The sequence below is a fragment of the Pinus tabuliformis genome, chromosome 5_1, assembly GCF_031772625.1.
Source record: "Pinus tabuliformis cultivar Carrire ecotype Pingquan chromosome 5_1, CPIR1, whole genome shotgun sequence".
In the NCBI taxonomy this organism is placed as follows: domain Eukaryota; kingdom Viridiplantae; phylum Streptophyta; class Pinopsida; order Pinales; family Pinaceae; genus Pinus; species Pinus tabuliformis.
In genome coordinates, this window is record NC_142305.1 from 430,404,847 (window position 1) to 430,476,935 (window position 72,089).

Genomic DNA, 72,089 nt, shown 5'->3' on the forward strand with positions numbered 1-72,089 from the left:
TCAAATACGTAGGTTTTACCCTGATTCCACTTGGGTACAGGAATAAGGACTAGGACTATCTTATCCTTAAAATTGAAAAGAAACTTACGCAGTGGTCTCATAAGTGGATCTCTTTGGGCGACCGACATATTCTCATCAAATCTGTCCTCAATGGTATACTTATCTACTAGATGCACATATATAAATTTCGGAAGGGTGTTATTTGCAAGATTAACTCTATTATGGCTAGGTTCCCATGGGCAGGCCCAAATTCTACTTGCAAATTCCACTTGGCTAGCTTGGATATGCTTACCTCTCCTCTCAATCAAGGTAGCTGGAATCTTAAAGACACAACCTCTTTTAACATGGAACTGCTATTGATATTTTTTTGGAGAGTTGTGAGATGCTTGGGTCTCTGAGAGTGTGTCATATCCACAAAATGCCTCCAAAACATGGACTTCATCAGCTGGCTCCGATTTGGTGCATTGGATCCTCCTAAAATTTCTTATTCTTGGCGTAGTTTTCTCTTGAATACACAATGGTACTTTGGAGACCTATGATGGGACATTGGCTGGGGCTCTATCCCCGAGATCAGACTAAATTTACTTGTTGGTATGAGGTCCACACCTCTTATCCCTTGCTCTCATTACTTCTTTGCATAATAAAGGTTTTCATGTGCTCAAAGATATTGCAGATGCTTCTCTTTCCTATCTTTTTTACTAGAAATATGCAGTTGTGATTGGGTGTCTTGATCCTTTGATCCTTGAATGGAACACTTACATTATTAATCTGAAACTATTCGAGATTGTTCTCTCACTTGTAGAAGACTGTCTTGTTGGTTTGATGGATCTCAGTTGGACAAATTTATTGTCGAAGAGGCATATCGGCTTGTTTCTTTTCTTCCTAGATCGAATATGCTCCACTCTTGGTTGGCTCAATCTTGGAAATGGAACTTCCCTCTAAAATTGAAATGTTTTTCATCGATGGTGGTTCACAATTAAATTTTGACTTGGGAGAACCTTTGTAAGAGGAGCTTCTTGGGTCTAGGACAATGTTGCCTTTACAATTCTCATGGTGAGGATGTAAACCATCTTTTCATCCAAAGTCCTTTCACAACATCGGTTTGGACCAGGGTCATCCTTTTGATTGATGCTCCTTCTACCTGGGGTCATTCTGATATTCTCTCATGTCTCGGTCACTGGACTGTTGATAAAAAACACATCCAGACTCTGGCTTTCTTCATCATTTGGGGCATTTCGCAGACTCAAAATGCTCTTATTTTTGAACATGTGTTGCCTGTCATTTGGTAGACCAACTACAAAATCATATCATTTCATCAAGATTTCTCTGCCTCTTTATCTTCCATCCCCAAGTCTCCTCCTCCTCCTTGCAACATTTGGGAGTATTTTCTTGTTGGATGTTTTGATGGGGCTTCCTCTTTTGGCCTTTGTGGATGTGGCATGTCCATCCACATAGATGTTTCTTGATCTTAACATTTACATTAATATGGTGGATCTGGATCTAATACTTGTGTTGATCTCCTTGCCCTCTGGGGTGTCTTTTAATATGTTATCTGGATCGGGTTGTGGATAGTAAAAAATATTGGAGACTCTAAAGCAGTCACTGAATGGGAAAATGAGCAGGGCTCATTGAACTCTCCATCCCTCACTAACTGGAAACTCACAACTAAATCCTTGATTAAAGAGTTTAGTTCCATTTCCATTTCCCACATCTACCGATGAAAAAATGGTGAAGTAGATTGTCTGTCTAAGGATGGATGCACTTTGGACCCGGATTAGATCTTCTTCCAATTTTTTGAAAATAACAGTTTGTAGGGGACGTGCCATCTTGAGATATAATCAGTTTTCTTGGGATGGGCCTTTCTTGAGATTTAGATCAGTCTCTATAGTTTTTTTTTGCGCCTTCTGCCCAATATGGGACCTTTTCCCCTTATGTCTCTGTACATATTCATTGTTCCTCATGGTTATTTTCAGTCCCTATCCTCTGTTTTTATCTATATCATCACATGAGGAAGGTTTATTGTAACTGCCCCTCTGTCTCGCGTAATTTTTTGGTTAGCATTTTAGTCATCCTGATTTGGATCATATGGTCACTTGGAACCACCATTTTGATGTTTGGAGAACTTTCTTCCTCCACAATGAACTATGTAATTTCTTTGCACCACTATAATAGAAAGATGTTTTTTGTTTTTTGTTTTTGTTTTGTTTTGTTTTTTTGTTTCTTTTTCTTTTTTTTTTCTTCTCGTTTGAAAAAAAAAGAGCCCTTCAATTTCCTTGGCTGTGATACCACCACTCTTATGGTGGAAGGAGAAAATTACAACTATAGCTATGATAAATCAAGATTAACCACGTAAATAACTCATACAAACTACATAATAGAGCTATGGCTTAGCACACAAATAACTCCTACAAACTACATAGTAGATATATGGCTTATTAAGTCAAATGAGTCAAATGGTATACAAACTACACAATAAAACATAGAGCTATTGTTATGGCTTATGAATTTAGATTAGTTAAATTTTTGAGAACAAAAGTATAAGCATCTCTAGGGGCATCCAAGCTTGTCAGATTATCTTTTGACTGTTATTTTGTTTGTGGGTCTTGCACTCTTATTTTTTTGAGATTTGTGCAAGGGTCTATTGACCCTCATTGTAATGATTGATTGCCGATTTGTTTGTTAGATTATATATGATGATCCCTACTGGATTATTTGGCAAGTTTGAGTGCCTTAATATTTTTTTTTTTTTTTTTTTTTTACGGTTTATGTTAATTTTTATTTTTATTTTCATGAAAACAATTAGTTTAAAAAAAAAAAATTGTATGAAAAATCTTTTAAAAAATCTTAATGTGCTAATAATAACTACACTAAATAATTTTAAATTTAACATATCTACTAAACTCTTTTTTAAACTAAGTTTTTTTACATGCAACTACATCTACATATATTTACCTCTAAATCAAGAATAATTCTTTGTATTTTCAATGTAGACAAAGAGGCTTCAAAATTATATATGAAAGACATTGTATAAATGAAATGGTTACAGAATTGGAAAGACAATTTTACATGTATCATGTCAATTCAGATTTCTCCAAATTTCCTTCATCCTCAATAAAATGATGGAATTGGAAATAAATACTTCCAACCATCATGCAACCATTCACTTCATCATGGATTAAAAACACATTTCCTGTAAATTTGTGAGTATTGATATGGCTTCATTGAATAAGTAGCTATTTCTATAGTAATAGCATGATATTATGTAATACTATTGTAATTTTAAATCTCAAAAACAACCATCATGGTCATCAACGCAATATCTTTCTCCATTTCTCTTTACCCCAAATATAACACAAACATCATCATTGATAGAGTATCTTTCTCCATTTCTCTCTATCTTATTTCCAAACATACATATACACATGCATCTTTCATATAGAGTCATGGAAGTTGAAAATTCTAAATACAATATGAAAAAGAGAGGACAAATCATGGTATTATCTAGTGCAAAATTGTGAAGCAAGTTGCAAATATGATAATATATTTTTGAACTTCATCATAGTAATGATGGAAAAATAAAAGTGAAAGTAAATTGTTTTAGTTGGCACACTATATTGATCGGAGAATATCATGGTTGAAAGATTTTGCACATGCGGTAAAGGAGCTACTTCTACTTTTTTGTGATAACAATTTAGTGATTGTATTGTTCAATAACCACGTGTTTCGCTAAAAAAGAAAACATATTGATATTGATTATCACTTTATTCTTGAGCTTGTCGATAACGGTGACATTTCCTTTCAATTATGTGATATTGTTTTTGAAGGTTAGAGCAATGTTTAAGCATTGTTATTGCTAAAAAAAAGTATTGAAAAGAAGTGCTAATGATTTAAAAAAAGTGTTAAAAATGTAATCTCATCTGTTAACCAAGTCCTAAGTAAAAGTGATTATTTAGTTATTTTTTTCTTTTAATAGTTAGATAGAAAGTTGTTAAAAATTAGTTATATTGTTTTCAGTGTTTCACAAGATCAAACAGGTATTATTAATTGTTTTTTATAGTAATGATGAGAAAAATTGGCTAACATAAGTAGATTTGGCATATTTTTCTTCGCTACAAATTGGAAAAATCAAATTTTAAATTATTGAATTTACACTTGTAAAAATTTCAGTTTATTTTTAAATTCAAAAATACAATTTAAATGATAAAACATTACAATCTTGATTTAAACCAACCTAGATTCATCTAACTCTAAATCTATCATGCGCCAAGAGGAATCAAATCCCTCTAGATGTAAACATTTCCTCAAATTATTAATCCAAAGTTATAACATCTAATAATATTAATATCATAGTATATTAATATTAATATTTGATTTAATAATAATAATAATAGATTTAATGATGTTTTTTACATGGTATGACAGCAAAATTTATAATAAAAATACATCAAATTAATATTTTCAAATATTATAATTTGACATGGAAATATTTGTGTTTAAAGATTTTAATATATTCATAGGATATGGTTTTTCTTTAAAGATTTATTTTACAAATATTTAAAGAGATATTAAAATATTTTGGAGGATTCTTTGTGTTGAATTGTATTGTAGTTTTTTTATTTATACGGTTATTTTCATTTTTGTTTTGGGCCAACACTAATTTTTTTATTTTTTTATTATTTTATTGGAGACATGACATACTTACATCCTTCATACTGGGTTGTAGAATGCGCCTCTCAGTGCAATAAACTAAAAAAACCAAACCATTGGCACTGTTCCAACCCTAAGATGTATGCATGTCAACAAAAATCCCCTTTTCTACCTAATAACTCATTGGAGGGCCTGGACAATAATTTCCAGGATAAATCTGTTGTGATAACCCAGCTTTATGAATCTACACGCCACTAGTGCTCAACTATTTTACTTTTCCATTCAGTTCGTTAATCTTAGTTCTCGAGTGTTCCAAAGATTTTTTTTCTAAGAGTGGAGATGTCATGTCCTTCCTTTATGCGCATTCCTATCCAGTGATTTAGAAGCAGTAGTGTAATGATGTTGCTTATGTATTTTTGTGATTTAAAAGGAACAGTGTAACATTTTTCAATCGTTTTCAATAACTTTAATAGTTTTTATTCAGAATGTAATTAAATTTGGTAAAAATTAGAAATTTAATAAGTCATGTTGTTACTCTGAGTGTATGTCCTAAAAGGTTAACGGCCCAAGACCCAGAGGTATTTGGCAGAAGTGAAATCCTGCCCCCTTAGGGATCATCAATGGGTAATTCCAGGTGGCATGGTTTTTCTTGATTGATTGTGATGAATCAACCTACATTCATTGATAACAATGAGTCATGGTTGTCCTCATTGTTGGTTTGAACATTGAGTTATGATAGGATTTCCCACTATACAAAAAGAAAACAAAAAAAAAGGGAAAAAGGAAAAGATTAATAAAATTATAATTTTAAATTATTAATTTATACACAAAGAAAATTTATAAAGTTAAATCCATTTCTACATTGAATAATAATATATTGAAATCTTAAGTTTTGAGGGTTAGATCAATTGGTTGATTCCATGTAGTTAAAGAGTCTACATTATTGAGACGTCAGAAGTTATATTCTCTCACACTCTTGGGTTCAGGTTTTGTGCCCATTGCTGACCTAACACCTAAAGGCATGGCTCGTCTTCCTAGGGCCTAAGACCTAAAGGCATGACTCGTTTTCCTAGGACCTACAGAAATAGGTTAACAGCCTAAGACCTAGAGGCATCTAGCAAGAGTGAAATACGTTAACGAGCTAAGACCTAGAGGCATCTTGTAAGGGCAACACCTAAAGGCATGACTCGTCTTCCTAGGGCCTAACACCTAAAGGTAAGGCTCATTTTCCTAGGACCTAAGGAAATAGGTTAACATCCTAAGACCTAGAATCATCTAGCAAGAGTGAAATAGGTTAATGACCTAAGCCTTAGAGGCATCTAGTAAGGGCATCTAGCAATAGTTAAATAGGTTAATGGCCTAAGACGTAGAGGCATCTGGCAAGAGGCTCCTTATAGACCACCAATGGGCAATTATAGGTGGTGTGATTTTCTTTAAATAATAATGATGAGTCAATCTACATTTAATATTAAGTGATAGCAAAATGGCTATTAACATTGTTTGTTTAGCAATTTAATTATGATAAAATTTCCTATTACTTAAAATTTAGCCATAAATCTTATAATCCACTAAAAAATCACCTAAATTAAATCACTTGAAATTCGACTAGCTCTCCTTGTGAGCCAAAGATAGGTGCTTGTGATTAAAAAATCACCTCAAGTAAATCACTTGAAATTTGACTAGCTCTCCACGTGGGCCAGAGAGATGTGCTTGTTTTCTTCCACATTCCATGTGTCCTTGTGACAGTGACCCAGGAAATATTTATTGGGCGTACGAAATAAATTTATAGCAGTGTCTTGGCAGCCAGAGTACCATGGAATGCACGTTCTTGACACTTTTCAAAATTTTGAATGTTGTTATTGTTTTTAAAGATAATTTTGTTCCATTTCTTTTTTAATTAAAATATTTTTAAAATATTTTTTTAATTTTTATTTTAAGGTTGATAAATATATTTATTTTAAATTAATATTTTCTAGAATTTTAATTTAATAATTAATAGATTAATAGATGGATGGTAGAGATTTAATTGGTTAAAAATATTCACAAAATATTTATAATTATGATTTTTTGTTTTTCAATTTAATTAAAGAAAATGTTATTATAATACATTTTTTTAATTAAATTGAAAAACAATAAGATAAATTTCATTTTTATATCTTGATTCCTAGTAGAAATATTTTGTGAATTGTGATATTGTTAAATCATTGTATTTGCGCATGGTATGGTATTGTAACAAATTCTATTTACAAATTAAGAACCTCTATATTAAATGAAGGTGAATCTCCATGGTTAAAACTCATATATATATATATATATATATATATATATATATATATATATATATATATATATATATAAATTTTATTTATAATATTTTTCCACAAAAAACAGTGATTTCTATTAATGAAAATAAAAATTACATTTTGTAGACACACTTAGTGTGTATGCAAATAGGATTAGAAAAGAAAAAAAAATGAGTTGAAAGAAATAAGGAGGTCCACAGTATGGCAAGGAGCCTCAGAAAAAATCAATAAAAGACAATAAGGCGCGTGAAGAAATAAAGGGCTCACTAAATGTATATATTTTCTCTTTTTCCTTTTCACCTATGCACTTTTTTCCAGCCATATGGATTTGGATAATCTAGAAGCAATGCCAGTTCATGCCCCACATGTGGGACATATTTGTCAGAATCTGAGCTATTTATGACATGAGCTTATTTTGAGCCCCTAGATCCATCTAATATCAATGAGTCCACATGATCCTTTTCTTCATGTTTTACAATGTCAGAGACAAACTAAACCTTAATTCCACCTTGTACATCTTCCTACTGGTCATTGTCCTTCATTTCTTCTTGATCCAATTTGCATTCATTATTTTCCTCTTTGTCATCCCCAGAAATATATTGTTTTGTGAATTGCCATCCTCTTTTTTTATTAGGTTGTTTCTTCTTATTCTTAGGATTTTTTCTTGCTTGGGGGCAAGCATGCTGCAATTGACTTGTCTGGAAACATATGCGACACCTAAATGTTGTATTTTCATAGTCAATGACTTGAGGAATAATGATAAATTTTGATGTTTCAGATTTATATGGTATGGAAGTCCTTTGCTGAGATCAAACTGCACACATATCTTGACATATGTGAAAATATCATTTTTAGTTCTTTCCGAAACCAATTTTTTAAATTTTCCCAACGTGTTGCCAATATATCTAGGATTTTATGGTGCCAGAATTGAAGGGGGAGATTTGGAAGCCTCACCCAAACTGGAATTGTAGAGACCATCATCGTGTTGGCATCAAACTTATGGAACTAAGGCATAATGAATAGCCTGGCTCTACCCCAAAACCATAGCCCTACATGTAGAGCATAGTGTAAATCCTTTTTTGTTTCAAATTGTATTATGAAAAAACCTTTTAAGCACAAGAAAATTTCAATGTCTGGAGTCCAGTTGGAGACAATCCATTGTAGAAGTGCTTTTGGTTTGGGCCAAAAATCGTTAAATTTGTAGATGACTACTTTGGATTATAGAAAAAAGAAAAGAGAATTTACCTCAGGGAGGTTTACTTCCATAGATGGGGCTTTTTCCATTTGTTCAACTATGTATGGGCCCATAATGTTTTGAGTATGATCTATTGTAGTTGTAACCTTCCTTTGGGCTATTGCATCCTTGTAGGAGACATGATATTTATTCGCTAATTTTGTAACAGGAGCTCCCCCAGGAAGTCTTGGATTCAGTATGATGGAAGAATTTTTGGAAATATTATAGTCTTGTAGTTGGTAATAATCTAATATGACCTTTCATTCAAATTTGAAGACTTTGAAAACAATAAGGAATGCCATATAAGATTTTAATAGTCTATTTTATAGAGGATACACATAATAGTTTTAACCCTTATAAGCTTTGATCTCCCACAAATACTTTTAATAAAAATCTAGAACGTGGGATTCATTTTATGCTTTGTCTATGGAGGACCATTAATAAAAAACTGGAATGGGGGTTTCATGTTATTCTCTATCAATGAAGATACATTCTCGAATTAGAATTTGATCCGAATTTAAACAGGAATGCAACAAATTACAGATACAACCATAAATACAAAGATGCAACATAATAACACTTCATTTTATTAATATCAAATACTAAAATATGGTTACAAACAGAATGGAAATAAGACTAGCTTGGGCGATGGTAGCTTATCTCTGAGAAGAAATGTGGCGAATAAATGCCTCTGAACTATGTTACAATGATGCTTCAAGGCCTATTTATTATTGAGAAACAATGGAAAACCATAAACATCCAGAAACTTAGCCCTAGGAGATGAAATGCCAAAACTGTGGGCCCCGTTTGAGTAAATTGGTACAACAATTCCCCACGGTCGTAACTTTGGCATATGATCTCCATTTGGCTATCATAATACCTCATTTTGAAGATCTCGAAGAGTAAGATGATAACAAATTGGCGATCTTGCTCAAGATTTTTACAGTCTCTTATTTTTCCCTAAAACCATCGTTTAGGGCCTCAAAACGGCTCCAGAAGTTCAAGACCTGAAAAACTGCCAAAAATAGTAAACTATGCTATGATTAAGGAAACTAAAAAACTAAAAGAACCAGTGTCGGGGGTCCAAGTGGAGTAGGAGGGTGGTCACCAATATCCACCTAGATCAGTCCTCCCCCTTTAGGAAGCAATGGTCCCCATTGCGTTGAGTGCCTCCATGAGATGGGGAAACTTCTGCTGAACTTGGTCCCTAGTGAGCCACTTGCCTTGGTGCAGGAGTTAGCCAGATTTGACAACCTGATATAGTTGGATCTTTTGCTAGTGAGTGTTCTTGACCTGTGTATCTATAATTCAATTAGTTGTGTCTTGTTCCATGCAATCTGGGTTTAACTTTGTTGGTTTGAGTTGTTCTGCAATGTCTGATGTGTCCAGCAATGGTGGGACGTATGGTAGCAGGCCATCCACATTGAACACTGGGTGTAGGCCAAGGAATGGGGGACTGATTGATCTGAAAATAGGGCACTAAAGGCTTCTTGTTAGCTTACAAGAACCTCTCCCACTTCCAAAGCTTAAATATTTCCAAGACCTTATGATTAACCAATTGCGAAATTAAAAAGTGCTTGAAAATAGGTGTATGCTTGTGTTTGTTTTTAACTGATCATGTGCCTTAAATTCATTTGCTTAAACTGATAAACAATACATATAACAATAAATAAAGCAGCAAGTAAGCAAACACATAGACAACAATATAATTAGGAGTTCACCCAAAACTCTTGGGCTACGTCTCCGTGAGATCTAGGAGCGGATTCCAGGTGTCCATCTTTCGTATGTTCAGGGGACCACTGATAAGATTGCAAGGATTCTTAAAAAACATAATGTCCCCGCGACCTTTAGGCCCCTTAACACCATTCGTAAGTCCCTCAGATCAGTGAAGGATCCTATAGACCCTAAGGATATGAAAGGGGTATATATTATCCCTTGTTCCTGTGGGACCCCCTATATTGGTGAGACTGGTCACTCCATTAATCAAAGGATTAATGAGCATGTAGCTGACCTTAAACAGAGGAGAACCAAGTCTTCTGCTTTAGTTGAACATGCGGAAAAAACCAAGCATCATGTGTGTATTGAGGAGGCTAGTGTGATTGCTAGAGATTCACAATTCCATCATCGGAAATTTAAGGAAGCCCTTGAGATTGAAAAAAGGCTTAGCAATCTCAATAGAGAGGATGGCTAGAAGATTAGTAGTTGCTGGGTCCCAGCACTCTCTTCCTAGTTGTTTTCTTCCCTTCCTCCCCTCCCTCATTTTTTGGCTTGTTCTTGTTATCCCGTATCCTTTGGCATGTGTTCTTCTTTTTTTTTCTTCACTTTAATCGTATGTTAATTTAACAATTAAGATAATCGATTAATTATATCATAATATTATTTTCTTTCCAACACTTGACTTAGTCTAATAATATATTTTTATTTATAACTAACTATTATCTTAATAAAATTATATATATATATATATATATATAATTTTTTATAAAATAGTAAAGACCTTTAGGTAAATTCATATAAATAATTAAATTAGTTAATACCTCTAGGTTAATTTAACAATTAGATAAACAATTAATTAAATCTGAATATTTAAAATCTTATTTTTTCTAACACTTGACTTATTCTAATATTTATATTTATATATTTTTATTAAATAGTTAATACTTTTTATAACTAACTATTAACTTAATAATCATTTAAAATTAATTTAATATTTATATATATATAGATATATATTTAAAACCCCTAAGAAAATTCATATGTCCCTTTGACTTTTAATTTAATAATAATATAACTAACTAGCTATGAAATTAACTTATTTTTATGCCCCTGGTCCGTCTAACTGTCCCCCAGTCATATTTAGCCGTTAGTCAATATAGCCGTTGCCTGGTCAAGAATTATAGCCGTTGGAGGTTCTGCTCGGACTATTTAACATGCAATGCTTGATCTGATTCTTCAACTTGTCCTGACGATGAACCACACTGGTTGGTTCGAAACGTGTCGACAAATGAAATATCATGTGATTTATGTCGAAAAATCTCTCATAAGCTCTAGTCAACTAAACTATGCTCTCTGGGATTATGGCGTAAATTCTTTTACAAGCTCCACGCTCAACTCCATTGGTTTACAACTGAACCTATGGGTTTAGAATCCCATCTTATCCCGTTGGCTGTCCTCACTCTGCAGATAGATATAGGCTTCTCTGGACTTGACTACTTCAATCAGTGCTCTGAGTGATCTTGCTCTAGCTTGCACCAACTCCCTCAAAATTATTTCACTATCTCTAGAATGTCTTCTTTTGTCTTCAGCACACTCTGGACACCAGTAACAGCTGGATCATTGGATCTCTTTATTGTTCTTGGCTCTGGCTCTTCGGCTCTAGCTCTAGCTCTGGCTCTTCGGCTCTGGCTCTGGCTCTGGCTCTTGGCTCTCTGGCTCTAGCTCTGGCTCTGGCTCTTCGGCTCTGGCTCTTTGGCTCTGGCTCTAGCTCTGGCTCTGGCTCTTGGCTCTTACGAGCTTCTGGGTTCGCTTGACCTCCAAGTGACCCTCTGCGCATTAGTCACACTGACTCTACAGACTGCCTCCTGGCATATACTGAGCTTTCCAATGGATTCCTTAGCATGCAAACATCTCTGAGCTCTCTAAGTTGCCTCTGCGCATTACTCTACCTGTGCCTCCCAGAATTCCGCTCTCTGTGTTATCTCTTGGCCTCTGAGCAAATCCCTATCAATTGTGTTCTCTGTGCTTTTAATACACAGCAGCTACAGTCGCCTTAACACATGGAAGCCTGACTGTTTCTTCAGAAGAAGCAGTTTACAATTGGAAAGGAACTGTTGGAGTGGGAAGCTTGGTTGTTTTGCCTTCCTCCTGCCATAATCCTGAAAACAACAGCATAACGGAAATACACAGGAAAACGCATCATGGAGCATTTAATCGAACTTCAAACAATATGGAATCGCCCGTATAAACCTATCGGGTCCGTCATCCTATCGCATTTGCAAGTCACATGGCGAAATGGCCAAAAACACCAAATACACAGGAATACATTGAAAATTCGAAAATCCGGACTTCAAATAATATGCAACCGCATTTATAAACCTTGTCGGGTTCGCACCCTGATCGCTAATCGCAATCGCACTGTGTCAACGACCCTTTATATGTGGTCATGATCGCCAATCGTCGATCACCGATTGCCGATATCGGCGCATCGCATATTGCAATCGCAACGGCCCTTGTATCGGGGATTCACCGATCGCCAATTGCCGATCGCTCTATTGGCGCTATCGCTATCAGCCCATCGCATCAGCATATCGCATCGGCATATCGCATCGGTCCAATGGACTGTGCCTCTACTCCTTCAATCACCCGATCGCCGATATCACACATCGCTCATCGGCATATCGCATTTGTAATGACCCAGGGTTCCGATATTGCATGAAGCCTTCCTCCGATTGCAATATGATCGGAGATCGCTAATTAAGGATCCTTAAGGACTGTTGCTCCACCCTTTAACATTGCGATGTGATTTTCTTTAGAAATCCTTCATTTCTCCTAAGTCCCATTTAATAAGAAAATGCCTCCTTTTCAAAGGACAATGGGAAATTTCTTTTTACAATAACTTCTTCATCTGAAGTCCATTTTCACCCATTCAAATTGCATTAGATTCAAAATGAAGAGATCTCTACAATGAGACTATTTCCAAGAGCATCCTTTGACTTTAATTTTTCCTCTATGAGGACACTTTAGACTTAAAAGTCTATCCAAGATCCATTTTGGATCACACCTTCCCACTAAAAGAACTTTTGGTCTCCAAAAGACTGACATACTAATCTGAATAGTAAATGAGAGTAACAACACCCTCTTCTTTCAGTCTCCATACACTTCCCTTGCATAGTGCCTCTGAACCAAAGCCTTTGACCACTCTCCTTCCTAGATGTGTTGGTCCTCTTGGGAAGAACTGTTTTCCTCCTTGACTTCATGCAGAACTCCTGCTGAGAAGGTCATAGAAGGTAGTTTGAACTTCTCTTCCTTGATCATTGATCCAAGATGGCTCAAACAAATGCGAAGTCACATCTGCTTCACAAAATTTTCATTTGTACCTATTTGACAAGTTGTCAACAACAACTGTTAACAACAACAGAAATATAGACAACAACTGGGTGGCCTAAAACTCCTGCTTCAACAAAAGAAACAGATCTAACATCTTGTGAACACCTCCATGTCTTACATCTGCATACAAATGATGGACTAGATAACAAGCCCACAAAACATGCCTTTAAAACAAATGACCCTTCAATTCAAGCATGTAGAGAAGATCTCAAGGATTCTTTTCAAAAGATGAAACACTTCATCATCATCTCCATCTTGGAGACCAAATCAACTTTTCTCAAGTCAATATTACATGCTTGTTTACATCAAAGCAATCAACCCTTCAAGTTAATTACACATACATGTTCAAATACAAGGAAATCAACAACATCCCTGTGTTCATGCACATCATGCTTATGCATGCATTTCACCTTTCAAATTTCACTTAAGCACATTGTACTTTCGAAGCCGAAATGAACATAATGTTGCAGCGATAAAGTGAGTCTCCTACTCAACTTTTCCATTCACCTTCTTGGTAAAATCCTGCACCTTGCATTCCATTAACAAAGAAATGCAAATAGAAGAAAAAAGACATGCAATCTTAATTGCATAAGAACTCTAACCATTTCTTACCAATCCATTTCAAAGGTGCTACCTTTGTCTGCACATGAACATCAACATGTGAATCATCCTGAAACACATCATCCACGGAAACTTTCTTTCCATTCCTGCCATTTTCTCTTTCCACCTTCTTCAAGTTTCGTGGAAGCATTGTTGGATTCAGAGTCCAACATTTTGCAGCAACATGTCCTTGCTTATGGCAGTAAGTGAAACACATGTGCATCTTCTTGACAGCATGATTTGCCTTGTCCAATGGACCTTTGGCTTCTTGCTTCCTTTCCTTCAAAAGTTTCCTATATGTGTCCATTCTCTTCCAACATCTAGAAACACTATGGTTACCCAAACCACAAAAGGAACATGCAACTCTTTTCCAATGCTTACATGGAAATTTATCATGCTTATCATAATCCAAAGGAATATGGTTAGAACCAGATTTATACCTTTCTCTTTCACCTTTATTGCCTTCATGAGGAGGTGAATTGAATGAATAAGTAGCTCCCCTCGAACACCATCAGCCTCTTCAATGGCTTCAGAGTTTCCACAACTCTCTGGTTCAAGCACATGCTTATGAACACCTGCATCCTACAAATGATGTTTCAATCTATTGCATTCTCCACAAATACAATCTTCAGACTCTTGAGGTAGAATACCTGAAATGAAACTCCTTCTTGGAACTGTTTCAATGGCCTTCATGGCAGCTTTGGAACTTTCTCCATAAGACTGTCCATAGCCAAGACCCAAATACTTAGGCCTTCCCTCAACTATTATTGGCTCAACAATACCCTGTGAATGTTTACCCAAGCCTTTTCCTTCATAGCCCATTTTGGACATTAACTTGGAACACATGGCTTTGGTATGTTTTTCAAAAGAACCAATATAAGCATTCTTAGAAGAATTTGAAGACAAACAGGAACTATTTACCTCTTCTTCAAGCTAATACTTGACTAAGGCTTCTTTGGAAACAAAGAGCTGTGTCTCCAACACATGCATCCTTTTTAGGTTCATATTTTCAATATGAAGTTGCCTCTCCATTTCCCGCAATTTTTCAGAAAGCAACTGCTTCTCTTCCTCCACGGAATTCAACTGTTCTCTAAGTATGCTGCTCTTCCTTCCATCCTCATACATTTTTCTCACCATATCCATCATGGTGAACAAGTCTTGCTTCATGTCTTCATAAAAGAATCTTGTGAAGAAAACAGATTTTGAGGACTCACTTGTAGAAGTTGTCATTATGCCAATGAACAAAAGAACTTCAAACAATATTAATAAAGAGCTTATTCAGCAACCTTTTCCAACAAACCTCTTGTGCTTCAAGGATTTCCTTGAGATCCTTTGGGATAAGAAGAATGCCTTCAACCCTTCTTCCTTTTTGTCTTCTCCTGGACTAAGCTATCAATAGCTTTCCCTTCACCTCTGCAAACTCAAACAATAGTTAGTCTGCAAACAAGCATACAATCAACCTCTGACTGTTTAAACACCTTTCAGACAAGCAATCTTTTCTCTGTCAATCAAGCATTCTGATCTGATACCACTTGCTTTGATACCACCTTCCTGAAGGTGGGGTTAATCAATCTCAGGCTCCGATACCACCTGATCTGAAAATGGGGCACTAAAGGATTCTTTTCAGCTTACAAGAACCTCTCCCACTTCCAAAGCTTAAATATTTCCAAGACCTTATGATTAACCAATTGCGGAATTAAAAAGTGATTGAAAATAGGTGTATGCTTGTGTTTGTTTTTAACTGATCATGTGCCTTAAATTCATTTGCTTAAACTGATAAACAATACATATAACAGTAAATAAAGCAGCAAGTAAGCAAACACATAAGACAACAATATAATTAGGAGTTCACCCAAAACTCTTGGGCTACGTCTCTGTGAACTCTAGTCAACTCAACTAGGCTCTCTGGGATTATGGCATAAATTCTTTTACAAGCTCCACGCTCAACTCCATTAGTTTACAATTGAACCTATGGGTTTAGAATGCCATCTTATCCCGCTAGCTGTCCTCACTCTGCAGACAGATCTAGGCTTCTCTAGACTTGACTCCTTCAATCAGCGCTCTGAGCGATCTTGCTCTAGCTTGCACCAACTCCCTCAGAATTCTTTCACTGTCTCTAGAATGCCTTCTTCTGTCTTCAGCACACTTTGGACACCAAAAACAACTGGATCATTGGATCTCTTTGCTATTCTTGGCTCTCGCTCTTGCTCTAGCTCTCTGGCTCTGGCTTTGGCTTTGGCTCTTCGGCTCTGGCTTTGGCTCTGGCTCTGGCTCTAGCTCTTGGCTCTCGGTCTCCAGCTCTGGCTCTGGCTCTAGCTCTAGATTTGACTCTGGCTCTTGGCTCTTACGAGCTTCTAGGTTCTCTTGACCTCCAAGCGACCCTCTGTGCATTAGTCACATCAACTCCGCAAACTGCCTCCTGGCATATACTGAGCTTTCCAATGGATTCCTCAGCATGCAAACATCTCTGGGCTCTCTAAGTTGCCTCTACGCATTACTCTGCCTACGCCTCCAGAATTCCTCTCTCTGTGTTATCTCTTGGCCTCTGAGCGAATCCCTCTCAATTGTGTTCTCTATGTTTTTCATACACAAGAGCTACAGTCACCCTAACGCATGGAAGCCTGACTGTTTCTTCAAAAGCAGTAGTTTATAATTGGAAAGGAACCGTTGGAGTGGGAAGCCTGGTCGTTTGGCCTTCCTCCTGCCATAATCTCGAAAACAACAGCATAATGGAAATACACAAGAAAACGCATCATGGAGAGTTTAATTGGGCTTCAAACAATATGGAAACACCCCTATAAACCTATCGGGTCCATCATCCTATCGCATTTGCAAGTCGCATGGCGAAATGGCCAAAAACACCAAATACACAGGAATACATTGAAAATCTGAAAATCCAAACTTCAAATAATATGCAGCCACATTTATAAACCCTGTCGGTTCCGCGCCCTAATCGCTAATCGTAATCACGCTGTGTCAACGACCCTTTATATGTGGTCGCGATCGCCGATCATCGATATCGGTGCATCGCATATCGCAATCGCAACGACCCTTGTATCGAGGATTCACTGATTGCTCTATCGGCGCTATCGCTATCAACCCATCACATCGGCGTATCACATCGGCCCAATGGACTGTGCCTCTGCTCCTCCGATCACCCATATCGCACATCGCTTATCGACATATCACATTTGTAATAGCCCGGGGTTCCGATATCACATGAAGCCTTCCTCCGATTGTGATATGATCGGAGATCGCTAATCGGGGATCCTTAAGGACTGCTGCTCCGCCCTTTAACATTGCGATGTGATTTTCTTTAGAAAGCCTTCATTTCTCCTAAGTCCCATTTAATAAGAAAATGTCTCCTTTTCAAAGGACAATGGGCAATTTCTTTTTACAATAACTTCTTCATCTGAAGTCTATTTTCACCCATTCAAATTTTGTTAGATTCAGAATGAAGAGATCTCTGCAATGAGACTATTTCCAGGAGCATCCTTTGACTTTCATTTTTCCTCTATGAGGACACTTTAGACTTAGAAGTTTATCCAAGATCCATTTTAGATCAATGATGAGCTCAAAATAATTAACTCCCACAACCTTGGTAATGGTTTAAGGACCATATCAGAGTGGTTTGAGCTTCCGATGGGCTCCGATAAGGTGTTCTTTCTGCAAATACAACTAGACTTTGTCGCCCACCTGAAATTTGTGTGGCACCCGATGTTGATCATGTCGTTGCCTGTACTTGGCATTTGACTTCTCCAGGATGTCGTGAACTTGCTAGCAGATGTGTTGGACATGTTCAATAAATCTGGTCGCTTTATCAGGCCTGAACATAGTACATGTATGGATTATGTCTGCGTAGTCGCTTGAGGCATGGCAACATCAATCAAACACAATGGTTGAAATATTAGACCCACTTGAAAGGGATTGTGACCAGTCGAGCTATGAAGAGCTCTATTATAACTGTGTTTCACATATGGAAGACTCTCATCCCAGGTTCGAGGATGCTTGGACTTGTACATGCGGAGTATGTGCACTATCATCCTATTCATGACCTCTGTCTGACCATCGATCTAGGGATGGAAGGCAATCGATTTGGTGAGCTTGGTGTCCAATAGTGTTCAAAGGCTTAACCATAATGTGCTCAGGAACCTCCTATCCCGATTTGATATAATGGTTTGTGGGATCCCAAAATGTACCCATACTCGTTCAAAGAAGAGTTTGGCAATGTCCTCTGCTATGATACTCTTCTTACAGGCCGCCAATATAGCCATCTTAGAAAATATGTCCACAACCACAAATACATAGTCATTACCATGCTTAGTAGAAGGGAGGCCATAAATATAGTCCATGGAGATGGATTCCCATAGTTGGCTGGGAGTAGGCAGAGGAGTGTATAGGGCTTGCTTCTTGATGGTTGGCTTGGCGATGGCATAGGCAGTGCAGGACCTGATATGTTTCCCGACATCCAGTCGAAGTTTGGGCTAATAAAATTACTTTCGTAGTACAACCACAGTTTTCTCCACACCAAAGTGTCTTGCGACCCGACTATGGTGCGCCTCCCAAATAATCTTGGCACGCTCGCTTGAAGGAACACAAATGTGGCTCAGGTAGCATAATAATGTGTCTTGGAGGTGGAAATCAGGAACTTTCTTGCTAGCTACTAACATTTGGTATGTTGAGGTGAACTTTGGATCATTTTTGTATAGTTGCGGCCACCCAAAGGTCTCGTGACCACAAGAGTTGAGAACAGTAGTCAGTGTTGCAACTGGGGGCCGACTAAGGAAGTCTGCAACATGATTGGCGCTACCCTTTTTGTATTTAATGTTTAAGTGGAATTGTTGTAGATATGTAGACCACTTCTTATGGAAATCCTTATGCAACTTCCCCTATGTCTATATAAATTGAAGAGGTCAGTGATCAGTGTGGATGACCATCTCCTTCCCCAGAATGTAGTGCTTCCATTGTCGGCAAGCCTACACGATGGAATACATATCTTTATCATAGGTGGGGTACTTTCAAATTGTATCAGAAAGTGTCTCACTATGATAGGCCACTGGATGCCCGTGTTGGGTGAGGACTACACCAATAACATAGTCTAAGGCATCTATCTCGATTTCAAAAGGTTGTTGTAGGTCTGGAAGTGTGAGTACTAGTGCAGAACATAATCGGTGCTTCAACTCAACGAACGCCTTCTGTTGGGACTCAGTCTAGGAAAACTTTTCTTTCGCCCCACCCTTAGTAATCTGACTCAAAGGCCAAGTGATATGGAAGAATCCCAACATGAACCTTCGATAGAAGTTTGTAAGGCCCAAAAAGCTCTGAATCTCCATTAGAGTGGTTGGGGCTAGCCAATCCTGAATAACTTGGATCTTGGTTTAGTCCACATGCACGCCACATCCATCTATGATGTAACCTACGTATTGGACCTGGCTCATGCCAAGGTGCATTTATCATAGTTTGTGTTGCCAAAGGGTTTGAAGGACCTACCAAATGTGTTTCAAGCGTTCTTCCCTACTCTTACCGAAGATGAGGATGTCGTCGAGATAAACCACCATGAATGAGTTGGTGAAGGTCTGCAAGATGTCAACCATTAGCCTCATAAAAGTAGAAGGGGCATTTGTCAACTAGAAGGGCATAACCAACCATTCAAAAAGGACTTCCTTATATTTAAAGGTGGTGTTCCATACATCTATGGGCTCTATTGGAACTTGGTGATAACCAGACTTTAGATATATCTTGTTGAAATACTTGGCCCCTTTGAGTTGGTCTAGTAGGTCATCAATCCATGGGATTGGATACCTGTCCTTGACAATGATTTTTTTTAGTGCCCAATAATCAATGCAGAGCCTCTAGGTCCCATCCTTCTTCTATACAAGTATAATCGGGCTCCCACGAGGTGAGGAACTTGGTCAGATTTGCCCTTTTTGCAGAAACTCTTGGATTTTCCGCTTGATCTCTTCATTTTCCGGGATGGAGCGATGATATATTGGCCCATTGGGTATAGGTGCTCTGGGAGTCATATCGATTGAATGCTTGACCTAGCAATGCAAGGGTACCCCTTTTTCTCTTCTCATATGCATAGGAGAAAAAGTAATCTTTTCCTGGCTGGAAAAATCATGAACACAAAAATATCCTTATAGCAGATTTAATCATTTGTCTATGGCGTCGACATCTATCTGACCATAAAATATGGGAATGTAAAAGTTAACGTGTACCTTAAAGGGTGTGGCACTTCCTGAGTATCTTCTGGAAGTAGATGTGTCACCCTTGGGTAGCCACGGAAGGATCTAAGCAAAGTTGTCCATCATCGCATTCCTCTGTCGCTTGAGGGCTTCTTCGAGCAAGATTTTGAAAGGATCTCCTGCCCCCTCATCTTTATTTTCTTTCGCCATGGGAGGTCGTCGGGATTTGCGAGGTTGTTCTTGCAAAGGTTCGACCAATTCAAGCCCTGACTCCTTATATCCCAACCTTGTTAGGGACATGCAAAGAAAACCAAAGAAAGAGCAAACCGCTCTGATACCATTGATCCAAATTTAAACAGGAATGCAACAAATTACAGATATAACCATAAATATAAATATGCAGCAAAATAACACTTCATTTCATTAATATCAAATACTGAAATATGGTTACAAACAGAATGAAAATAAGACTAGCTCAAGCTATGGTAGCTTATCTCTGAGAAGAGATGTGGTAGCTACATACCTCTGAACTATGTTACAATGAGGCTCCAAGGCCTATTTATTATTGAGAAACAATGGAAAACCCTAAACATCTAGAAACCTAACCCTAGGAGATGAAGTGCCAAAACTGTGGGCCCCATTTGGGTAAATTGGTACATCAATTTCCCGAGGTCATAACTTTGGAATACGATCTCTGTTTGGCTATCATAATACCTCGTTTCGAAGATCTCAAAGAGTAGGCCAAAAAAAATAGGTCGTCTCATGTAGGATGATTTTGATCTCTTTGTTTTCCCTAAAAACGTTGTCTAGGGCCTCAAAATGGCTCCGGAAGTTCACGACCCGAAAAATTGCCAAAAATAGTAAATTGTGCTACGATTAAGGAAACTGAAGAACTTAAAGAGATGGTGTTGGATGTCCAAATGGAATAGGAGGGTGGCCAGCAATATCTACTTGAATCAGGATTGTTATAAGAGATCTCACATCAAGAGACCACTAGAGGAAACTCAAAGAGAAACACCGCCCCCAACTCATATGAGTGCAGGACCCCACGAATGGAAAAGAACATATGAAAAGGTGTAGAGGTTGGCACAAAGTTCATATGCATTAGCTCCCCAATCCAGAAACATAGCTCCCACATAAAGGAAATGCGAACACATTGTACATGAGATCAGAAAAGGGAAAATACTAGGACTAAGTGTCAATGTCGGCATATACTCCATCCATGGGCGTCCACAGAGTACAAACACCCAAGAAAACCTAAGACATAGCACTCCCCTAAAGATATGGACCTTTGAAAAGTTTAGACTATGTACAAAATGTATCCATCTCACAGAACATGACTCCATTGAACAATTGAGAGGGGAGTATAGGAGCCCAAGTACTCAATGACGATGTTATGTGAAGGTGCAAAGAGTTTAAAAACCCTAGTTGTCATCACTTCCAATTCTAGTTATAATTAATAATGAAATAAATTAGATTAAATTTATAATTTAATTAATTTTTATGATTTTTTTAATATTAGTAATGTGAGATGTGTTATGAGGTAAATGTTTATGAGTTTGGTCTATGTAATGTCATTGTTACTCTAGGGGGTCAACTCTACAGGGTACCAGAGATAGTTCTAACTACCACAATTTCATTGATCTCAACAAAATATTGCCCAAAGGTATTCTCTTACACTACAAAGTTTGTCCACTTCATGGTTCAATGAAAAGTTGAAAACAAGTTCACTATAACCACCATAACATTAGCACAAGGGATTTCTATATAAAAGAGGAAAGTGGGAAAGATTGTAAAAGTATAAAGATATAATATTTGCTTATTTTTTGGGGTGTCTATACACTACTAGGTCGAACACTTGATTGAATTGATACCTGGTGTTCCTTTACCTAAAGGCCCTATATATAGACACTCTCTCTTGGATAATGAGGAAAAACAATTTCAAATTCATGAGCTCATCCAAAAGGGCCACATTCGATTGTGCTCCTCACCTTGTAGGAACCTAATTGTGTTAGTGTAGAAAAAGGATGGAACATGGGGACTTTATATTGATTATAGAGCCTAGAAAAAAATCAATGTTAAGAGTAGATACCCAATCCCTTGAATTGTAAATCTTCTTGATCAACTTAAGTGTTCCAAGTTATTTAGTAATATTGATTTGAAGTCAAACTACAACTAGTTTATAGTAGAGAAAATCCATGTATGGAAGACAACCTTCAAATCTAAAGAAGTCCTTTTTGAGTTCTTGGTCCTACCTGTTGTCTTGGCTAATGCTCCAACAACACTCATAAAGATGATGGATGATATCTTGTGGTTGTTCACAAACTCTTTTGTGGTTGTATATTTGGATGAAATCCTCATCTTTAGTAGAACATGAGAAAAAAAATTTCAACACATTCAACAGGTCCTGAGAACCTTACAAAAACATAAGTTGTATGCCAATTTGGAGAAATGCTCTTTTGGCATACGATACGTTTAGTTTTTGGAATACACATGGATAAACATGGGCTGCATGTAGATGCATCCAAGATCCAAGTAATTTGGAATTGGCTAGCCCCGATGACCCTAAAAAACCTCTATAACTTCTTGGGCCTTGTTAACTTCTACCAAGGGTTTGTGTTGGGGTTATTTCATATTACTTGGCTCTTAAGTCGAGTGACCAAGGGTGGAGCTAAACAAAAGTTTTCTTGGTATGAATCAAAACAGAAAATTTTTGAGGATATGAAACATTGTGTTTGCTCTATACTAGTTCTCATGCTACTAAACCTATAACAACCATTTGAGATTTATATAGATTCCTCTGACTATGAATATTGGTGCAGTCCTCACCGAGAAAGGATATTTGATGGCCTATCATAGTGAAACACTTTGATATTGTCCAAAGATACCCAACTTATGACAAGCAGGTGTACTCCATCATATAGACATGCTGATAATGGAAGAATTATATTGTAGGGAAGGAGACAATAATCCACACTATTTACAATCCTCTACAATCCATGTAGACACATGGAAAGTTGCATAATTAGTGCAATAAAAAATGGTCCACATAGCTGCAATAAATCATCTTGAACATCAAATACAAGAAGGGTAGCACCAACCATTTTCTAGACTCCCTCAATTGGCCCTTGGTTGTGGCACTAACCATAGTTCTTAATTCCTATGGGAATGAGACCTCCAGATGGCCACAATATAGAATAGTGACTCTAACTTTGCTGCTACATACCAAATGTTGATTGTAGGTAAAGAAGTTATATGCTTCCACTTCCAAGAAGCGCTCTTGTGCTACGTAGGACACCTTTGTGTTCCTTCGAGCAAGTGTGCCAAGATAATTTTGGAAGCACATTACAGTGAGGTTCCAGGGCACTTCAATCTATAGAAGACAATAGAAATATTTTAGAAGTATTTCTACTGACCAAAACCTTAATAGGATGTCCACTGGTATATCAAATCATGCACTTCTTGTGTCATTGATAAACCAACCATCAAGAAGCAAGGATTTTACACTCCTCTACTTATCCTAGATGATCCATGGGAATAAGTCTCCATGGATTACAGGTCAGATTTACCCTCCACTAGACATGGTAATTATCGTGTTTCTGTGGTTGTTGATCAATTTTCTCAGATGACCATTCTGGGATGGTGCAAGAAGAGTATCATAATTGAAGCCATTGATAAACTCTTCTTTGAGCATGTTTTGATTCATTTTGGGATACCTTAGAACATTATTTCAGACAAGGATATTAGGGTCATTAATACCTTTTTGTTCAACCTATGGTCTCTAAAGGATGACATGCTAACCAAATTGACTACCTTTAATCCCCAAACAAAAGGCCAAACATAAGTGGTCAACATGATGATTGTGTATACCTTTCACATGTACAAGTCCAAACATCCATGTACATGGGATGAAAACCTTCCATATGTTCATCATAGCTATAATAGAGCACTCTACAACTCTATTGGCTACAATCCCTTTAAAGTGTACTTGGGGTTCAAACCATTAGCCCATATAGATATAGGGATTCCAATTTCATCTTCACTAGTAGAGTCCTCCCATGCTCAGGTTAAGACAAATAGAGTGAGTAAATTTTTGCAATAGATCCAACACTTCCAACAAACAATGACATAACCAACAATGGGTTCCACATAGGGTTCAAGCTAGTGATAAGGTGTGGTTGAATTTATAGAAAGAGTTCCCCACATGCCCCATAGGAAGCCTAGACCACTATAATATGGGCCTTACACAATCACAAAGGTTGTGGGTGAAAAAATACTTTTGAATTGAGTATTCCCCCTTTCCTTGGATTGCACCCAATATTTAATGTGGAGCTACTTCAACTATATTTCCAAATGTATCTATTGGACACCTTGGAGGAATTCGAGCAATTTCCCCCCATAGAAATCAATATTTATTGCATTGAATAAGGTATAATGGATGAGATCATGGATACCAAGATGAAGAATACCTTCCAGCAGAACATACAATTGCATCAAGTCATTAAAGTAGTGTAGCTTCCTCACCAAAGAAAGTGGCTCACCATAAGCCAAATTCAAGAGAAGTTTCCCCATCTAATTAGGGAACTTGATGAAATGGAGACCACTTCTTCCTGTGGGGGAGGATTAATATAGATAGATATCAATGGTCATCCACCTCTTCCAATGACTTAATGATTCTCTATCTACTTAGCGATTTTTCTATGGTTTTTTTGGTCTTGAACTTATGGGGCTATTTTGAAACCCTAAACAATGCTTTTTGGAAATTCAGAGGGTTGAGGTTACCATGGCATGCCTTGACCCTAGCTATAAATGGTAATCCTTGGATATTTCTTTTCAATGGGATATTATGTGCCCCAAACAAACATTGTATGCAAAATTTGTGCCCATAGGAAGTTGACATACTAACTAACCATCTTGGGGCTTGCAAACTCTTTGGTGCTTCATCTTTTGGGGTTAGGCTTTTGGACATACGGGGTTCTTTCTCTATGTCAAAATACCATTCTTTTAGACTCTTGTAATACCTTTTTGCAAATTCATGCATCCATTATCTCTTTCGCTTCGGAGATAGCTACCACTATTCTAGCTAGTTTGTTGTAACAACCCTTGTGAAAATTCCATGTAATAAAAGTTAATAAAGGAAAAAATAATAAACATGGTTGATGGGACACTTATTCCATGCTGAATGTTGGGCAAGACATCCTAGTGTGGGTGTTCATTTGGTTGTTTATGGCTAAGAAAATTGGAAAAGGCAATGGCTAAGGCTTTGGAAAGGCAAAATGGCATTTTTGGCACATTTATTTATGAAATAATGGAAATTAGGAGAAAAAGGAGGTGAAAGGTCATAGATTGCATGCGAAGAGGAAATTGAAGGAGAATAATGGAAAATGAAGAAAATAGAGGCCTCATTCATAAAAAGTTTTCTAAGGATCAGTTGGTAACCTTTTTTCAGTTGAGTTTTGGAGCTCTCTCATTATTCTCTCTCTCTCTCACTTTTGGACACTTGAGTTTTCTTGGAGAAATTTTGGCGTTGGAGCAATAATGGCGAAGAATGCAAGAGGAAGCATAGATCAAGCATGGAAAGGCGGGATCAAGCAGCTACAACAGGATTCCTTACATGTATCAATTTGCATGTGTATTTTCCTTGCTAGATTTGGCATGCATGGTATTGCACGTGGTTCTTTTCTATCATGGCATGGGTTTTGCTAGGTGTAACAATGTTTTCAGCCTAGCCTTGCCATTTCTAGATAGCCATTGTGTGATGGGGTTCTCATGTTTTGGTTGAGCTAGATTTTCGTATGGATTCAAAGATGAGTGGGGTGGATCTCCAAATGATAGAGCACATGGCCTAACGGTCCTTGAACCAGACTATGGATCACAGTAAAGCCACTGACCTAGTGACCCTTGATCCAGATTATGGGCTGCCGTAAATCCATGATTGTGTTGCCTTGGTGGGCCTAGGAATCCTTGCCGGTGAATGGAAGGATATACGGTAAAGCCAAGAGGTGGTTTTCTCTTCGTTGGGCCTAGTAATATCAGGTTTGGGATATGTGGTAATGCTTGGAGAGTGGGTATTGTTTTAGGGCCTAGTGATCCGGGTTTGGGTTGTGGTAAAGCATGAGAGACCAGGAGATACAAAAAATCCTCACGGTGTATGTGGATAAATCCAGTGGCATCCATGATTGTTTTTCCTAGTGATCAGGTGGAGATCATGGTAAATCCTATTATGATGTGTTCATTGTGTTGGCCTAGTGATCCAGGATGGATTACGGTAAAGCCTAGTTTCTATTGATGAGGGTGAGGTGGTTTAGCCTCGGTATGCCCTGGTTGGTTCTTTTGGTTTGAGTCCCACATTCATGCTTGGAATATGGCATGGGGGTGAATGGATGAAGAGAGATTTGGCTCAACCATTCTATGGTCGGGTGGAACGTGGAAGTCCCATCCTGAGTTTGGTTTTTGCATCATTAATGAAAGGTTATTTCTCCTTGTATTTCTATGAGAATTTTGATGGATTATATGTGGTCTATATGGTTGTACTTTCATGAGTATTTTTGTTGTTATTATGTTGGTTATATGTGTGTTTTATGACAAAAACTATGTATGGCTCTCAGCATGTTTTTACTTGTAAATGAATGGATAATGTATATGTGGCATAATAGATGGTAATGCATCAAATGGCATGAGGGAACAATGGTTCTTAGCGATTATCAGATAAGTACAAGATCCCTATGTTTAATTCTATTACACATATTACATGTTTGTGACATGTTTGATGAAATGCTTGTCATGGTTAATAGGGATATGATTAAGGTCTTGTTTAACTTATTTATTTTTCATCATTGTTTCCCTATTATTTTACTTCTCCTAAGTTATCATTCCATTTTGGGAAATGACCTGGGCTATAGGCCTAAAAAAGTGGCTCAAATCCAGGGGTCGCAGGCATAACACTAGAAAATTGGGTCGCTGGACACTAGCAGGCAAGCCTGTGAGAGGGACTATGGGTTTCTAGATGAACTTATGTATATAGCATGAGAGTGACTAAGGCTTAAGATGTCCAAAACATCAGTGGGACCTAGGGACAAGATGTTTGAGTGGCTGACATGTCTCCTAAGGGTTCTGTTGCTGATGTGGATAGGTTGGTTGATGTGTTCTGTCAATTCCACTTCCTTAAGGTCACATAGGAGGTTGAATCCAATCATAGTAGCCTCTCATCGCATGTTTACTCGGTTGACATGGTTATTTGGGTAGATGTGGGAGGAGGGTGTTACATAGTGGTATCAGAGCATGGTTCACCCCTCGGATTGGATGGGTGGTGTGTGTTGGTCATGCATGCATGTTAGTTGCATGTGTGTCTGTTACAATTGCATTCCATGTGCTTGTTACATTTGCTTGATGTTGATCATGATGATAGTAAGGCTGTCATGAGGAATTTGATGTTGAGTTTGTGGAATGCATTGTCATGAGTATATGATTGGTTACATATTGTTATATGTCACTTACATGTTGATTAGATGTCACTTGACTACATCCTTGTATATCAGGTGCACTCTTGAATATTTTGATTACATGTATCAATCTTGTAGGTTGATTACAATAATTGATCGCTTATCCTCAACTACACGTGTTTATGCATATGTGTAGTTGATTATACATTGCTTATGCATGTTGATGGTTGCATGTGGCAATGTGTACAATGGCTTAATGGTTGTTGTCATGCATGAGGTCATAGCATGAATTTTTGATATGGCCTTGCATTGATGACTGGACCCTAGCTAGAGTGATTTTTATGTGTTGATACATCTATTTGCGTATTTATATATGTTGTTATTTTTATGTTATACATGTATCATGCTAATTTTTGATCTTGCAGACAAGGTATCCTCACCGTATGCTAAGGTACTTTGATTTATTGTGATTTGGTTTATGTGACATATTATGCATTGCAGGAAAGAGACCAAATGGATAGCAAGGTGGTATACTACATAGAATCTCCCTATGAATCAAATGGGCAGTGTGGTGTGGAGCACTTTTTTGATTTGGCAGACACATTGAGAAGCTTGAAGGAATAGATAAGGAATTGTAAGGAAGATAATGATCGGATCATACAGGCACAAGAGAAACAAGCACATGTTAATGCTATACTCCTTCAGATTTTGTCAGAATTGTAGCCACAAGGGCCACTTCGGATCAGCCATGGACATGAGGATAGAACTAATGGGCCATATGGTAGTAGGTCTCCTGGTAGACACAGGGTAGATAGATCTAATATGGTGATAGATGGCAAGTTGTTCGATACTCTAGATAGGAGAGGCAATGAGTACAAGTACTATTCTACTTCTGGTTCTGATAGACATCATGATCGTCATCGCTATCATCCTTATAGGAGGAATGATAGGGGATACTTTCTAGATGAGTTTAAGAAAGTGAAGCCACCTAATTTTTATGGAGATGTGAAGAAGTCGGAAGATGCAGATGCTTGGATACTTGGTATGAAAAAAATCTTCGAGTTGCATGATTACACAGAGAACATGAAGGTCAGCGTAGCGATCTTTATTTTGAAAGGTAAAGCAGACATTTGGTGGGAAGATATTAAGTGGGTCAGGGACATCAGGACAAATGACTTGAGTTGGCAGGAGTTCAAGAGGCTTTTCAGGAAGCAGTGCTTATCAGAAAGGTACTACAATAGTAAGGCTAAAGAGTTCTATGAGCTAAAGATGGGATCAATGAAATATGAAGAGTACATGACTAAATTTTTTGGAGCTATTGAGGTATGTACCGTATCTTACTGATGAGAAGGCTAAAGTTCAACTATTTGTCAATGGTTTTCCATTAGCATTTAGAGATCAAATTGAGTATGATGAGCCTTGGTCACTTGAGGAAGTTATTGGGAAATTGAAGCATTTCTATGAACAATCAAAGCGTAAGGATGAATCTCAGCAAGGATGGAAGGGAAAACACAAAGGTAAAGGTAAATGGTAGCCTAAGAGAATATGGCCTCAGCATGTAGATGAGAAAGAGAATGTGGCATTGCAAAAGAGATTTAATGCAGCTAGACATGGACATGAGTCATAGCAGAAACATAGAGGTGTTGGTACTGGTCGGTTGGAGTGTTGGACATGTGGAAAGGAACACATTAAGAGAGATTGTCCACATAATTAGGGTGGTAGGCCTTAGATATATAGTGTGTAGGAGGCACAAACTATTGGGGATGTTGGGTAGAGCATTCCTCGTATCTATGCAACAGTGAAAAACAGACAGGCAAAACACTAGGCATCTATCATTGAGATGGACGGTAAGATTTGTGATCAAGTTATTTATATTTTGATTGACCTTGGATATAATTATAGCTATGTTAGTCCTGAATTGGTGGATAAGTGTGGTTTGAGTAAAGAGTTTCATGCAGAGTCTTGGTTACTGTAGTTGGCTATAGGTACGAAGAAGCAAGTTCATCATTGGGTAAGAGATTGTGCATTTGATTTGAATGGTATGCCTACAACAACACATTTGAATGTATTACCATTGGGATCATACAACATGTTGTTGGGCATGGATTGGCTTTATCTTCATAGAACCAAGGTAGAATGTTATGAAAAAACCATTGAGTGTGTTGATGACAATGGGGAACCAAGAGTCTTGCAGGGTAAGAACAAAGCCACATCAATTAGGATGGTGACAACTATGCATTGCTATGGTGACAACTATGCAAGCAAAGCGTAGCTATAGGAAATGGTGTATGTTATTTGTAGTACACATATCTAGTGATAAGGGTAAGGAGGTTGAGGATACAGATGTGTTGAGCAGGTACCCAGTTTTGTAGTAGTTTCATGATGTATATCCTAAGGACATTACAAAATTTCCACCTCACAGGGAGGTAGACTTTTCTATTGAGTTAGTGCCAGGGGCAACTCCAACATCAAAAAGCACCTTACAGGATGAGCACACCTAAGTTGGTTGAGTTAAAGTTGTAGTTGAAGGAAATGTTGGAAAAGGGATACATTAGGCCAAGCGTATCACCATGGGGTGCACAGGTATTGTTGGTGAATAATAAAGACAGAACTCACAGATTATGCATTTACTACAGATAGTTTAACAAAGTGACCATCAAGAAAATGTACCCTTTACTGATGATTGATGACTTGTCCAATCAACTAAAGGGAGCATCATTTTTCTTGAAGATTGACTTGAGATCTAGATATCATCAAGTGCACATAAAAGAGGAGTACATTTACAAGACCGCGTTTAAGACCAAGTATGGGCATTAAGAGTTTGTTGTAGTTCCATTCGGCTTAACTAATGCTCCAACTACATTTATGTGCTTGATGAATAATGTGTTGTGTCCGTATTTGGATAAGTTTTTTATTGTGTTCATTGATGATATACTCGTATATTCTAAAAATGAGGAACAACATGCCGAGAAATTAGCAGCAATGTTGAGGTTGTTGAGGGAGCATCAGTTGTATGCTAAGCTTAACAAGTGTAGTTTCTTCTAGAACGATGTACATTACTTGGGGCATGTTGTCTCCAAGGAGGGCATTGCAGTAGATCCAGAGAAGATAAGAGCCATCATGGAGTGGGTAGATCCTAAGAGTGTGGATGAGGTGAGATCTTTCATGGGTCTGGCAGGCTATTATCGGAGGTTCATCAGGAACTTCTCGTAGATTTCTTATCTTATCACATCATTGTAGAGGAAAGGTAAGAAGTTCGAATGGACAAAGGAGTGTGAGGCTAGCTTTGAGCAGCTTAAGCAGTTGTTGACACATGCACCAGTGCTATAGATTGCAGATTCGGACAAAGAGTTTGTAGTATGCACAGATGTTTGCAAGAGAGGACTTGGTGGAGTCCTTATGCAAGATGGACGTGCGGTATGCTATGAGTTGTGAAAGTTGAATGAGCACGAGCAGAACTACCTGACACATGATCTTGAGTTACCAACGATCATACATGCATTGAAGATGTGGAGACACTATCTTCTTGGAAAGAGGTTTGTACTTATGAGTGATCATATTGGGTTGAGATATTTGTTTTACCAGCCGAATCGGAATGCCAGGAAGGCTAGATGGTTGGCCACGATTGGTGAGTTTGATTTCGAGATCAGGTATATCAAAGGTAAAGAGAACAAGGTGGCATCTGCTCTCAGTAGGCGGGTACAGGTAAATAACTTGGTAGCTATGAGATCATATGGGACAGATCTACAGGATAAGATCTTGCAGGTAGGTCAGCATGATGTCAGGTATAAGGAGATTGTGCACAGGTTGCAGCAGGGTAATAGTATAAGTACAGGTGATATTGCAGGTACAGGTACAGGTGTAGGTACATGTAATGGTACATGTATAGGTGGCATTACAGGTACATGCATATGCAGAGGTGTAGGTGAACATGTATGGATTATTGTCTTACAACATATGGATTTCTCAGATTCAGAGACTAGATATATGTGCCGAATAGCAGTGAGCTCAAGAAGGTGATCTCGAGGGAGTTTCATGTGAAACCTTATTCAGGTCACCCACGTTATCAAAAGACAGTGAAGAAATTATATTATTAGTCGAATTTGAAGAAGGATGTAGCCAAGTTTGTGGCTAGGTGTTTTGAATGTCAGAGAGTGAAGACAGAGTGCAAGCATTCAAGTGGACTGCTACAATAGATTGCGATTCCAGAGTGGAAATGGGAGGTCATTTCCATGGAATTCATCATAGGGTTTCCAAAGATAGTGAGACAACATGGTTTCATCATGGTTGTTGTGGACAAGTTAACAAAGGTTGCACACTTCATTCCAGTGAAGTCTACATTCTCAGCTAGCGATGTGGCAGAGGTATTCATCAGAGATGTGGTTAGGTTGCATTGTGTTCAAAAGAAGATTGTATCAGATAGGGATGAAAAGTTCACTTACATGTTTTGGAAGGAGTTGTTTGCAGGTTTGGGCACAAAGTTGTCCTTTAGTACAACTTATCATTTGCAGACAGATGGATAGACAGAAAGGGTCAAAGGGATATTAGAGGACATGTTGAGGATGTATGTGATGCATCAACAACATAAATGGGAAGAGTATCTTCCCTTGGTAGAGTTCGCATACAACAACAGTTATCAGGAGTCATTGAGGATGAGTCCTTTTGAGGCATTGTATGGGCAGAGTTGAAATACTCCCATTAGTCAGAGTGATCCAGTTAACAGGGTATTGATTCGACAAGACATGTTGGAAGACATGGAACAGGAAATGTAGGGGATCAAGAAAAATTTAAAGGAAACACAGGATGGGAAGAAGAGCTATGCAGATCAGAACATGTTGTTTAAGGAGTTCCAGGTTGGGGAATAGGTGTACTTGCGTATCAAACCGAAGAAGAGCTCCTTGCGAATTGGATATTGTGCTAAGCTGGCACCACGATTTTGTGGAACCTTCAGTATCATTGAGAGGATTGGGCCATTAGCCTATTGACTTGCACTGCCTCGGACAACGAAATTCCATGATGTTTTCCATGTATCATTGCTTAAGAAGTATGTTAAGGATTCTGATCATGTGATTGACTGGTCTGTATTGCAGGTGGAACCAGATGGAGAATTCCAGTCGGAGCATCAATGTATATTGCAGAAAAAGGTGCTCATGCTCCGAAATCGAGCAATCGAGAAAGTTAAAGTGCAGTGGAAGAACTTTGGGCTTGATGAAGCTACATGGTAGATGGTGGATCAGATGCGGGCTATGTATCCTTCCTTATTTGCCAGTTGAGGCAAAGCAGTTTTGACTTGGTGTTTTGGTGTGATTTTGGTATATGCTTTGGTATATGTTCTGGTATATGTTTTGATGATGTTGGTATATGTACATATGTATATGGATGTAAATATTGCTATGATCTATGTTATGAAGCTCCAATAAGCGGTATGGGTGTCATGTCATTATGATGCCATGTTATAAAGTTGGTATGTTGGTTTTCTTTTAACAGGGTGATCATTGTAAATACTGCATTGACTTATGTTATAAAGCTCCATGGGCAGTATGTTTTCTTTTTAGTAGTTTTGTTGAGGTCTTGGTGTGGTCTAACACCGAGGATGGTGTTCCCCAAGGGGGAGGGATTTGTAACAACCCTGGTGAAAAATCCATGTAATAAAAGTTAATAAAGGAAAAAATAATAACCACAGTTGATGGGACACTTATTCCAAGCTGAATGTTGGGCAAGACATCCTAGTGTGGTTGTTCATTTGGTTGTTTATGGCTAAGTAAATTGGAAAAGGCAATGGCTAAGGCTTTGGAAAGGCAAAATGGAATTTTTGGCACATTTATTTATAAAAATAATGGAAATTAGGAGAAAAAGGAGGTGAAAGGTCACAAGTTGCATGTGAGGAGGTAATTGAAGGAAAATAATGGAAAATGAAGAAAATAGAGGCCTCATTCATAAAAAAGCTTATGAGGATCAGTTGGTAACCTTTTTCAGTTGATTTTTAGAGCTCTTTCATTATTCTCTCTCTCTCTCTCTCTCTCTTGGACACTTAGAGTTTTCTTGGAGAAATTTTAGCATTGGAGAAAGAAAGGATAAAAAGGCAAGAGGAAGCAAAGATCAAGCAAGGAAAGCCATGATCAAGCAGGTACAACAAGATTCATTGTAGGTATCGATTTGCATGTGTATTTTCCTTGATAGATTTGGCATGTATGATATTGCATGTGGTTATTTTCTATCATGGCATGGGTTTTGCCAGGTGTAACAATGTTTCCAGCCTAGCCTTGCCATTTTGGGATAGCCATGGTGTGATGGGGTTCTCGTGTTTTTATTGAGCTGGATTGTCGGATGGATTCAAAGATGAGTGGGGTGGATCTCTGAATGATAGAGCACATGGCCTAGTGGTCCCTGAACCAGACTGTGGATCATGGTAAATCCATAAGCCTCGAGACCCCTGAGCTAGACTGTGGGTTGCGATAAAGCCAAGATTGTCTTGCCTTGGTTGGGCTAGTAATCATTGCTAATGAATGGCGAGATATACGGTAAAGACAAGAGGTTGTTTTCTCTCCGTTGGGACTATTAATCCTGGGTTTGGGATATGTGGTAAATCACGGAGAGTAGGTCTCGGTTTAGGGCCTAGTGATCTGGGCTTGGATTGCGATAAAGCCTGAGAGACTAGGAAATAGGAAAATTCCTGACAGTGTAGGTGGAGAAATACGATGGCATCCATGCTTGTTTGGCCTAGTGATTGGGTGGAGATCACGATAAAGCCTGTTATGATGTGTTCATTATGTTGGCCTAGTGATTCGGGATGGATTACAGTAAAGACTGGTTGCTATTGATGAGGGTGAGGTGGTTTAGCCTCGGTATGCCTTTGTTGGTTCTTTTGGTTTGAGTCCCACATTCATGCTTGGAATATGGCACGCGGGTGAATGGATGAAGAGAGATTTGGCTCAACCATTCTATGGTTGGGGTGGAATGTGGAAGTCCCATCCAGGGTTTGGTTTTTGCATCATTAATAAAAGGTTATTTCTACTTGTATTTCTATGAGCATTTTGATGGATTATATGTGATCTATATTGTTGTACTTTCATGAGTGTTTATGTTTTTATTATGCTAGTTATATGTGTGTTTTATGACAACATCTATGTATGGATCTCAACATGTTTTTACTTGTGAATGAATGGAAAGTGTATCTATGGCCTAATAGATGGTAATGCAGAAAATGGCATGAGGGAACAATGGTTCTTAGTGATTCTCAGATAAATACAAGATCCCTATGTTTAATTATGTTGGTTAAACCTGTAGATTACATGCTTGTGACATGTTTGATGAAATGCCTGTCATGGCTAGTAGGGATCTGATTAAGGTCTTGTTTAACTTATTGCTTTTGAATCAATGTTTCCCTGTTATTTTACTGCTCCTAAGTTATCATTCCATTTTGGGTAGTTGGGCTCTGGGCCTGAAAAAGTGGCTCAAATCTCGGGGTCATTGGCATAAAACTGGAAAATTGGGTCTCTAGACGTTGGTAAGAAAACCTGTGAGAGTGACTATGGGTTTATGGATTCTATTATGCCTATAGCATGAGAGGGACTAAGGCTAAAGATATCCAGAACATCAGTGGGAACCAGGGACAAAATTTCTGAGTCGCTGACATGTATCCTGAGGGTTTTTTTGCTAATGTGGATAGGTTGGATGATGTGTTCTGTCGATTCCACTTCCTTAAGGTCATAGGAGGTCGAATCCAATCATAGTAGCCTCTTATCGTATGTTTACCCGGTTGGCATAGTTACTTGGGTAGATGTGGGAGGAGGGTGTTACATTTGTGTTCTAGAATATTCTATTATTTTATTTATCAATAGAAGTTGGTTTTTCACTATATTATTTTTCTCTTTGTTATATTTCTCTTTTTGTGTGTTCCATTTCCTTTCTTTCCTTACATTTCATTCCTTATACAACTTGGATAATAACAATGGCATAACATAGATAACATAAAAGGAAAATTATTTGTTAGGTTTCAAATAAAAACCAAACCTTCTCATCATATATCTCTTTAAAATGTTAGCATGGCCACTATGACAAAAAAAGTAGAACAAGTATGGTAATATCTATAATAACACTATATAATGGGGTTTCACACAATGTCTAGATTGATAAAGAATAACTTTGGCATATATATAGCTATAAAATTACTATGAAAAATATTACATGCATTACATAAAAAGAGGAAATTATAACATTGACATCTTGAATTTTTTTAACATACACATAAACATAAGCTTTCATATATATCTAGCTATAGCATTACTATGATAACAATTATATAAATTACATAAAAAGAGGAAAGCATAGCGTTGGCATCTTAAATTTTTGCACACACACACACACACACACACACACACACACATCTCATTGTAACACTAGAATAAATACATAATAATGAAATCTCATATTTTTGAACCTATTGACCTATATCATTATAATGTCGATGTAATGAAAATGACTTAAATTAGCCATAAAAATATTTATAATATACTTGAAATATAAAGAGATTGTCTTTCGGATTAATCACATCATTGAGTTTTGGTCGACGTTTCTTGAAATATTGCAAGAAATCTAAGGGTTTTGCATTTTCCTAGATTCTTTGGATTTCTACTAACACTATACACAACCCTCTATTTTTTCTTTAACGCATTAAATAACTTGATTTTGTAGTTTGGATGACTTAGTTGTCTACTTCTAAAGTGCTTAAGATTAAAAGGGAATGATGATAGTTTAAATTTGAATGTGTCTATGCTAGAATAACTCCCATGTCAAGTCTATGAAATTAAAGAAACCTTTAGGGAGTTCCTATGGCATCATCTGAAAAACTTTTGGGATTTAAACTCGGTGGTTATCTAGCCATGAGTACTGTTGAAAGCAAAGTCTATTGCACAAAAATCCAATATTTATGCATAACTATTATTTCTAATTATGTCACCATGATAATTAGAACTTTGAACACTCTTTTTGAAAAAATCATCTCACATAACTACTAATTCATCAATTTCTTATAATTGCTACTCTAGTATCCCTATACTCACCAAGAAGCAACATTGTAAGCATAGTCTAGAACATATAGGTCAAAGATAAAGATTAGTGATGCAATTTATGTTAATGACTTGCAATTTCCACCTCACATGTGTGTAGGTATTAACTTTATGCAGATAATTCCTACAAACAAATTGTCAATCAAACCAAAAATATTTAATGGCAAACCCACACATTAACACATAGATTTTATCTTGAAAACCCAAAACCATGAAAGCCAACAAATTTTTTTCAATATATTATCTTTACAATGTTACAATACAATATGTATATGTCGTAACATTCATAAATCCCAAATCCATTAACTCTATCTATTATAATACAACCATAGTTTGAACGAATCTTCAAAACTATGGGAAAAAACCACCACGAACCCGAAAACTACTAAAAATGAAAATCGCCAAAAACAAACATAAAAAACAACCAACCTATATATATATATATTGCACTGCCCTAAACCCCGTGCATATCCTACAAATAAGGGGGGTTGGTAGTCCCTCCTCTCACCCCAATTAGTTCATGGTGTGAATAAGTCGTGGAAAGAATATAACACATAACCACCAATGTAAGCCCAATCTTGTTAGCTTCCATGTCTCTTGTAGAAACATTATCGACATCATTGTCATTGTCATTATAGAAACATTATCAATATTATTTTCATCTTGATTATAAAAAAATCTTCATAAACCAACCTAATATAATGTGGTGTCTCCTACAAATTACAAATCAATTTTCTTCATCAATCAACCTAACTTATTCAATATTGTATCCTACGTCATTTAATGTTGTTAACTTATTGTATCCTTTTTATTTTTATTTTGAAAAGACGTACTTACAAAAGATGTAATTAAAAATGATCATGTAATCGTGTTAAATCATGTCTCTATTAACATCCTAACTGGTACTTGCCAAGAATGAGATTTATAAAATCCTTCATATTAAACAACAATGAATTTTAGTACTAAATTATTTAAAAATATTTATATAATACTTAAGAGAATTATGATTAATTGCAATAGTCCTCAAATATATGCCATCCTTTGTAATATGGCTGATCATCAGATTCAGCCAGAGTTATTATCGAAGATGTGTAAAGTTCGTAGGAAATCTTCAAGTATGTTCCAACCACTTGCTCTTATATATTAAAATCGTTTACCTATTTACATAGGTATTAGGTATGCTTCTTCACTTTTTAAGAAGACATAGGAAGACCACCTTTTGGGCCATAAAAAACAATTTATATTTAAAAAATAAAATGGATACAAACCAGTACTACTTTTGTTCACTTTTACTATATTGTACTCATTTCAATTAAATGAAATGTCTATGAAATATGGTGTTAATACAATTTCTTAAAATTTTTAATGTTTAAAATCTAACCTCCAAGCTCTTCTCTTGGCTCCAGAGTTCAAACAAACAATCTCATGCCTCCACTTTCAATCCATCACTCACTTCACAGAGTGAGACACAAAAATTTGCCAATACTCTCAAATTTAGATTTCAAGTTTTAAATTTAAAATAAAATGATTATATATATAAGTTTTAAATTTAAAATAAAATGATTATATATATATAACTAACGAAAATTTTTCATCAGTATGATTTTTATTTTTATATTTTAAATCATTTTTTCTTAATTAAGGAAATTATACAACCACAAAGATAAGAAATACTATATTTAATTCATTTATTTTTATTAAATAATAATAATAATAATAATAATATAATTTTAATCTAACACAAAATTAATATATAAGACATGCAACTTTCTAAAAAATAACACATGTTTTTAAATATTAGATGCATTAAATTTATATATTTTTATTGCTACATTGTCACAAATTTTTAATTTCATGGGAGTGATTTGAGTACTCCACAACGTACCCTAGATCACGATTTCAATGCTTTATAGGGGATGTCACGACACAACAATACTATCTTAGCAAAAATAAGTGAAGTTATATGTAAGTTTGGGTTGTTGGAGAGAGAGGGGAAGGAAAGAAAAGGGAGTAGATAATGTCATGGTCCCTATATTTGCGGGTTATTCATCCTTTCATGTTATTCTAAGAGAACAATAATGTCGTGGACATGCTCCATTACACTTGGTGTTTTCTTCCATTGTAAATGAATGAATGGTGTTATGTCTTCTTCTCTATTAGAGCACAATTTCAACATGCATAGGTTTGATATTTTGGTTGGTATTTCGTTTGGGCATAACATAACTATTAGATATTTTTGTCTTTTTCATTGGGTTTCGCCACAATTTTGGGAGAGATTGTGATTTATGTTATTTAAAATGAGTTTTTGAATGCATAAATGGATTCAATGCCTTGAAAAACCCCCAAGGTGCTGATATTTTGTAGATTACACAACTAAAAATTATGATTCTAAGAAACACTTACTAAATTTTAGACAAAGTCAACCATAAAAAATGTTAGTGGATCATGCAATCTAAAATGTAGTGATCAAGTATCTTGAAGACTAGATACTCGAGGGTGGGATGCACATGTGTGATGTTAACAAAAAACATCATCATTCTCTAATGGTCCACAATTGGCAAATATTAAGTACCATGAAGTAAGCCAATCTTTGGCTTATTGCCCTTCCATCTTGTCCATTAGGTTTGAATAATATAGTATTCAATGGACAAGATGAAAAGACACTGAGCAATGATATTGTCTTACTACCATCCATCATCTATCTATCCAATGGAAAAAGGATCCCAGATTGTAAGATCCTAGATTGCCCCAACTCTTGAATCAGAGTACTTATTCAAGTTCCCTCTTCAAAGTCATGCATGATGGCCAATATCCACCTTGCTATAGTTAGTCTAGTTAGAGTATTACTTATAATAATAATCAATAATCACCAATCACATACATAATCTTTTCCATTTAATATAATGAATATTTTGAATCAAATCAATAATGTGTTAGCACGCTCAAAGCCCTTTCCACCCTCATAGGAGAAAACTATTTATATCTTTCGAAATTAGGAGTACTAATTTATGAAGCCTCTTCATTGCACATGGGCTTCACTCAATGAACCTCTGACATATCAGGTGTGTTCATGTCATGCAAACAATATCTTTAAGTTGACTACATATTGGAAAATACGTCCAAAAATCACATTATTTAACTCCCTACCAATACAAACTCAATACACCTTTCCAATTTAAAAACCCCTATTTTTACTAGATATTGTAGGTATGCAATTTTTTATACCCCTGATATGTTTTCTTTAACTTTGAACTCCATTTTTTATACCTGCAAATATAAAAACTCTTTATCCCTTATTATATGCTCAATATATTATGTCATTTTTTCGTCAATATATATCCCTCAATATGAAATGTGGTATGATATTTCTCCCCTAGTAAAGCCCATGTGCTTCATTAAAGCCCATTGCAAATAATCCACTTGTGACTAGTCATTTTCACTCATTCATTCTAGTCAAATAGATTTGCTCTGCAGAACTATCATAATTCATAGTTTATGTACGTTCCTCAAATATGGTGATATGTAATGAATTAATTTGTTAAATTCAATAATGTGGGGGTTATTTGGTAAGTGAGTATTTTATTGTTGTATCATGTAAATATTTATGTTGTGAAGTTTTTATAAAAAAATTGGTGAAATATTTTTGATTAATATTTTATTTTTAGTTGTTTAAAATATGTTTTTGATTATGTATATAAATGAGTGTATTAAAACTTTTAAAATATGCTTAACATCTCAATTTGTGATGGGGAACAAATCCTTATCAAAAATTTGTGCAAACTCAAGTGAAAAATATGCCCCCAACAGGGAGACTGAGGCCTTCACTACCCCTACCTACCAAGCAGGGATGGAATTTGACGGGCAAATTGCCTATCATGGGGTGATTTGCCCATCAAATATGGTTTAGAAATTTGCAAAAACGTCAAGATCCTTCCTTGAAATTGTGAAGACAGGTTAGGGAGATATAAAAACTGTCAAATTTATTTAATGAATGAGTTTATTTTGAAATTCCAACCTTGCTCCCAAATCCCGACCTAACGTGACCGTGGGTCGCAGATTTTTTTGCTTTTTCATTTGGTGACGCCCTGCCTGTGATGAGGACTGCACTGACACAGTTTGTAACACACACTGCGGTAAGTTGGTCAAGTCTAATTTAGCAAATAAATGATCACCTGTTGAATCCTCGTTGTCTATCTTTATTCTCTAAAAAATTCGTGAGGGCAGTACGTCAAACGAACGATGTCATCCCCTTTTATTGGAGGGCTGCGCGAGCGTGCACAGGCTCGAGATTTGGAGCCAGAATTTGTTTCTTCGGACAAAGAGCCTTGCAGACCAACCAGGCTGATAAAAGTAGAATGGTCGTCGTGACGGCAACTGGACAAGATTCGATCTGTGGCAAACGATTGTTCAATGGGTCTGATGTCTGCCTGCCTGCGTGTGCCGACAAGGAGAGATTTGACGAGATCGTCCTACTCTTCAGTTCTCCGTCTAATGTCTTTCCTTCACTGTGTACGAGATCGTCCTACTCGTCAGTTCTCCATCTAATGGCTTTCCTTCAGTGTGTAGCTAGCGGGGTTGGAGATTCCGAAAGTTGTAGTCTAATAGGTTTTCAAATTTGTTTGGAAAATTATAAAAGTTTAGTAAGATTTTGATAAAGTTTGGTAATTTTTTTTGTAAATCTAGGTTATAGCTTTCAAACTTTAAGATTTTGGATGTTATTATGGTTTTTGATGTTGCTGAATCTATTTCACAATCAAAAAATTGTTGGTTCTAAAGGTGTCAATAAATGAATGATAATGTGATTTTCACCAAAACGTTTCTCAATAAACTTGTTATGGATCACGGAAGCCTAAATTCAACAAATCAAAAACACTATTTAAACCCTCCTACTACAATTTTTTGTCAAATTCTGACATTTTTATTTTCCATTCCACTCTGCTCATAAGCCGGTCCCACTCGACTCATAAGACTTGTAATTTAACACACGCTCCCTCTTTATTTTTTAATTAATTATTATTTATTATATTTTTTTAATGTTAAAATTGATAAATATTTTGTTAAAATTCTAAATTGAAATTGTAAAATTTATATAATGGAAATATTTAAAAAAAATCAAATCTTATTCATACATTCAAAAATATATTTTAAATAATAAAAATCATAATATAATATATAACTATAATAAATAAACATAAAATCAAAATATAAAATAATTTAACGAGAGAGAAAAAAAAAAAAAAAAAAAAAAATAAATAAATAAATAAATAAAATAAAATAATAAAACTACACATTTTCAATAATCAGTTCAATAAATTTATAAAAAACACTCATAAATATGAATAGTTCAAACTCAACCCATCAACATTTTCTATCATTCAATTAATTGTATTTTAATCCTATTAATTAATCTATTGTAATTGTAAGTTTTCCTCTATTAATTATATATGTAAAACACATATTCGAATAAATTATAATTAAGTCATAATAAAAAGCTCATATTTTCCACTCCAAAAACTAGTTTAACAGTATAACGAAGATAGGTGTATCTAGAACAATCGAATCTAGAGAACTTATGCTTTGTCTCTCATGCAAGGAATTGATTGCTTTTGCACGTGAGTGTATGATGTGTTGGTTGGGGTGGTTGGCTTTTGCACCTACCAGCCACGTTGGATTTCTGCGGGAGCTACGCGATGCTGCAGCACATTTGTTTCGGTGATGATGTAATTTTGCTTACTTCGACAATAATATTGTATGATGAAATCTACTGACGATATATGTTGTATGTTGATTCTTCAGCGAAGATTCTCTCCCCACTGATAAAAAAAAATTGATTGCTTACATATATAACAAAGATGGATCATTTACGCAAACACCAAATAACCAAGGAGCAATTAACATGTTTTTGGATTTAAAAGATAATGATGGGCATGAGACACTTCTCACCTAAAATTTCTAGGTATATTGATACTAACCTTTGAAACTTCAAATTAAATTGTTGTTCTCATCAAAATTTCAGTGAATAATCTCATCGTCGTAATGAAAAATTTAACTACATTAAATATTATAACTATAATATTTAGTTTATTACTTTTTACCTAGGAATGAACTCGAAGACCCAAAAGAGAAAGCACCGGTTGCCAAAACAATATGACATTATCAAAATTTTATTTCTAATTATTTAAATTTAATTTTAAATTAATTTTTATCTTTCTTTTTTAATTTTAAAATTATGATTAGTTTAAAAATAAAAATTAATTTTTTAATTTTTAATTTAGGATGAGTTTATTTTTCTTTTTTAAATTTATGATTAGTTTAAAAAGTTCAGCTTTTGCAGGGCTTTTTTTGATTAGTTTAAAAATTCAATTTTTGTAAGGGTTTTTTGTTGTGAAAATTATGGGATATGATTAGCTTAAAAAGTTCAGCTTTTGCAGGGTTTTTTTGATTAGTTTAAAAATTTAATTTTTGTAAGGGTTTTTTGTTGTGAAAATTATGGGATATTTTGAGGTAGTGGTTTAAGGGGTGGTTGCTTCTAAAGAGATCATATTAATAGTCATGTGACAAAAATTACTTCAATATATATATTTTTAAACAAATTAAATTTCATTATTCTCATTGGATTTCTAAGATTTCATTATGTAAAATAGCAAGGTTCGAAACACCCAAAAATATCAAGCCATGTTAAAGATTGGTGTGACCAAGGGGGAATGCAATCCTTGAATGATTAAGTAGAGATTTCTTAGCCCACAAGCTAATATAGCCCCCCCAAAAAAAACTTAAATTTAAGATGTTCTTAAATAGATGAAACTTTTTCCTTTATATAAAAAAAATAAACAATATTTCAATATATATATGATCTAAATATTATTTATCAAGTCTATATATATAACATTTTTTCAAATACCAAACACTCATTAATATAATTATTAAATATTTATAATTTATAAATAATTTTCTTTCATTGAAATTTATAATGATTTAGAAACTTAACTTAATTGGTTCAAATTAACTCTTAAATTGTTTATCTATTTTAATACAAACTTTAATATAAAATTTTAATCATTATTAAAATCCTATACAAAATCATCATAGAGACTTAGTTGACATATGTGAAAAATATTATATTATATTTAAAATGATATTATATTAGATAATTTTAACACAATTTCTTTCTTCAATGGTATTCCTTGAAAAGTGGAAACTTCCTTAATTTAAAAATTGTGTTTGGGAAAAATTATGTTACAAATAGTTGAAACATCCTCACACTGTAGTTATATATAGGTTAGGTGGCTCTTTCTCTTCACTTATGTTTTTACCTTCATGATGAGTGATGAGTTCACCTAAAACATCAAACATTTCAACTATAGGTTAGGTGGCTCTTTCTCTTCACTTATGTTTTTACCTTCATGATGAGTGATGAGTTCACCTAAAACATCAAACATTTCAACTATTTGTAACATAATTTTCTCCACAAACCACTTTCACATTATAAACTACAACTGTAGAAATCTGCAAACTTCCCTGGTAAACCCATAAAATTATAAATTTTTAAATTATAAAATAAAAGATTTCTAAATTATAAAATAGTAATATTACATGTAATACAATTAGTTGAAAGTTCTATATTTTATAATTATTTATCAAATATTATTAGTACGATAAAATGTAAGTTATTTGATCATTAATTTTGAGTTCATTGTATTTTAGTTATAAATATTTATGTAGTTGCTAATCTAAAATATTAGGTGAATAGTTTTTTACTTTTATATTTGTAATATATTAAATATTGTTTTTATGTTATTTTGCTGGTGGAAAGAATTGAAGTCTTATTGCAAAGCCATGTCTCATGGAGTGAAGGAGACCTGCATAGAGCAAGGCTCACTGTGACTTCAAGGGTGTGGAGCACCAATATTGTTAAAACAAACAGATTACCTAAATCATTTTCATTAAAATTACTCCCATATGTATTATTTGTAGAGTTTGAAACATTTTTTGCCAAGATGACTTGTTTGAAGCTGATTTTAGGACTAGTCACAAAATCTAACTTCCACAATATATATCTATGAAAATATATTGAACTAGATCTTGAAATTTTGAATAGTCATACTATGATCTTTTAGATCAAATATATAAAAATTTCAGTATTTGAAACTTCACTGGAAAAATTTATAGTGAAAATTCCAGTATGTCTTGTTTGAAGCAGTAAAACCTTAGGATTATATTCTCTGATACCAAATGTTATAAATATTAGAAACCAAGAGTACACACCATGTACACCAATATGATTATGGAGCACGACTACAAGATCGATACGAGAGATAAGTTGTATGATAATCCTTAAATAATAAGGAAAAATCCTCCAAATACCAGAAGACATTCATACATCCAAATCACATGTCATTAGTAATCACTATATCACCTCTATATATACCTATTTACGCATTGCGCAAGTGGCCCCTTTATTATTAAGTCAACCCTATTACATTTACATTTGTACATTACATGCATATTTAACCCCATATATGTCACCCTTTGGGGTCATACCATGTACATTTAACCCCATACATGCCCCCTTTGGGGTCACACCACTTTCCTTGTGTATTTTCTTAGCAAACCATGTTTATGGTAGTTGTAAGAATGGTTGTTCATTTATTCCATGCCACTTATCTCAAGGAATAGGGAAATCCCAGTTTCATTTGGTCTCCTCACTTCTTTGTCTTGCAAAGATGGGCATGGAAATTTGGGCTTCCAAGTCATATTTGAAAGCCCAAGTGATCTGACCTCTTAGACCTCTCCCTATTTGAAAATTTTGTGGAATTTTTACCAAGCACTCCCTTATGGTTTCATTTTATTTTCCAATCTTGTTCACATCCATCCTCCTTTTTTCTTTTACATGTTGTTTCCTTATGTTTTATTAGTGTTTGGTTTTATTTCCTTATGGATTGTCTTATCAAGCCTCCATTTATGGTAGTTTCAAGGGTGGGTATTCATTTATTACATTCCACTTATCTTAAGGAAGAGCGAAACCATAATTCCATTTGGCATCCTCACTTCTTTCCTTTTCATAGTTGGGCATAGAAATTTGGTCTTCCAAGTCATTGTTGAAAAGTTAAGTGATCTGACCACCTAGACCTCTCCCTACTTGACAATTTTGTGTCCTTTTACCAAGCACTCATTTATGATTTCATTACTTTTTCCTTGTTGTTCACTTCCATCTTTCTTTTCTCATTTTGGATGGTGTTTTCCTTGTGTTTTATTAAGTGTTTAGTTTTCTTGCATTGATTATATTCTTAACAACCCTAAGTGTATGGTATATTTAAGGATGGTTGTTCATTTATTATATTCCACTTGTCTCAAGGAAGAGGGAAAACCCAATTTTGTTTGTTCTATTTACTCCTTCCTTGTGCATGACACAGCGTTCCAATTTGGACTTCCAAGTAGTCTCTAAAATGCTAAGTGACCTCACCAATTAGATGTTTCCCTACTTAACAATTTTGTTGTATTTGTACCAAGTGCTCCCTTTTAGTTTTGTATCCTCCCAATTTTTGTTCACCTTCATCTTTCGCTTCTCATTTTGCATGGTATTTACCTTGTGTTTTATTTAGTGTTTGGTCTTCTTTCCTTGTGGTCTATCTTAGAAACCCCACCTTTTTGGTAGGTGTAAGGATGATATCTCTTTTATTCCATGCCATTCATCCTAAATAAAAGAGAGAAAATAATTTCATTTGGTTTCTTCATTCCTTCCTTGTGCATAGGAAAATATGCCAATATTGGCTTCCAATTTGCTTAAGAAGAGTTAAACAATTTGAGTGCTTGAAATTTTCCGTACTTGACAATTTTTTTGTCAATTTACCAAGCACTACCATGTGGTTTATTCACCTCTTTCTTCCCCTTCTTATTCCACATGGTGTTTTCCTTTTGTTATGTTTAGTCATGCAAGAGCATCATAAGTGTGGTTGCAGGTAAGTTAAAGAAAACCCAAGGTGATGACTAATGATGATAGATGGATGGAGAATAAAAATTACAGGTATGAACACTTGCAACAGAAGAAAGGTTGATGAACCATGTACAAGAAGGAATTTTATATATTCCAGTGGATGGTAATTATTTTATATGGGCTTCAACAATGTTTATGAATTACAGGTACAAGAAGAAGAACGAGGACAAAAGAATGAATAAGATTAACGATAGAGGTAAAAACGCAAAGCAATGAAGAAGGGGCCATGAAGGATCAATTACTAAGTTTGTAATGATTAATAAATAAATAATATGATGAGATGTAGACTAATTCTAGAAGTCTACAGGAGATGAGAAGGAATGAGTGAAATAGAGATGAAGATTTTATTGAGAGATTCATGGAAGGATTTGAGGAGATAATAAAGAGATCAAAGGAGATAGTTATGGATATATTATGGAGATAGATGAGGTGATTGTTATGGTCACCTATAATTATATATGAGACTATTCTACACTAGTTTTTCAACACTCAAGGGTTGATGAATTTGTCATAAATTTCCCTTCAATGTGTTATATCTAATATTCTTGGTGTCCGTTGATTTGATTGAATTTACAATTAAAGTTTGACAAATGTTTTCTTCACTGTGCCATTGTGTTTGTCATCAATATGGTATCAAAGTTAGTGCGAAACGTAATGTAATAATTCTTATTATTTATACTTACTTTTGGTCATTGTGTGAAGTTTGATCATGGGGACTTGTTGTGGAAGCATAAAGACTGTAAGGAAGAGGTGTGATGCACGGAAACCTATATGGAGAATGATGCTTGGAGTTGATATGTGTGATAGAATATTGTTGATTATTATCATTGTTACAACTACGTGTATTGATATTTACAACAACATTTGATTTGAAGGGGATGAAGGGCTCAAACATGTCGTATGAAGAACCTGTACATGGCGTTTACAAATTTGTGAACGAACATTCAAGGAAGAGAAAGTTGTTTGTGACACACTAAACTATGGTAAAGTTGAAGACTTGAATATGAAGAGCATGAAACTATGGAATTATGACCTAAGGAGTTGAGTTGAGAGGTGCTAGCATGATGATTCAAAATTGAAGAGAAGAAAGTTGTTATAATGAAGAAGGGAACATGTTTAGTGGTACCTAACACGTAATTCAAAATTATAGTACAATATTATCATTGGTGGATTAATTAAGTTTTCGAAACCAAGGTCATAGGTGCCTTGTGGGGTTTTGTGCAACCTAGCAAGAAACATATTTTTGTAAGCATGTAATTACATGGTCCTTGTTAGATGAAGATGGGCATCATACAAGAAGCACTTTTTGCAAGAATAATATTAAAGATAACAAAAACAAAATGTTGAATCCACATGATAAAGAGAAATAGACACATATTTCACAAAGACAGTTGAACAAGAATAGAGGATATGTGGCAAAAACCATTACCGTAGACAAGAAACAAGAACAACTTCTAGCTGCACTTGAGTAGAAGTTGTTGAGACAACTCCATAATTTTGATGTTGATAGAATTGTCAGGAGAAGAAAGTATAATGAAAAAGCCTAAAGGAGCAAAGAAAGCTCAAAAGGTTCTAGTCGGAAGAACCAAGAATAATAAAAGACCAAGTTCAAAAGAAAATCTTGGTGAGGTATTTTGTAGTAGGGTGAAAAAGACTTGTTAATGCATAGACTATTTGCAGCACATAGTGAACATGGAAAAGGTCACAAAAGGAGAGAAAGAAATGCCCGTGGATAGGCAGACAAAGGTTTTAGAAGAAATCCATGACAAAGTAAAATATATAAACTCCATGAATATGATAGAGAAGAAAGAAGAAGAAGACTCCATGAATGAAGTAAAGAGATGAAGAGATAACGAAGTAGAATGCGGGACAAAATAAGAGAATAGAGAAAAGTGTAGGCAAGATGCAGAAAGAAGATAATCCAAGATGAATGAAGATGAGAACAGAGAAAATAGACTCCCAAGCACAAGAAGTAAAAGATGAAGACCAGGAAAATAATGCAAAGAAAGTAAAAGAATGAAGCAACACAAGGTAAACATAGTGAAGCAGGGGGGGCATGATAAAATAAACAAGCAAAGCAATTTATAAATAAAAGTGCCATGTACCCTTTGAGATGTAGTAAATCCATGAAGCATGACATCCCTAAAAGTTATAGGATATGATATTAAGCAATTGATTATAAGATAATCAATATCTTTTGCCTTGAGTTTTATACAAAATATTAAATATTTTAAAATTAAATGTTTATTAATTATAATGATATTATTAATGAGTTTAAATTCTTTAAATTTTTGATATTTTTAATAATAATCATTTAATTTTGTTTTAAAGTTTTAAAAATAGTTAATAATTTCTAATCAAATTTCATTATAACCATAAGAGAATGGTTATTTAACTCTTTTTCTTGGGTAATGGAACCCACTTTCAGTTAAGAGTTAGAAATACCAGTAGTCTATCTGTTTAGACTTTTTAAAAGTTTTCATATATCTTTTTTTAATTAAAAATATACAAAATAGATTTGCTGAAATTACAAGTTTGAGAAATTGCAGTGAGTTGACATGATGAGAACTCCAAGTTTGAGTAATTGTAGTGAGTTGACATGATGGGAACTCCACTGACATAATCCGTTACACACGCTGCGGTCTGCTGGTGCTGCGGCCTGCCTCATTTAACAAATAAATGATGCCATGTTCAATCTTAATTGTCCATCTTTATTCTTTGAAAAAATTGTGTGGACAGTGGAGTCAAACGAACGAAGTGCTCCTCTTCCATTGGAGCGTTGTCCGAACGTGCACAGACTCGAGGTTTGGAGCCACAGTTTTGTTTCTCCGGGCAGTGAGCCTTACAGGCTCATAAAAGTAGAACTGTTTTCGAGACAGAAAACGGAGGAGACTCGATCCCGTGGCAAACGATCGTTGCACAGGTCTGATGTCTGTCTGCATTTGCAGACAACAAAAGATGATTATGTGATCGCCGACTCTGAGCTCTTCATTTAATGCTTTTCCTACACATACTCTCACTCTCAATCTCTGGCTACCAGGATTGGAGTTGGGAGTTGAAGTTGAGGAACGACCTGCATTTTGACTATAGTTATTAGGTTTCCAGTTTCAGCCTAGTTTTTTTTTTTTTTTCCGAAGGTGGCAAAACCTATCAAACTCAGGTGTCAAACCAACAGTGAGGACAGCCATCTCTGGCTGCTATCCGCGAATGTCGGTTTGACTCATCACTGTTATCAAGGAAAACCACGCCACCTGTAATAACCCGCTGGTGGTCCGTAAGGGAGCAGGCTTTCACTCCTGCCAGATGCCTCTGGGTCTTGGGCCGTTAACCTGTTTCCTTACGTCCGAGGAAGACGAGCTCTTAGCCAAGCAGAAGCAGTTTTAAGGCATACTCCAGGCCGAGTTTCAGCCTAGTTACCCAGATGAGTTTGTATTTTAATTGATTTCTATTTTATAAAAGAAGTGTTAAAAATTTTGGATAAATATTTACATATATTATTTTTCCAATATTTTTAAAAAATAAAATGGACAATTTTTGTATTTATCCGTTTGGTTAGTACAGATGAAATGCACAATAAATCAGTACAAATGTGGTTATATATGTAGTGTATATCAATCACATGCATAACATTAATAAATATGGTCACAAATAGATAATAATAAAAATAATTATTATATTAAAAAATATCAATTAATAATAATAAACAACTCTAGAAAAACATATTTATAAGTTAAGAGATTAATATTATTATTAATTAATACTACTAAGGATATTTATTATTAATAATAATACTAATAAACCTAATGAATTAATATTATAAATCTCAGATATTAAAAACCCAATGGATTAATATTATGAGGTTTAACAAACTCAAAAAATTAATATTATAAACCCTTGAAATAATATTAAACCTTAGGAATTTCAACCCTTAGATTAATAAACCCAAGAGATTTATATTATAAACCCAAAGAAATAATAAACATAGGGGATCAATACCAAAAACCAAAAGGATTACCAACTCAATAGATTAATATTAAACCTAAATGATTAAAATTATAAACCCAACACATATAAACCTTAATGTATGCGACCTGTGACCATGCTCAACCATCATTGAATATGATCGATTTCCATATGAAGATAATCTTTCTCATAATGCGACATTTGACCATCGTTCATTCTCATACTGAGAAAATATTTTTCACAATATGACATTGCAGAATGTTGTTGTTACAACTACAACCTCCTCTTTATTATTATTTGTATAAACCAAATCAAATAAGGACCCTATATAAAAAAAAAATCTCAATTTTCCTTATAATAGTTTTTTTTTTTTCAAAAAATCAATTATAACATAAAAAGTAAAAAAAAAAAAAAAATAATATGAAAGTCGAAGGTTAGAGGCGAGAGCTATGTATTTGATAAAAACATAACTCTTGTTCTCGACCTTCTGACTTTCGACTACAACAGGGCCAGGGTCCATACTTGAACAAAATAAAACAACTTTCTTCATACTCGACCTCCCGACTAGCGATGTCCGTCTTACCTCGATTACACTGCACATCGGGGTCAGGGTCACCACTAGCAGAAACTTGAATTTAACACCATGCCAACTTCAGACTACCCAACTGGTTTCCGTTGTGACTGCAAATAAAATATTTTATTTATTGGTTTGTGTGCCAACCATAATTTATTTTAGCTTTCTTTTGTTTTTTCTATAAATTAACTCCCAAATCGCAATTCCTTATGTTTCAATAAAACTTTCCCTAAAATCTGATCATTAAACCTCACCTCGATTTTCGCATGCAAGTTGTTGAAACGTCTCATCACTTTAATGAATAATTAACACCTTTCATGCAAATTTATTGTTGCATGCCCCAAAGGTTTAAACAAAATTTAGCAAGATTCCCACTTTCCACTTTCTATTTTGCAATTTATTCTTCACACTTTGTTTACATTGTTTGTCTAAAGCTTTTCTTTGATTACAAAAAAACAAGTTCAAATTCACTGTAAGGCTTCTAATTTATGATAAACATGCACTCTCATAGACAATTCGACTAGTAAATTTGATATTTCTTATAGAAAGTTGAATTGTTTTAAATTTTTTTTTTTTAGAACATAACATGGGGAAGAAAGGTAAATCTACCACGTCAAAGTAGACTATTCAACAGATTAAGACACGCCTAAATGGAGTCAAAAATCTAGAACTAGAAGATTACAATCTCAACCCAACTCTTATTTTCGACACCACCTTCAAAATCCAAATGACAGGTATTATGAAGTGGGAAAAAATTATAATTTCTTTGAGAATAGAAGTTGGTTAAATTCAAAAACTTCAACTCAGGGGAAAAACACTCAATTTGAAAAATTAGAGGTACGAAACTGCACAGTGTTGTTGCTAGAGCGATTTTTTTCTTCTTATTATGACATAATTGCATGGGTTATGTGACATCTAGATTTTCCTACCTGTACTATAGTAGACTGCAACAAAATTTTTATAGCCTCTTGGAAATCACAAATACTTTCAGCAATTTACAAACTTAGTCCCGCCAAAGTTTTCTTAACCAATTTGTTTTTAGATATTTTCAAGAACATGATATTGAATAAGTGTGAAGGGAATTATGATAAAGTTGTCAAACATTGGCTATGAGAAGATAGAGAAGGGTTCAAACTTAAGTCATCAAAAGAATGTCATGTTGTCATTTCCAAAAGACCCATTAGTTTCCTCATCAAAATGTTGTCCCATTATATGGAGAGAAAGACCCACGGGGACTTCACTCAATGAACCTATGACATATCACGTGCACTCGTGGCATACTAAACAATACCCCTAATTTGACTACATATTGGAAAATACTTCTAAAAATCACATTATTTAACCCCCTATCAATATGAACGCAATACACCTTCCCAATTGAAAAAACCTCTACTTTCACTAGATATTGTAGATATCTATTTTTCATTAACATTTTTATACCTCTTTACATTTTTTCCATTAACTTTGAGCTACATTTTTTATACACGCCAATATAAAAACCCTTTACCCCCTAATATATGCTCTATATATTATGTCATTTTTTTCTCAATATATATCCCCTAATATGAACCCACATGGTATGGTATTTCCCCCCGAGTGAAGCCCCCGTGGAAAGACCCTAGGCATTGTAAATTGCAATGGATGGCTTTAATACACAACCTACTCAATAATTCAAAGCATTTGAATTGGGTTGATATTCTTTCTCAAATTTAACAAATGCCCTTGAGTTCTCCATTTTGTCTCCTCTAGGATATGATCAGATGTTTTGCATGTAAACCTATATTATGGATATTATATTTGCTTTTGTTTTGTTTCCTTCGATGAAATGGAATTACCCGGTTGATCAACAAGTGCCTATTCAGAATTATGCCCCTATTTTGTGGGAAAGTAAATTCAAATTCCATTTTTATGACATTTTTAATTATGTGATGATCCCTTTCCATGATATTCTATTTGGAGAAAACCCTCCTAGGGTTAGTGAAGGCCTTAAAGAGGCGTTAGAAGAAATATGAGACTGGTTTGTGGAATACGTATTCACATATATTAGAGTTTATGGAAGTGAAGTTGACCCTCATCTTCTTCCTATATATATTCAAGAGATGATTGCTTTAAGAAAGGTAGCCAATCAACTGCCTTGAATGGTAAAGCTCAGAAAATGAGCAAACTGCAAAAGAAAATATGGCTGAAATTCTCAATTAACTTTGGAAAAAATTTCCTCAAGGATTGAGGACATGCATCTAAGGAGTCTGAAGCACTCGAGCATGTTGGTTTTATTCATTGCCCCTTTATGATTATGATCCTAGAGGAATCATCAATGAACATTATAAGGTTGTAATCTGCATCAAAACCTTCACACACTAGAAGCCTCTTTTTGATGAGATTTTCATTAATATTGATAATTTTGAGCAAGCTTATGAAGGAGGACATTTGTTGAGTAGGGAGGATAGAATTACACTGAAGAGAAAATATTTATGAGGACTTTCTTAAATAGAAGAGTCTTCATAGTAATATTCGAATTGAATAGATGAAATCTCTTGAGATTCTGAAATACAATTTCAATCACATTATTTAGAACTTGTTTCCTCTTCTAAAAAAATAGAAGAATCACAAATTGAAGTTGTTTCTCATGTTTGTTTTATAGCTCCAGAAACAAGCACACCCAAATCAAACATTTTTTGAGAATATTTTTCAGCATAAATCACATTAGAACACATTATGTATTCTAATGCGATATATGCCGAAAAATCTTCTTAAAAAACTTGATATGGAACATAGAGGCCTAAATTCAACAAATCAAACATTATTAAAGAAAAAGAGCCAGATAGTGAGATAGACCAATAGAGTCAAAGGATCACAAAAGTCAAAGATCAGAAACAACAGAAACCAGAGAAATAACAAGTAACAAAAAAAGGAGTTCTTATGCCAAGAGTATCATTATTATTCATGGTCCAGATGACACCAATCAGGAAGATAAAAAGTCCAAGAAATTGGATGAGCAAGTCAAATATATGTAGATTGATACAAATAAAGTTGAGGAGATTACTAACACCCCTCACTCAACATTGACCGATTTCTCTGGCAGAGAAAAAGAGTTTCATGAGCAGCAAGAGAAAACTACTGAAATTTCTATTCCACATACTTCTCATGACACTTCCATGATTCCTATTTCTATCAAAATTCCTCTCGATTATTTTTTATTTAAACCTGTCACTGATGTTAAAACTGTGCTTGAAAGTGTTCCATCCTTGACTAAGTATTACTTTAATTCTCAAGCTAAGTCATTTGTGAGAAGAACTAAGAAAATAAAGTTTAAAGTTTTAAACCCATTTCAAAATTCAGTTGGAAAGAAATAGGAAATGTTGATGAAAAAACCGAGGAATCCTCACAAGCTCTAGGAGCCTTTGTCAATTATAACTTGCACCAAGTCAGTGAACTTTCCACGACCTACAAAAATAGTCTGTAGAAGATCAAACGTATGGAAAGTGAAATAGAAAAAAGTAAAGCATTCAATGAAGAAAGTTGGCAAAACCATTCCGTGACGCTTATAGGTGGGTTCAACATTGAAAGAGAAAAATTAGAGAATCAATTCCAAAATGAATTGAATGAATTGAAATTGAAACACTCTACAAGTTCTAGCAAATCCAAAAGGCACATGAATACAAAAATATAATATTAAAGGAATAATTTGACAACATTGAAACCATTACCATAACAATGAAGGAAGAAATTGAAACTCTTAGGTCTCAATCAAGTCAAATGCATGAAGCAAAAAATAATATGAAGGTTTTTAAGGTGAAATAAATACAAGTTAGCCAAATATTGAGGAAAGACCAATCTAATTTTTATAAACAAATGGGAAAAAATTGTAGATTTTATCAATATAATTTGGATCTTGAAGAGAGAATTGAATATTTGGTCGAAGAAGACAAGTACATTAAAGAAAAAATTACATCATTTCTTGAATGGGAAACACAACTTCATCCTGACAACATTTCAAAGTCTCTAAAATGGATAAAAGGCTAAGGTATGATTCTTTGAATCAACGACAGTTTGAGGCCAAAGAAATCAAAGAATGCATCAAAAGGACCACTAAACATTATCTGTCAGTATAGGATATGGGAACACATTTTATAGAAGAATTTGATTTATCAGGATCCAAACCATTAAAAAAAGCAAAACCTGGGTCAATGAAACATTGTCTCAAAGACAACACCATAGATGACTAGAAAGTCATAGGCAACCTTAAAACCTGGAATAAAAAAAAAATCTAGAGATTTCTATAGTTTCCCTTCGAGAAAATCAAATTGTTTTCTAAATTTAGAATCAAATATAAAAAAGAAGAAGATAGTTGTTCATAATCTGATATCAATGTGCCAAGTCAATATCAATCATTTTCATCCTATCTATTTCTCAGTAATTTCTTAGCTGTACTCAGATTGGGCTAACCCTATCTAGATAAATGCACCACATTTTTCAGCATGGATAAAGAAGACTTCGATGATGAGGAGGAAGCTTGAACACTCTAGTAGCTTTCCCTGGAGAAAATAATTTAAAAAAGATCAAATTTTAAAGCATATTTTTTTTTTTTTTTTTCATTTTTCTTAATTGGAAACAATTGAACAAACTTTTCTTATTTTCATTAATATTTATATAAACTCTTACATTGGAGTAAGGGTCCATAACTAGATGAAGTCATAGACTTGTATTTTCCAATCTATTTTTTTTTGAAGTAAAAGCTTTTCAAATATGAAAAGTCAGAGTTGAATGCGTGTTGAGCTATCACATTCATTTAGTGTCATCACTTTAATTTCTTAATGAATGTATCTATTACTCAATTCTTAACTTTACTCGTATTTAGAGTCTGATTGAATATTAGCATATTCACATATATTATTTTTCCAATAGTTAAAAAAATGAAACGGACACCTTTTTGTATTCATCCATATAGCCCATTACACAATAAATTATATGATGTTTAATATAAATTGAATTTCCGTAAAAATTCTAGGTGTATGCAAATACTTTCTTAAAATATATACTTTATCTTCAATTGCTAATTATTTGTTAACCATATTTTATTTTATAAAAAATTTATAAATATACAGAGAGAGAATATTTATTAGATTTAAATAGAAATATATTTTATGATTTATTCACATGAGATGAAAATTTTTATGATTTATTTTTGTGATGGAAAAATTCCATGATTTAGTCGAGATGTAATTTTTTAGGACATGCATACATATTATAAGATGCTCAAGCCAAATGAATATCCAAATAATTCATTTTATACCAGATGAGTCGACCTCAACATGACTCATGTTATCAAGTAATGGTGTCGAGAACTTGCCAAGTTTTTCCATCGCTCATCAACAGTTTATCCGACGAATATTTTAAGAGATGTATATCAGTATTTGATAGTTATGTATTGTCATTTGTTTGGGCACATGAACGCTAAGGTTTTCCAAGAGAATTGGATCTATATGCTCAATCTGGTGGTTAATCGTGGAAAGGATTTTAATTGGCTGGATAAATTACCATATGAGTTACAACGACAGGTAGGCCAGGCTAAAGCATCTTTGCAAGCAAATCAAGCTCCATAATTTTACATGTCTGCATATCTCCTGGATGGAATTGTGCACAATACATATTCCCAAAACTATATTGGAACTGGACTCCTAAAGAGAAGTTCCCAATTTATGTCCACTGTAGGGTATTATCAGAAGGAAGCTTCAGAGGTGCATACAACAGATTGGCCAAAAACTTCTTTGCAATTGTCTTTCATTTGATATTCGAGACTGATCCTCCATGCATGACAGATCAAGTGAAGGAGTCACTTCAAGATATTGTAGTCTGATTTGTAGCTCCCGAGGGAACATACATTAAATTCTTTGGATGTCAAACAACCCCTCATCTTATGTTTTAATATGTGGCAAACAAGGTAGCCATGTAGGAGGTGTAAAATCAACTGGAAAAGGGACTATCGGGAACCTTTCACAAGAGGAAGAAAGCCCCTTGGCCTTTATTTCCATTAAGGATCAGAATATATGAGTTAAAAGAGTCACAAGGAATTAGGAGTTGAAACTGAAGAGATGAACCAGCTACACTTCACCACCAAATATTTCCATGCATATGATCCTAGGTGAACTATCAAGAAACATTGTGAAAGGATCGGGCATAATACAAGGTATTCATCAATATTTTCAACCATGGGATGAAAAGATGAATAACTAGTACAATGCCATAATTAAGACATATCAAACCATGAACACCATTTCATCTCACGATCCACCATCTCAGAACTTGCAGGAGTAGTAACAGGAGGAGGAGGAAATAACACCTTAAGTAAAGAAGTTAGCTCCTAGAAAAAGGATCAGGTACTCTTCAGCCAAGATCAACATAAAATGGAAAGTCGATCCTTTAACTACAAGAACTACACAAACAAAGCTAGAGAAGAGAGAAGGAGAAGAAGAGGGGAGCAGGAAGCAGGATGAGTTTCTTGAAAAAAAATAGGTAGAAGAAGAAGGAAGGAGACAGATAAAGGAAGAACAACAAAGGCAGTCTCGGGAGAAAGAATAAGCACAAAGGTTGGAAGAAGAAAAATTGACTCAAGAACTGAAGGAGGAGAAGTATGAGGAAGAAGATACCATCCAACCTATGGATGATGAGACCAATACTGTAGGTAAACAATAACTCATAGGAGGTCATCTTCCATTCAGAGAGATGGGGATTACAACTCCACTAGCAGATAGAGTCACATATGTTTTCATTGTAAAATTTGATCAGTTGAAGAAGAGGATCATGTAGCAAAGGAATAATTACTTTCCCAATGATCCTTAGAATCTAGTCTATGTAGAAATAGAAAAAGTGATCACCTCCAACACTACAAGAAATCCAAGGGTAGTTATGGTGGTAAATGTTGCATTCGCTACAGTTGCACAGGATAACTCATAATACTTATTGAATTAAAATGTCAAGTTGACAAGAGAATTAATTGTCGTGAAGAAACAAGTAGAACACCTCTCAGCGAAGAACCAACGACTATCATCACAAAACATCAATACCGTAGAATGGTAGTCAACCATGCTTGAAGATTTAGGACCAATGGATGATACCATTGCATGATTATGCGATGAGATGATACTGATACAGTAGGTCATGGCCCCTCTCATTGGAATTCAAAAGAATGCACAAGAAGTGGTGAAACTCATGAAGATAGAAAATAGAGCATTTGATCAGATGCAGGAGTGGGCTGCCAAATATCTAAATGCTCCGTAGCATTTGGAAAGGAAAGAAAAAGTCTCTGCTGAGACAGACAGAGTTCAGTTGAGACTCCACCTATAGAATTTCTCTCACCTTGGAGCATTGTAAGTGAATATTATGGCTGCGTACAACTGACTACATAATGGGTTCGAGTCTCTAACACAGAAACACAGGATGCCCACCATCAGAACCCTTGAAACAATGAGAGTTAGGGAGGCCATCTTTCAAAAGATTAGGAATTACATTAAACAAATCAAAAAAGAAATAGAACAGGAATGCTTAGATGTCACCAAGGACATTATTCAACAATATTCCTTTGCACCAATCAAAGCACACATGAAGCTTTCATCGTTGTGGAATAATATACAATCAAGCTCCAAGAACATACTATCAGAGGCATTGGAGGTAAATATGTGCTACAAAGGGGACTTTCCAGATCGGATCGAAGCCATTGTAAAGGAGTTCAGAGCATGGCACACTTATATCACAAATGAACTCTACGAGGAAGCACATGATCTATCCATTTGATGAGTTTTGTCTTTAGCAATTTTGTCTTATTAGGACATTGTCTTATGTGTAAATTGTCTTATGTAATGAAGTCCAAGTGACACATGTGGAATATGAAAGGCCACACACTGGAATGTAATGAGTCATGATAGAATATGAATAGTCATAGAAGTTAAAGAGTCGTGAGGAAGCTCAAAATTCATTGTGTTTGTTATAAATAGCTCCTCATAACTCAAACAAGGGGCTTTTTGGGAACACACTCTTAGGAGTGATAGCCTTGGTTTATCTTGTACTACATAATAGATAGATTATTCTTTGGAGAATCAAGTCATGGCTTTGTCTTCCACGATTGGATAGAGTGTTTCATCCATGTAACAATCTACTTGGGATCTTATGCTTATAATCGGAAGCTCAATGAATGGACATTACTTCATACATGTATCATGTATATAGTTGGACTATTCTGGTTGTGTGTACAATATATCTTTCTCTATTTACATGGTAAGTTAATGAACTACTTTCTTTCTTGGTTATGGATTCTATTGAATGGATGTTGTTATGCTTAAATGATTATTGTTTATTATGTGGACTAATCTGCAGATACTCAACAAGTCTTTCTCTTTACCCCGGGTCCCCCTTTAGGATAGTACTATTACTTTTCTAACCAGTGGCTCGCTTCTCTCTCCAGCCACTCAAATCTTCCCAGTATACCTTACATTGGGTGTCTCACAAGGCTCACACTCTTTCTGACCCAAAGAAGCGGTATGTTCTCTTATGCCTGATTGTGACCAAGGCATATCCTGGAAAACCATCCAATGGTGGCCAAGTCGTATGATTGGATGGGAATCTGTTGGGCATGGAATGCCCCCAAGGCATGTTTTGGGGCTTAAAGCCCAAGTTTTTACCAAGTCCATTGTAAAGACTCCGCGATTTGTGGGTGCGGAGCGTGAAGTCATAATAGAGTCACATGGTTGTCCGCCGTTGGTTTTGTAATGTAATTTCGGTTTGAAAGATCTACCCATGGTCCGCAGACCATGGGATCGTATAAATAGAGTGAGGTTCTAAGTGTAGAAAAAACATAGAAGCATGATGCGTCTAAGGGATTGATGAAGCGTTGAGTCAAGTGTAAATCATGTCCTTGGGTCGTAGAGTAGGAGAAGGCTTTGCAGCTGAGTGCGCAGAGACCTAGTAGTCTGCAACTGAGGGTGCGGACCCCTGCAGCTGAGTACGTAGGGCAGGTTGAGCCTGTAATCGTTGGAAGCATCAATAAAGAGAAGTTTTATCATATTTCTATGTATTTTTTCCTTTTTTATGTATTATTGGGTATGAATTGCAAGTTTACTGTTTATTTGTTACGCGAACTCATATGATTGTGTTGTATAAATAAATATAACATAAGGCATCCATTTATGCGAAGATAACTAACTGGTGTAAGAAGATAAGTAAGATCTCAGGTGTGACTTAGGGGAATAATGCAGAGCAGGGCTCCAGCAGTGTGAAAGCCCCACAACCCCTGGTTAGGGCTGTGCGAAGGCGAATATATTAGGGCGCGAAGGCCAAAGAAGTGCGTGAAGTAACCGGCGTGAAGGAACTAATAGTTGGACCGAATCAACCCCTCAAACATCTCAAGGGTGTGGAAACCTAGTTCCAGCACCCCTCCATACTACTTCGGGTGAGACCTTAGTCCGTGCTCCGCAAACTGTTGCCGAAAGGGCTAGTAGTACAAGGATTTGTTTAGCTAATTAACTCCGAACCTGGGTCAGGCCCCAACAAGCCAACAAAATGGTTCCGTTTCCGGGACCAGGATCTACATAAAGATGTCTAATGTCGTATCACTGGAATCCATCTAAGAAAGGAATTTAGGATTGGTTGGATAGGAAGATCCACAAGTTTGCGGCGCAGGAGAACAGGAATCTGAGACTATCAAAAGAAGAGTGGTTAGACTGCTACTTATACACAGAGATCCACAAAATTTTCTTCGCATATTTCCCTACTGAGCTATACGAGTGGATCACGAAGCTAGCAGATAGCCAAGGAAGGTGCAAGATCGACAGACCTATTGTGTGGACCTTAGAATTGGTGTGCAGATTGGAAGCATCAGAGGATAAGATCGCACATGCTATTGATCACTGGCTCGATTGAATTATAGGAGGATTCATCACTGAGTTCGTGGTAGATACTTCAGTCAGCTATAGCGAGGCAGAGTGACGCTTCCTTAAAGGACCACGAGGTAAGTACGTTAAGTCTTTGAACACTTGGATTAAAATGCTATTGTGTGAAAAACGGGTTATGCGAATAAATTGATGTTTGGGGCTACGCAAAGTGGGAGAATTTACAGAAACGAAGGTAGTACAGAACTAGAAACTAGCCCCTTGATTTCACCTCTGTGAAGGGACGAGGAAGAGCTCATGAAGGTCTCACCAAGAAGTGCGATCAATTTAATAAGGTAAAGGATTCCGCGCATACCACCCCCACCCACACCACTGCCAGTTTCATCGTCTTCACCCCCATCTTCGCCCATACCACCTCCGCCACCACCGCGAGTCAATATGGCAAGCACGATAAAGTTTCCAGTGTTCAAGGGAGTAGGAAATGAAGATCCAGACCAATTTTGGTTCGTGATAAAAGCTGTATGGGAAGTGCAGGGAGTTATAGATGACAATATAAAGAAAGCAACGTTGATCAGTGCTCTGCAGGATCGCGCGCTAACCTGGTACATTAAGAATTCCAATGACAATCTGAATGCGGGGATCGCGGATATCCAAACTGCACTAAACAAAGAATTTAGCAGGCCGAAGTCAGAGGCGCAGTCGATCATTGGGTTCAAGGAAATCATGATGCTACCAGGGGATACTTATTGGGAGCTGGATCATAGACTGAAGTGCACAATTCGTGAAGCTAACATGACTTTGATGGATGGACAACACCGCGAATGGTTTGTAGCATTGCTAACGCCGCATTTAAGGAATGCACTGTCATAATAGAGGCTAACGACTCAGTACGAGGCCTTGGAGATTGTGATGAGACTGCATGAAACCTCGATACAAGATCCTAACCTGGGAGTTCAACAGATTCATGTGAAATTGAAAAACTTGTGCCTTGATATGCAGAGTTTGAAACAAGACATGGCAACTTGCCTAGAAGTGCGCGACAAGGTATGGTGCGTAAAGTGCAAGGGTCAGGGACATGACAAGGACCACTACCCAGTGTTCGAAAATTACCTCTCGGGAGGAGGATCAATTCCATTGAGACCAGAGGCACAAGCAAGACCTAGCGCAGCGCTTGCGTTGTGGTGCAGAATTTGTCAAATAGGAGGAAAGAATTCTACGGATAAATACCATCTATTGTAGAAGTACACGCAGAATTCGAAGCAGTTGTTTTATAATTTCTATAGATAAGTGGGACATGATGAGTGTACCTATAGGAGTTATGAACTAATGATGGATAGGACTCCCACCTACAGATTTCAGGCCGAAACGTGGCCCCTTAACCAGAACGCAGGGATGGTGCGAACCAGATTTCAGGGGCGCGGACGAGGTCGAGGTGGAGGACGACTTGGAAGAGGTCACGGACAGCTGATATGTTACAATTGCGAAGGGCCAGGACATTATGTCTGTGATTGTACGAATTTAACGTGTCTGTCATTCTTGTATTGTGCATTATTTGATCATGATACGGAGGATTGCCCCACAGTAATAGAGAGGTTTCACGATAAAGGAGCGCTCCAACCTCCCCTGACTCAGAACCTACAAATAATGAGGTCTGAGCCGCATGAGGAAGAACCTATTGTGAACATTGTGCTCCGAAGTGGAAGTACAACATGGTATGATAAAGGCAAGCAACCTGAGGATAGTACTTGGGTTTGCAAGGCTCCGACAAAAGAGCTAGAGTTTGATTTGGAGCGCACTAAGGAAACCTTCATGGTAGCTAGGAAGAGCTTCGCCGATGCCTCCACTTCAGGAAGAAAAGAGAGACTGGAGTCGGAAATGGACCCATCGATGCTCACGACGTTCCTGAAAACATGCATGAAGTTGTTGCGCGACAGCAAGGCTGTAAAGGGCCTGCAGGAACTTATAAATAGATGCATTGGGACCACGCTAGGAGAACCATGTGTAGTCTGGAAGATCGGAAAGCACGCGATGAGGATGGGAAGGGAGATGAGATTGACTGTGTAAATTGGAGAATATGAGATGGACCAAGTGATTCTGGACCTAGGATCGGACGCAAATGTTCTGCCGAGGTAGACATGGGAGCGCACGGGGAGGCCTACACTGCAATGGTCTCCTATCCAACTATGAATGGTGAACTAACAAAAGATCCTACCTATGGGAAGATTGCAGGGAATCACTGTAGATATCGAAGGAGAAAATGCACTGGTAGATTTTGAAGTGATAGAGATTATTGATGACAGCAATCCCTACCTTGCGCTATTAGGAATAGATTGGGCCACTGACATGAATGGGGTGATAAATCTGAAGAAGTGTAAGATGATTTTTGAGAAAAAGTCGTTGCACGTAGTTGTATGTTTGGACCCTACAGAAGGATTACGCTACATGGAACCAGTGCGCGACTATGAAAGCAATGACGACTTGGACTGCATCTACAAGATAACCGTGCGAGAGCAAGATTGGGTGAATCCCACCATGGATGGACGAATCTCATGGGAGCGGGAAAGCTCTTGTACATCGAATTTTGACGAAGAGATAGAGCAATGGCAGAACAAATTACACTAGGTAACCATATTAAACTATAACATGATGACGAGATTGCTGCACTGCATATCAATGGAGGTAAGGGATCTACCTACGTATGATGGGTTAAGTGAGGTAGATGACTTCTTGAACAGATTTGAAAGAGAGGTGCCGAAACAACAATGTTTCGAAGCTTTGAAATGGGTACTATGCGCTACGCCCGTGAGGTGGTGGGGTACGCAACAAGGAAGCTTTGAGGAATGGCGTGAATGCAAGAGAATGATGCACATACGGTTTGGGAAGCCCCATATGTGACTGAAAGACAAATATGACAGACGGGATGATCCGCGTACACACCTCACCAAGTGGACAAAGGTCTATGGGGAAGAGCCGCAACCTGAGTGGGTGCACCTGTTCTATCATACCCTAGATGTTATACCCATGAACTGGTATATAGAGATGGAGCTCCGCCATGTGACGAGTGAATGGGATATCTTGTGCGAAGGGTTCTTGTTAACCTTCATATTTGAGGATTGTTGGTGGGATACTGTTGATGAGGTGCTACAAGCGGTAAAACCAACTATATTTAAAATACCCCAGGAGCCAATAGAAGTTATTCAGCCTGAATGGGTGACCCAACTGAGCTATGCGCGGGAGTGTTACAACGTGAATACTGAAGAAGATGACGAAGATCCACAAAAATTTAACATTCCAGAAAATTAAGGCTATCGCGAGGTTCAAGGGCCATTGATTGAAGACCCTGACATAACCACGTCGGTAAAGTCAAAGCAGGTGAACATTGGTACAAAAGTCAAACCTAAGTATGCAACGCTCGACGACTACTGGGATGACACAACAGTGGATAAGGTCACTGAGTTCCTCCGTGAGTACCAAGACTTATTCCCGACCAAGATCACGGATTTGAAGGGAATCGTTGGCATTTTAGGAATGATGAAGATCACCTTAAAACTCGATGCGAAGCCAGTTAAGCAGAGGCCTTACCGCTTGAATCTGAAGTACAAGGAAAAGGTCCACGTAGAACTAGACAAAATGCTCGCAGCTGGAATCATTGAGCTAGTGGAAGAATCCGACTCGGTAAGCCCTATGGTAGTGCAGGAAAAGAAGCAGAAGGGCGAGATAAGAATATGCGCGGACCTCAGAAAATTGAATGATGCATGTGTGCATGACCAATTCCCAACTCCGTTCGCAGATGAAGTACTGGAAAATGTTGGGGGGCGGGAAGCATATTCTTTCACTGATGGATTCTCAGGGTACCACCAGATCAAAATTTCACCGGAAGATAGGAGTAAAACAACCTTCACAACTGAATGGGGCTGCTTTCAATACACTGTTATGCTATTTGGGTTAAAGAACGCGCCGACCATCTTTTCGTGCATAGTTGTTGCAACATTCAAATAATATATCCACAAGTTCTTGGAGGTTTATTTGGATGATTGGACTGTATTTGGATTGGCTAAGCACCATGTAGCAGGCTTACGCTTGATGCTGGATACCTGTCGACGACACCAAATCGCACTGAACCTCAAGAAGTGTACATTCCTCGTTCCCTTTGGGAACCTGTTGGGAGATGTGGTTTGCAAACAGGGACTGATGGTAGATCCCACAAAGATTGCAGTGATTCTGAATTTGGAAGCGTCGCAAAGTGTCAAACAGCTGCTCGCTACCCTGGGACATACGGGGTACTACAAGAAGTTCATCAAAAGCTATGCACAGATCATCGCTCCAATGGAGAAACTGTTGAAAAAGGATGTCACATTCCGCTGGAATGATGATTGCATGAAGAGCCTAGATGTACTAAAAGAGAAATTTGCATCTGCACCAATCCTGGTCTTCCTAAAATGGGATGTGGAGTTTCATGTCCATGTTGACGCATTGTGTATAGCGCTGGGAGCGGTATAACACAGGATGGTGGAGATGGCTTGGATCACCCTATCGTGTTTGTGAGCCGCAGGTTGTCTAAAGCCGAAAATAACTATTCCACAACTAAATGCGAAGGATTGGCTATGGTGTACGCGCTCCAAAAATATTGGCACTATTTGTTAGGAGGACACTTCAAGATGTATACAAATCACTCCATGCTGAAATACTTGGTCAATAAGCCCGTGTTGGGGGGGGGGCGCATATGCAGGTGGCTCTTATTATGCCAAGAATATGATTTTGAGGTCATTGTAAAGCCTGGATGCCTAAACACGCGACTAGATCACTTGTCGCGCATTGAGACGGGAGAGGAACCTACTAGTTTGGAGGAAGGATTACCTAACGCACAACTCTTTGTGGTACACGTAGCAGATGGACACTTTGAAGATATAATCCACTTTTTGATGACGAGAACTGCACCAAAAGAATACTCCATCTAGTAGAAGAAGGAATTGGTGGTGCACGTGGAAAATTTTTCTGTCATCGAGGGGCACCTATATAAGATGGGCAATTATGAGATACTGTGAAGGTATGTACCTGAATTCCAACGAAGTTAGATCCTCGCGGAAGCACATGGGGGCATTGTAGGAGTACACTATAAGGGGCGAGCGATCGCGAAGATGATTCTCCACGCAGGGTTGTGGTGGCCAACCCTTCATCAGGATTCAAAAGCACATTATAAGGCCTGTGATAGATGTCAAAGAATAGGTAAACCATCGCGGAGGGATGAGATGCCTTTGAATCCGCAAATGATGCTGCAGGCCTCTGAAAAGTGGGCAATCGACTTTGTAGGACCTATCAAACCTCAAGGAAAGATGGGTGCGAGATACATTATCACTGCGATAGAGTACCTAACTCGTTGGGCTGAAGTGCAACTAGTAAAAGATTGCACGATTGCCACATCTGTAAAGTTTTTATTCCAACACGTATTGACTCGATTTGGATGTCCGAAGATCTTGATGAGTGATCGCAGTACACATTTCCTGAACGAAACAATCAGCGCGCTGACAAAAGAGTTTTAAGTGTATCATAAAAAAAGCACACCGTATCACCCCCAAGCCAATGGGACAGTAGAAGCATTTAACAAAATACTGGAAACTGCGGTGACCAAAGTATGCAACGCGTAGCGGAGTGATTGGGACCTGCGCATACCTGTAGTACTATGGGCTTATAGAACAACGTGCAAGAAACTGATGGGACAGACACCTTTCCGGTTGGTTTATGGCGTGGAATCTGTCATGCCAATGGAGTATATTGTGCCTAGTCTGTGCATAACGCTCATAGGTATGACAGACCACGAAGCCCTGGAATAGAGGCTCATGCAGTTGGAAGAACTTGAAGAGGAAGGGTTCCTGGCTGGCTTCCATCAGCAAATACAAAAGCAACATGAGAAGGCCTAGCACAATCACCATATTAAGTTGTGCACCTTCAAGGTAAATGATTTAGTGTTATTGTATGACAGTAAGTTTGATAAATTCCTGGGAAAGTTCAAAATGCATTCGCTGGGGCCATACATTGTTAAGGACGTCACAGATGGAGGCGTGGTGCAACTGGTAAAGCTAAATGGAGAACCTTTCCTAGGCAAAGTGAATGGAATTCGATTGAAGCCCTACACGAGTGGCCTGACTATCTGACTAGCTAACAGAAGCATAGTCTTCGCGCTCCAAGTAGCCGGATGAAGGCACAGGACTTTAAATGGAGGCAGGGGACGCAGGAACAGATCTAGGGAAGTATTTCCAACACCGCGATCTCGGAACAATGGGTACAGGAGATTCAATAGGCAGTCGCTTAGTGCGCTGCCGACCTTGCAGCGGTTCGAGCAGAGTTGGAGGGACTTCGCGCGAAAGTCTCCGCATCGACAGAGTGACTCGAGGGCGAGTCACGATGTTTTTGTTAGGGACCTGTTGGACGTGGAATCCCCCCAAAGCATGTTTTGGGGCTTAAAGCCCATGTTTTGACCAAGTCCATTGTAAAGACTCCGCGATTTGTGGGCGCGGAGCGCGAAGTCATAATAGAGTCACAGGGTTGTCTGCCCTTGGTTTTGTAATGTAATGTCAGTTTGAAAGATCTACCCATGGTTCGCGGACCATGGGATTGTATAAATAGAGCAAGGCTCTAAGTGTAGAAAAAACAAAGAAGCATGATCAGTGTAAGGGATTGATGAAGCGTTGAGTCAAGTGTAAATTGTGTCTTTGGGTTCTAGAGTAGGAAAAGGCTTTGCAACTGGGTGCGCAGAGGCCTAGTAGTCCGCAATTGAGTGCGTGAAACCCTGCAGCTGAGTGCGCAAGGAAGGTCGAGTCTGTAACCATTGGAAGCATCAATAAAGAGAAGTTTTATCATATTTATGTGTATCTTTTCCTGTTTTATGTATTATTGGGTATGAATTGTAAGTTTACTGTTTATTTTCTGCGCGAACTCATATGAATGTGATGTATAAATAAATATAACATAAGGCATCCATTTACACGAAGATAACTAACTAGTGTAAGAAGATAAGTAAGATCTCAGGTGTGACTTAGGGGAATAGTGCAGAGAGTGGCTCTAGCAACACGAAAGCCCCATAGCCCTTGGTTAGGGCTGCATGAAGGTGAATATATCAGGGCGCGAAGGATAGGGAAGTGCGCAAAGTAACTAGAGCGAAGGAACTAATAGTTGGAATGAATCAACCCCTCAGACATCTCAACGGTGTAGAAACCTGGTTCCAACACCCCCCCCATACTACTTCGGATGAGACCTCAGTCCGTGCTCTGCGGATTGTTGTCGAAAGGGCCAGTAGTACATGGATTTGTTTGGCTAATTAACTCCGAACTTGGGTTAGGCCCCAACAAGCCAACAGAATCCTACACCAAATGGTTTGAGGTCTAATTGGGACTTCACATCAGGGAGATCCCCTTGAAATGTTGGCGGAATCTAGCACCGTCAATGGGTTTAAAAAAAATCATTAATTTTTCTTCGGCCCCTCTAGGCCCCGTTAGCTCCCTCTCATTACCCTCTTGTGGAATCGTTCCCCTATCATTTTAGCCCCCCTATCATGCAACTGACAATGTATTTTATTTTTAATATTATGTACATCAATTACATTACATGTATTGTCCCTTGTATATACGATCCAACTTAGTAGCCTATATAATAAGTATGTACAATTATGTTATGCAAACATGGGTGTTACATTTATAGCTCATCAATATTCAACCCACTAAGAGAAAACATGTCACAATGTAGGATTTTAACCTGAGTGGGGAGGGTAACAAATTTTCCTCACAATACTTGAGCTACACCTTAGCAGGAAACTTGAGCATTTGTAGATGATGTGTAATCCATTTAAATACTTTGAATGAATTTAGATTAAATGTGATTGGAAATTTCTACCATTTTCCATAAAGATTTTTAATTAATGAATACATGACAATATATGAAGATTTCTCTAATTATTAAAAATATTTTTTATTTTCAATTATAAGGTGGTTAATGCATGCTATGCTTAATATATTAATTGTTGAGTTAAAAAATATTGATTTTCATATTATTAGTCTCCTACAATCCAATAACATTTATTATTTTCAATGTATATTGAGTGGGTCATGCTATGTTGTTAGAATATATAACAATGAAAAACAATCATCACTAAACCCTGTAGTAATTAGGGATTCGATATTGGCATTCTCAAACTAGAATTTCACATTTTTGGAATTGTTTTCACATTTTTAGATTCTGATTTCACACATTTTAAATCTAATGTTGCAAGCTTTGAAACTAATGTTGCCACATTTAGAACCAAAATTTTCACTTTAGAAATCCCAATTTCCCACATTAGAATCCCAATTTCGACCTATCTCTAAATATTCGTAGATTGAAATTATTCCAAATTTAATGAAAGGATTATTATGCCTTAAAGTGTCTTACAAATGGAAAAGCTAAAGATATTAAGGGTTAACAAGTTAAGATATTAAAACTTGGGGAGTTTGATCTTAATCAATGTGTTAAGAAATGGTTCCCTATATATGTATTGAACGTTTAATTATTGCCATTTTCAAATCTTGGAAGAAGAATGATCCCACAATTATCATACTATCACAAATATTCCCTTTTATAAAAAGTTATTTAGCTTGATTCTAGAAAGAAAAATTATTCTATGGGTGGGAAAAACAATAAAGGGGGTTGAAGGATAAGTTGGTTTCAAGAGTCAACATGTTACAACTAGTCATCTTGTTTTATTTGTTTAAAAAATACTTAGGTACTATGTCTAGAGCCAAGCTAGGGAAAATAACATAACAAATCCAAGTATCCCTCATGAGTTCAATAGGGTTGTGCTAAGGCTCTATGAAAATCTTTTTTATAAGATGAAATGTATGATGAATGGTTGATGCTGTAATATCCATACTAAGATTTCTCCCATCCATTTTGGCATCTTATTGATAAACTTGAGCAATGTTAGAATGTGAGGGGTGTGTTGGTTTTAAGATGATTGAACTTCTTGTCATGTTTCTCTTATATGTTAATGATATCGTTTATTATTATAATAAATATTGACAATAGAAATTTTGGATCACTCTCCAATTTTCCATTTTGATAAACCCAACCACATAAATCTTCAAACAAAAACACTGAAAATATTCACAAGCAACTTAATGTTTCCATCTATTATGTGAAAATATAAGCTTCCCATTCATATTGATAAAACAAGGATTATAGTAATTAAATTTAAGAAGAGAATTTATCCTCGAACTTTGTATGGTGGTAACAACATTTTAAAGAGATTCAATATCACACTACTTTGCCCTCGATTCCAATTTTCCATTTAAATTAAAACCACAATGTTTAGAAGAAAATAATTGGAAATTCGAAACCTTATTATGTTTTTCCAATTTTCCATTTAAATTAAAACCATAGTGTTTAGAAGAAAATAAATGGAAATTCGAAACCTTATTATGTTCTTAAAAATAATGGTAGAAACATCTAAAGATTCACATAAGCGCAAACTATTCTTCAAAACTTTTGTTGTCATAGTCATTCTATATTATTTTGAAGTTTGGGCTTCAAACAACTCTTCTAAGAGCTGGAATAAAATTGAGCAATTTTTAAAATATTTTATAACTTATATTTTAAAGCTAAAATGCAACACCTTTTACCTCTTTCTCAAGTTGTACTTTATTGGAGTATAAATCCATGATTAGATATTGATATTAGAATCGTATACTAATCAAGTTGATTAAGGATAAGGAGGCTCCGCCATATGGTCAAAATATGGTCAAAAGAGGTTGGCTAGAATTATAAATCTTAGCTTATCTAGAATTATAAATCTTAGCTTATCTATTGGGATATAAAATAAGATAATCAAACTAATAATGTGGATAACATCAAATATTATATTTATATGAATTTTAAATATACAACTTGAGATGACAAATAAAGTCATCAATGAGAAATGTTGAAATAGTATACAAATTTTAGATCGAAACTATTTTTCCGTATGAGCTTATATTGTTAAAATTAAAAATAATAACCAGGTGAACCATAATGAAAATTGGTCACTAAACTAATCCCAAAACACTTCAAAATTGGAGTATTTGTGAAATTTATAATACAAAGGAGTTTGACGATGAACACTACTATAAATGAAGCCTTACCTTTACTAATGTGAGATTTTGTATTTATGAAAAGTAAAAATATGCCTTACCCTTTTAATAGTATAAGACATAAATTTACTAATTTCATTAGCATTATGTTCAATTTCACATTCCCATTCCTATCTCATTGACACAAGTATATGCTCATCTCAAAAAATAGATTCACTAGTTTTAAAGGTATGTTTTTTTAAACATGCATAAAGGATTGATTAGTGATTTAGATCAATGAAGCACCATTAAATACATGTTGTGTTTATTGCTAAGATTGGATTTATTTAGTTAGAATTTAATATAATACTGGAATAAAATTAAATCTATAATTAATTATACATTGAGCACACTTTGAGTGATTTTATTTTTAGTTAATATTAATGTGGAAAGAAATCGCAATCTTGGTGGAGGGATATATTTTTGGCTATGCACATCAAAATGCTTGTTGCATATGCACATTAATTACAACCAAGCAGATATCATTGACTCTCGAGTAACTTAAGAAAAGAAGCATCAAAGGTGTTGATTGAGACAATAAATAATTACTCTACTAGGTTAGTAAATACAAAGGTAAGAACATTTGAGTTTCATGTTTAGCATTATTTAGTTTAATGCAAAGGTAGGCACATTTGAGTTCATATATTATATTCACTAAAGGTTAAAATTGACACACATAACTATGAGTAGTACAATGTAAAGAAGGCAAGAGGGGAGAAAAGACACATTATAGGGAACACATAAAAGGAAGAAAATAAACCATCAATAAGAAGGAAAAAACATGTGCAAAGGGCCAACCCAATAGAACGACAAATAAAGAAGAATCTCATGAAAAGAAAGGTACCCCAAATGGAGCATGTTTCCCTAGGGAGGCACTTTTAACACTGAAGGTTGCAAATAACCATATGATAGTCACAAGGTAAAGAGACTCATTGTGCTTGAACCATATCATAAGCATA